Source organism: Melopsittacus undulatus, unplaced genomic scaffold (genome assembly GCF_012275295.1).
Source record: "Melopsittacus undulatus isolate bMelUnd1 unplaced genomic scaffold, bMelUnd1.mat.Z mat_scaffold_49_arrow_ctg1, whole genome shotgun sequence".
In the NCBI taxonomy this organism is placed as follows: domain Eukaryota; kingdom Metazoa; phylum Chordata; class Aves; order Psittaciformes; family Psittaculidae; genus Melopsittacus; species Melopsittacus undulatus.
This window is the reverse complement of record NW_022994370.1, coordinates 399,762-469,436: the sequence shown is the minus strand read 5'-3', so window position 1 is coordinate 469,436 and position 69,675 is coordinate 399,762. Positions and strand designations below refer to the sequence as shown.

Here is a 69,675-nt window from a genome sequence, read left to right as displayed (position 1 = left end):
CGTCCTTCTGGTGAGGACACCAGAACTCTACCCAGTGCTCCAAGTGTGGGTCTCATGAGAGCAGAGTGGAGGAGCAGGATCACCTCCTTGACCTCCTGGTCATTCTGGTGGTGATACAGCCCAGGACACAGAGGGTTTCTGGGCTCAAGCCCATGCTGAAGCCAGCTCATGTCCCGACCCCCAGGCCCTTCTCCTCGGGCTGCTCTGAATCACTTCTCCCTGCAGCCTGTAGCTGTGCTTGGGATTGCCCTGACCCAGGGGCAAGGAGCTGCACTCGGCTTTGATGAACTTCAGGAGGTTGGTCACCTCTCCAGCATGTCCAGGTCCCTCTGGATGCCATCCCTTCCCTCCAGCACGCTGACTGCACCACACAGCTTGGTGTCGTCAGCAAACCTTGATGAGGGTGCTCGATCCCACTGTCTGTCACCGACAAAGATGTTGAACAGGGTCTGCCCAACACCGACCCCTGAGAGACACCATTCCTCACTGGTCTCCAGTTGGACATAGAGCCACTGACCGCAGCTCCCTGTGTGCAGTCATCCAGCCAATTCCTTGTCCACCGGGTTGTCCATCCAGCAAATTCACGTCTCTCCCATTTAGAGACAAGGACGTCATGTGGGAGGATGTTAAATGACATTTATTTGCTCCAGAGAGCACGAACGTGGCAGGAAGGGCTGGGGGCAGCTGCTCACTTGCGGGGGGAGGGCAGGCCCCGGAGGTGGTAGATCCAGGAGCCCCCCAGGGCAGGAGACCACCAGCCTGCTGGTGACAGGAGCCGGGCCGCCCGCGAAGGAGACGGTGATGGTGGTGCTGCTCTTGGCGCGCAGCACCTCCGGGGGCCCCTGACGGTGAAGCCCGGGTGCTTCACTGCTATTGGAACGCCGTGGCCTTCCGGAAGACGTTCCTGAAGGAGATGGAGGTGGTGCCGCCGGCTGGGATGAGGAAGGGGCCCTGGGCTTCAGGGGCAGCGCAAGGCCGATGAGTGGGATGCAGTACTGCCCACCCAATGCAGAGCTGAGCTGCAGCGTGGCCTTGGCTTCGCCCAGGTGGCAGGGCTCAAAGGTCACTTCCACACTCAGGTCCGAGCCCCCAGCACTGGCGGGTGCCGCACTGATGGATTTTGCCGTCTGGAAGTCGGCACAGTCGGTCTGTGCAGGGGAGACAAGAGACCATGGGGGGTGGGTCACAACAGCAGAGCCAGCACCCTCGGGAAGAACACGATGGTCCCCTGGCCCTGGCCTGGCCCACCCACACCACACTCCTGGTGAGTGCCTGCGGGGAATGGGCACGAGAACTGTGCAAACGTGCCCAGCAGGGACAACCCTGCACCCAAGCCCCAAGACGCCCGACAACCAGACCTGGGCTGCAAGGGGGAAGCAAGCCCAGGCACCGTGGCGCCTGCAGAAGCAGCTCCAACCAGGGCAGCAGACACAGGCCCGCAAGGGAGGACAGTGCAGCTGGTGACAAGCCCACACCAGTGGGAAGACCCCTGGGCTCACATGGCCACCCTGGCTCTGCCACGCCAAGCCAGAGGCACTTGGAGCCCTTGGTGGAGAGGGCTGGTGCTGGCCAGAGGAGCTGCCCCCCAGCCAGAGCCCCGGCAGCCGCGCTCACCTGTACGAGGTACTCGGTCTTCTGATGGGCAAAATGCCGTATTTTGGTGGTGATGGTCTGACGGGGAGCCCAGCCTGGTGCGGAAATACACGGGCTTCTCTGGCCTGCTCCAGGTGGCTTTCAGCTGCAGGGTGTAAAAAACAGAGAGCCCAAGTCGGCTGCTTCTGGAGCACCCAGCTGCCCGCTGCTCTCACCCGTTTGCAGGGGCTGATACTCCAAGACAAGATCCGCCTGGGAGGAAGGAAGGAAAAAGCCACTTTGTCAGGCAGAGGCAGGGAACACTGACAAGGGGCAGCTTGGTCCCTGCTGTGCTCAGGCAGTGCCAGAAGGCTGGGCTGCCTTCCCCGCTCTGACTCCCCTCTCTCGGGCACAGCCTTGCTCCTTCTGGGGGACGGTTCACGTAGGGACAGATCCCAACAGCTCACAGCCCCTCCAGCACGATGCCAGAAGCTTCCCACCATAAAAAAGCCCCTGTGCTCCCCCAGGGCACACACCACTTCCTGTCAATCCAGGCTGCAGACAACCTGGCCATGGGCTGAGGCTTGTCCTGCAGCCACTCACAGCTGGAAGCACCACACTAAATGAGGGGCACAAGGACCTGCCACGTGAGGCCCACTTGCAGCGTGTTCCAGGGGGCAGCAGGGCAGGCTCCACCAGCGCAGGATGATGCCCACTGGGGATATTCTCACACACTGCTCCCTCTCTAGATCATCGGCAGGGAGCTGCCACCACGGAAGGAAGCCCCACATGGCTCCTTTCAGGCATCACCCTTCAAGAGCATCCCCTCCAGCCAGGAGCAGGGAGAGCAGAGGGAGCCGGAGGAGCTTTGCCCCTACCTTCGACTGTGCAGGGACAGTGAAGTGCTGGGGAACGCTGACGTCAGGCACTTTGCAGTTGATGTCAAACGTCACCGGGACAGGCCAGAGGGTTGTCCCACCTTGACGCTGGAGGACACTCTCTGCCGAACAGCGGTGCTCATTTGAACAGTGCCCATGGGTCCTGAAGCCACCGCCTTGAAAGTCACCATGTGGAACAAGTACTCTCCGGTTGTCTCATTGAGGAAGGTCACCTAATCAGACAGAAAGGGAAGGGCTGCTCATTCCACACATGAAAACAGACCCAAAAGAGCCCACTGAGCTCAGCGCCCTGCTTCCAGGAATGGCTGTGAGCACCCACCAGAGGAAGAGCACAGGACTACAGAAAGCACGTGCGGTATTTCATAGGACCTGTGCACGTGGAGGTATGAAAGAGGCATGTAGCTTCTTGGTGAGCCAACAGCTCCTTGAAGGGCCCTGCAGACCAGTGTCCTCACTTACCTTTGCCCTGAAGACTCCTTCTTTGTAGGAGAGGAAGGTGAGCTGGTAGTCCTTCTTCGCAGAGCTTGGCACGTCCATGTAGGAACACCCCTGCAGCACAGAACTGGCTTTCCAGGTTCTCTGGTTTGAGCATGTCAATAACCACCAGGAACCTGTGGGTGAGAAGGACACAGTGAAGGTCAACACGAAGGACTCCCATAGGATACCCATCATGTGGGGGTACAATACAGCCCCTCTCACCCTCAGTGCCTCAGGCACAGGGCACCAGCTCTCAGCCCCCCTTGAGGAAAGCCCTCCAGGGTGCCTCTGCACAGGCAGAACGTGGGTATGGCCAGACACGGCCAAGGAGAGGGACAAGCTTTCAGGAAGGAGCTTCCAGGCACTTCCAGACTTCCTGGGCTGGACTCACCTCTGTGGTCTGTGCAGCCAGTTGGACACAGGGATGAGCTCCGTGTGGCACTTCCTGCATGGAACCTGCCGGAAATGGCCCCTGAACACCTGGGGGCTTCAGCAGTTCCTTCCAGGTGGTAGCGTAAGCCTGTCCCGTCCGGCAGGGGGAAGAAGATGGAGCCCTACAGACAACGAATAGGACAAGTCGGCTCTGGAGCACCCCTGGCCCAGCCCCATGCCTCAGGCTCTCACTGCAGCAACTTCCAGCACGCCCAGCTGGCAGAGCTCTGCCTGCAGCCCTGTCCCGTGCAGGAGGAGGCACCAGCATCGCACCTGCTCAGAGCTGGTTGTGAGTGGGTGCATGGCCCACAGGACATGGCACAGCTACAGGACACAGAGGCAGCATCTCTGGGCAAAGCAAGGAGACATGGCCCTGCAGCAGAGCTGCTCTGCACATCCCAACACTCCCTTACTGGCCACACTCACCTGGGCACATCCCTGCCAGCCTGTGCTCATGCAGGGACAGCCCTGGGCAGGGGATGCCCATCCCTGATGAGCTCCATTGCCTCAGTCCTGCTGGCCTTAGCCCCAACAGCACTGCCCAGACAGCAGCCTCTAAGCTGGTACAACAGGGGCCCACCAGCCGTGGGCCATGGAAAGTTCATATCCATGCTCATTCTGGGTGCCCGTGGATCCCAGACACCTGCCTCTGCCATCTCCTCTGCCTCCACAGCAGCTGAAAGCTGCAAGACTCCTCACGCAGGCTCTACGTTAAAGACATGCTGAGCACGTGCAACCCTAAGGGCACAGATCTGCTGAGCACCCTGGAGACGGAGACCAGAAATCTCTGACCTCATTTCTGGCCTACTGTAAGGTCAGCTGGAGCGGGACAAGGACCCGGCAGCTCCAGCACCCCAGAGCCCTTCTGAACTGACCCCTTGATTATGAGCTTGTGGCACAGAAACCATTGCAGAGGGGCCAGTCACCCCATGTGCCCAGCCTGAGACCTGCAGGAAGGGCTCCTCCCACAGCTCCTGCATGACTGTCAAGAGATCTCTCTCGTTTCCCACTTGCCTGTTCACGGCCAGGAGGGCACTGAGAAACTGCAGGGCAGCTTTGCCCTTCTTGCTCCCTGCAAGCTGCACAAGGACAGGCACAAGTGGTTGTGCCCAGGGCTCGGAGAGCCTGTGCAGCCGTGCGCTGAGCGTGGGGGTCTCTGAGCCCCCTGGGCTGCCACAAGCAGCCACCAGGAGCTGCGCAGAACAAACTTCATTTCTTGGCCTTCAGAAAGCCTGGCTCTTTAGGTCAGCTGCTCCAACACGTTTGGTGTCAGCCCCGAGTTCCCATCTGCCCTTTGGCCGTGCCTGGCCCCCAGCCACCACAAAACCCAGCTTTCCAACAGAGGGCACAGGACACCTTCAGCTTGGACAGGACCTCTGAAGGTCATCTCGGCCAACCTCCTGCCCAAAGCAGGGTGAGCTACAAGGGTCATGCCCACGAGGGTCAGCACACGCTGGCACAGCTCACGTACCTGGTGCTTCTTGTTCTCAGAGCTCATGGTTAGGGGTCTGTAGGTGACCTGGTAGACCTTTTCTTTTTGCCTGGCCTCCAGATGGATAAATTCAGGCCCTTTCCAGTATTTCCCCTCAATGATGGGCTGCAGGGTCCAGGCCTCGCTGCTCGGGTTGGACAGGAGGATGGTCTGGCTCTGCCTCTCACGCACATTGCAGCTGAAAGTCAGCGTCTGTAACAGAGGAGCACAGAGGCTGCTGGGTCGTACCCACAACCCTTCCCACTCTTCTCACGCTGGCTCTGCACCAGGACCTGGAGCACAGGGAGCAGCTTTTCCTTGTCACATGCAAAAATTACGCTTTGGCCATAGCTTTTGGAGTAAATCAAGCTGGTTGCTCTTGAAGAAGGGAGCAGAACAAGCCTTTCACATGCTGGGTGAAAGGGAAACGGGGAGTCTGAAAGGAAACTCCTGTGCAAGGACAAGATCTGCAGCCACACAGCCCCTTCCTTCGTGGGCAGGAGGAAGAGGAGCTCCACGCTCTCTTTGGGAGCAAGAGCCAACAGCTCCCAGGCTGGCCCCATCCCAGGGACTGGATGTAGATGCCTTGCCCCTTCCTACTGCTGAATGCCCTCCCCTGGCCCAGCAGGGGGGAGAAGTGTGGCTGCAGGTGCAGTGCTGGGATACAGTGAGGTGGCTCTGTGAGGAGGGTCTCAGAAGAGCCTGGCAGGGTGTTCCCATGGCATGGGTGCTGCAGTGCAGAGCCAGGACAGCTGAGCTGCTCACTGGAGGAGCAGCACCTTGAACAGGGGAGAAAGGCAATGACAGGGCTCAGGAATTCTGGCAATCCTGCCCAGCAGTTTCTCTCTGGGATACCCCAGCACCAGCGAGTCTGTGCTCACAAGTGTCCTTCAGTTCCTGCCCTGGGAGAGATGTGGTGCAGATGCTGGGGTCCAGGGGCCCATCCTGTCCCTGCTGCATTACCTCTTTGGGGCCAGGGGCCTCCACGCAGGATCCTGCCAGCGTAAGCCGCAGCGCCTCACTGCCCTGGATGAAGCACCGCAGCCCCTCGTACTGGACAGCCTGGCTCAGCTTCGAGGGGCGGAAGGTCACAACCAAGGGGACATCCATCCCTGGGCTGATGTAACCCTTTGTGGGGCTGATGGAAAAGTCTGGCTTGAAGCTCTCCGTGTCCCACATAAACCTTGCCGAGGAAAGCACAAGGACAGGAAAGAAGGATTAGCCACGGGGAGCTGTGAAGGCAGTGTAAGCCTCAGTGTGAGGCTCCAAGTCTCTTGTGGGCTTTCCCACCACATCTCAAGCCTGACTGAGCCACCTGGCAATAAGGCTTCAGGCTGGGCAGGACCTACTGCTTTACCTGACTCTCGTGTCGCCCGCGTTCCGCATGACGACGCGCCGGCACGTGTAGCTCTGCTGCACCACGGCTCCAAAGCTGAGCTGGTCCTGGTCCAGGCTCACGAGGCTGCCCTGGCAGGAGCCACGCACCACACAGAGGGAGCGCACCAGCCCGCGGCACTCCAGCAGCACTTCCCCGCTGAACGGCTGCATGCGGCGCTTCGGGGAGAAGGTCACCTCCACTTTGCAGGTGTCTCCTCTGCCCTTCAGCTTTAGATCCTTGCTGGGCTTCAAGCACAGAACCTACCCGAAGAAACGAGTGGAGACTATTTCATCTGGCAAGTGAGCTGTGGAGCCTCCCTCACCACACTCAGGGAAGAGGCTTCCAATTCCTCTTCTGTCCCCACCAGCACTGCCCCAGTCCCACTCATTCCCTCCTAGGCATTCCTAGGGAATACCAAAGGTGTTTTCTACCATGTGTCCACCTGGTCACGGCGAGGTCAACTCTGTCTTCTAAAGCTTTCACATACGTTCCAATAGAGCTGCAACTCTCCCTCTTTCAAGATTCACCTCCCTCACCTTTCCAGATCTAAAACACATGGCTGCATCCTGATGGATGTGTCTAAAACAGGCTAGAGGAATTGTGCTGCCTTCTCACTTCTGGCTCTCGGGGAGTCCTGGCACCCAGCTCAGCTGAAGCATTCGCACTGCAGGCATCTGCTGCCAGAGCAGTGCCAGCAGGGAGGACAGGGCAGGCACAGGCAGCCAGGGCAGCCCACACCTGAGTCATTACCTACTAGCTCCCACCCACAGCAGCTCAGCGCTCCCTGCAGGCACACCAAAGTGCTCTGCAGAGAAGGAACGGGCCTTACCCCAGCTTCCTGCAACTCTGGCACGGTGGACGTGACCCTCAGCTTAAAGGTGAGAGGGGCTGCACTCTTGTTGGCTACGGTGACCATCTTCTTCACCGTCTGTCCAATGCAGACGTTTCCCAGCTTCACCACCTTTCCTGGTGGATCCACAACGTCAACCTGAGGCGGTAGGGATTGATATCAAGCCAAAGGAAAGAAGGAGAAAAGGCTTTCTGCCACTCTAGTGGCAGAAACCCAAACCATGGGAGGCTGGGGAAGAGAGGAGGAAATGAGAAAACAATGCCGGTTGCCACCTGGAGTTTTAGCCTTTAGATTTCATCTCACCTTCATTTTTATGCCCCTTCCTTGGGCTTCAGCATTCAGCTTCTCTCCCGGGGCACACGGAGGCAGCAACAAGCTGTTGGGGCTGTTGTCATTTTTCGGTGTCTGTAGGGGCTGTGCACAGAAGGAAGAGAAACCATAGACAGGATGAGTTTCTTGACCTTCACCATGTGAGCAGGCTCCCCAGCTGAGCCATCCCCTCCCACATTCCTTCCCCCCAGGGGCAGGGATTATCCAAGTCCCTCTGCAGCCTGCCAGCAGAGCTGGCTAACCCTGGAAGGCCACCAGGATCTGCCCTGCGCACTGCCCCCGTCTCCCTGCACAAGCCTGGCCATGCTGGAGTGCTGGGAATCTACAGAGTGTGCACAGACCTTCCCCCTCACCTGCTCCTCAGCAAGGTGCTGCTGCTCAAACTGCACTGAGTAAACCTCACAGGGCTTCTTCACCACCACTGTCCCCTCTTCCCCATGGCTCTGGGGCAGCAGCGGTCCCAGCTCCAGCTCTGCGGGGATGGACTCCAGCTGTGGCTCCAGACCACGTCCCAAGACCGGCACCTGCAGGCGTTGGCTGCTCTGGCAAATCTGGATCTGCAGCTCGCCCCGGTAGCACTTCTGCAAAGAAGCAGCACAGAAAGCTCCTCTGTGAAGCCCCAGCTGACAGCACCTCCAAGTCAACAATCGCCCAGGGTCAGGGGTCTTGTCAGCACCTCCAAGCTGAACCCAAAACAGGTATTTACTTAGAGCAGGGGCTACAGCATCTGCATGGCTCTCAGGAACTGCAGCGAGTCCTGCTCTGGAGCATAACTGGACAGTTGGCTCCCAGGTGGATCTAAAATGGGCTATCAGAGGTTTTCACCTGGGCATGGGGGAGCGCAACGCTCATGAGAAAGGTCTGCTTCCTCAGACACAGTCCTGGCACTGCAGCACCAGCAAACATCAGCTGTGTGCAAGAGGCACCTGAGCTCTCACTGGACACAAATAAGGATCATCTTCTCTGCTCAGTGCTTGCCTCTGGTCAAAGCCAGACACGAGACGCTGAAATCTCCACGAGCAATTGAGATCCCTGGGACTGTCCCCAGGCATGGAAGCACTTGTGTCCATCCTGTTACACGCTACCAGTTTCCAAGTCACGGTGGCCACATGCAAACTGCCTTTGGGAATGCTCCATCATTTAAGCTGACTCCCGAACTGCTTGGGAACGTGCAGGGGAAACTGAGGCGCAGGAAGCTCCATGTGGAGGCAGAGCTCATCCCCCGCTCCCTGGGCTGGCCTCCCCTTACCACACTGCCCTGCCAGACCTCCTGGCGTGACACCCACCAATCTCACCTCTTCCATGGGTGAAAAACGGACTTGGACGTGGCACTGCTGTCCTGGAGCGAGGCTTCCAGCTGAGGGCAGCACCTCAAAGCCACAGGGCACAGACTTCATCTCCTCCAGCAGCTTCTGGTGCTCGCTCCCTGGCAGATGTTTGTCCACCTGCGCACACGAACCAGTGGTGTGAGGTCTCCTTGGTCTGTGAGGACAGACCCTCGGTTCCTGCAGTGCTCCGAGATGCTGGCACGGTGCAGGAAGCACCTTCATCCCACCCAGACGTGGCCACCACTGCCTAGAGCTGGAGGGCAAACATGCTGGCAGGGCAGGCAGATGGGGAGGCAGTGTCCTCAGAGAAGGAGGAATGGGTGAAGATGGCAGAGAAGTGAAGCATCAGCTAGTGAACAGGCCCAGGTGAACCAGCCTTGCTCTGTACCCTCAAAAGCTTCCTCAAGCGAGCTGCAGCCCAAGTGCTCAGGCAGCCAGAGGGGCACAAAAGGCAGGAAAGGCAAAGAGAACCCAACCGAGAAGTTGTATGTTACACGTTGTCTGTGCTTTACCTCCTGAACAGGATCAGTCATGCTGATGGACCATTTACAGGGGACCTGGAATGTGTTGTGGAGCTGGATGGTTTCTTCCTGGCACTGCCCACACTGGACAGCGGAGAACTCCAGCCTGTCCCTGGACACGCAGAGGGACGGCTCAGCCACCATGGCACGGAGGCGGACCTGGAATGTGGGGCCTCCTCTGACCTAGAGAAGGACAGAGCATCCGGTTGAGAGCCCACCCGATACTCGCTGCTGTGCCCAACCTGCTGCCTGCCCCAGAAGCTGGAGTACCTTGATGGGCAGGAGCACATCCACTTTACCCAGGGGCACGTTGGCACTTTGTGGGTCGAAGCACACTTCAAATGTCTTGCTCTCACAGGAGGGCAGGCGCTTCACACGCTCCAGGCACACGCTGAAGCCTGAACACAGCAAAATAAAGCAGCTGAGATACGCAAGCAACAGGAAATGGCTCAGAAGCACGGTAAGGCCACAGGGGTGTCCTGGCTGGCAGCTCTCTGAAAGACCCCTTTGCATCTCCAGAGAAGCTGCTCTTCTCCCTTTGGCACTGCCCAAAGCAAAAGGACTTTCACAGCCAGAATCCAGGGGTTACATAGTAAAAAGGAATCACATTGCTTGAGGAACTCCAGCAATTCCTTCATCAGGCGTCTCAGGGAAGGATGCATAGACCTCTCCAAAGGAGAATTGCCACCTAAGATGCCAAATGCTGGGGTGTTCCCTGACAGCGGCTTAGAAGAGATGACTGGCCACCCCGCAGAGACAGCAGTCACCATGTGCTGGAGCTGCAGCCTTACCTCAAGGCCTCTTTGGGAAGCCTGTTTCCATAGAGCAGAGGATCCCACAGGCCGGTCAATAAAGGCTGAGCAGAAGTGCTCTGGCACTATGAACTCTAAACAAAGCACTTCTGAACCACAGAGGGTCCATCTGTTTGCAACATAAACCCTCAGAGTGCACAAAGAAACTGGGATGATGCTCACGGGAGCCAAGAGCAGAAGATGCTGAGAGGCGATCAAGGTGATCAGCCCTTCTGGCCCCTGCAATCAGATTTTAGGGCAGCCACAGGCAGAGCAGGTCTCTGGGCACTGCTCGCCAGAAGTCAGGCTCTTGAACAGGGCACCCAGCATGGGGGCACTAAGGAGGAAAAAGCTGTCCAAGGAAGTACTCAAATCTCCCCGTGACCAATGGCTTCAGCTGATGTGTCAGAGATAGCTCCTTCAAGCCCCTGTGAAGCCTCTCCACCACAGGTTACCTGTGTTATACAGGACATATCCATCGACACGGAAAGATGCAGGGAAGTGCCCAGCGTTGGTGATCTTCACCATGTGTGTGTGGATGTCACCAGGAACGACATAGCCAAGGTCCAGGATGTATTCGGGCAGCTCAGCTCTGAAAGGAGGAGTAAGGACACTCTGTCAACCCCAGCATGGCGTGGGCTGGAGAAGCAAATGGAGTGGATAATTCTGTATTCAGTGCTCTGAAAGCTCAAGCCAAGCCCAGGAAACCCAAGGCCTGAGCACCCAGTAATAACACTTGGCTAAGTCATGGGGAGTGCAGGGCCTAGGATTTATCAGCCACCAATGGGATCTTCGAGTGACTTTAAAGTGGGTACTGGACACAGTTCCTATGCTGCAAAAAGCCATTGCAGAGAAGTCCACTGCATCTCCGCTGATCTCAATCGAACTGCTAAGCTGGTGTCCAGCCCAAGCCTGAAACTGCTTCAGGACCTTGTCATAGCATTTCCTTGCAGAGGCCTTTGGCAGGCAATCCCACTTGGAAAAGTGCATAAGGGATCTGGACCATTCCCTGCTCTTCCTGCATAGTGGGGTCTGTTTCTTGGCACAAAGACGCCAGCTTTGAGATGCCCCTTTCAGAGCTGGTCAGCAGGGGTGGTGCCTGTGCTGTCTGCAAGGGCTTGCTCGTCTGCACCCCTCAGCTCTGAGAACAGAACCCAGCAACTGTGGGGAGGGGAGCACCTCCAGAGCTCAGGGGAGCACTGTGCAAGCGAGGACACCGAGCTGCCCACAGGGAGCACATCATAGCTCTCAGCATCAGGCCCCTTCTGAAGTCCGCAGCTGTTCCCAGCTCTGAGACACAAGGAGCTCTCAGGAGCAGGCCTGCACTGCTGGCTGTTACCCTCGGGGCCCCTGCACACAGGCTACAGGACTCCCTACTAACTTGAGAAGCCTCCGATGGACACGCTGGTGAAAGGCAGTGTCCTCCGGGGGACGGGAGCTGAGAGCTTTCTGCTGTTCCACGGCATGTTCCTCCATCAGCATCTCCTCCATCTGCATCTGCAGCTGAGCATCCCACTGAGGAAAGTAAAGACAGGGGCTGCTTAGCAAAGGTCCTTCCCAAGGCACAGGCTTGTCTCAGGTGGAGGATCCCACCCTGCTCTTGTTGAGAGAGGCGATGGAGTCATTCTGTCTCACTGCTCAGTGTCTGGGACACTTCCTGCACTCTCAGGCAGGATCATAGCTCCAAAGAAATGAACTCCAGTGTCTCTCCCTGCCCAGTTATCAAAGCTGATCTGGACACATGGACAGACAAGCCAGAAACCTTCCAAAGCTCCAAGTATGTCCCTGTCCCCAGTTAGTGCCAAAGCAGCTTGGACAAAAGCTCTCCTGGAAAGGGAACCATGAGAGAGCTGGGGCCTCTCGGAGATCCAGAACACAGCACAGCCTCAGGGTGCATTCAGCCTGCTGCTTTACACGCTGTAAAGCTGGCAGGGCTTGGCCAGTGAGCAACAGAACCCCCAGCACCGACGTGAATGTCCTTCAGAGCACCATAAACCCAACTGCTTGAGCACAGCCCTTAGCATCTCCCTGGGGTAGTCAGGAGCTGGTGCATCTCCAGGAGGGACAACTCCCAGAGGTGGGCAGCCCATGGGGCACGCTGAGCTGACACAGTCCGTGGCCAGGGCTGTGCAGGGAGGCACCCAGTGCCAGCAGAGCCCTGGGCACAGGGCCGTGGGGCGCAGAGGCTCCAGTGACACGCAGGAGGGTGGCATGTGTGGGACAGGGCAGCAGCTCTACTCACCATGGTGCCCAAGTCGTCCATGCGGGGCTCGGGTGCCACAGCCTCCCCCAGAGCAATGGCCTCGTCTCTCTGGCTGCCTTTGTCCAGCTTTTCTTGGGCCTTTTGGAGGATCTTCTCATATTTGGCGTTGCCTGAAAGCACAGAAAACCACCAATAGCAGTGGGGCAGCACAAATCCCATGGAAGACGGGAAGCCCCATTCCCCCAACACGCAGACACAAACTGCTCCAGCAATGAAGAGAAAGGCGATCCTGCTGCTTCTCACCCCCAGACGTCTTTCTCACCACACAGGAGCATCTCAGCCCCACAACGTGATGCAAACCCAACCCTGTCAAAATCCCTGCCAGCCTCTCTTGCAGCTTCCCTGTGCTTTTCTGCCCAGCCCTCATCTTCCCAGACCTCTGGCATACGCTGGCAAGCTGTGCAGGATGGTTCCTGCGGCAAAGCCACACGGGCTCATCTGCCAGAGACCAAGGAAGCAACCAGAGGGCTGAGTTTGCCTGACAGCCCTGAAACCTCCAGGCCTGGCGCAGGTGCCCATGAGCTGCCCTATGGGCATATGGCATGGGGGAAAGCCAGGTGACCTTCCTGGCGAGCAGACAGGCAGTGCTCACCTTTGATGTTCCTGGGCAGGTCCAAGTGGATCCTGGGAAAGGTCCCTTCTCCTTTCAGGCAGACTTTTTCTGGCTCCAGGTGACCCACTTGGATCTGGAAAGCCCTGCAGAAGACTCCAGGCACTCCTGGCAGGTAATAGACTTTCAGCACTTGCTGCTTGCCAGGTTCAATGTAACCCTGCGGGGCACAGAAGACGGAGGGAGGTTGTGTACCAAAGAGGACTCAGTGGAGGGATGGCTCACACGACAGACACGCTGAGGACACAAGACAGCTTCTCATACATAAGGAAACATCAGACATCACCACCTCCAGCTTTCTTGTACCCAAACGCCCGAGTCTCCTACACCAAGATGCAGTATGTCCTTCAGAGGCCTCGCAAGGCTGCCCTCTGCACAGCATGAGCACAGCTCTTCTGCTGACAGGGTTTACCCTCTGCTAGCCAGAGCCAGGCACAACCAAAGCTCTTTCACCAGCTGCTCTGGAAGAGCACCAAAGGGCCTGCGCTTCCAGCAGGGCCAGCAGCTCCTGGCAGCAGCTTGCAGGAGAGGACATCAGCGTGTCATCCCTCAGGCGGACAAGCACTGAGGAAGGTGGAAGCCACTCGGCCCTTTGCTTCCTCTTCCCATTGCAGAAGGGCACCAAGGCAGGAACACTGCTCCAGCTCTAAGACACCCAGGCAGGATGACAACTGGGATGGAGTGATGCTCCAGTGATGGCACAACCAGAGAGCTCAGCACTCAGCTCCAAAGAGCTCCCGCAACCATCGTGCCTCCCACTGCTGGTTGCTGTAGGACAGCAGAGCCAGCAGTGGCCAAGGCCAGTCAGGGGCTCCATTAGGATTGTGCTCGATGCACCTCCTCTGCCTCTGCAGCAATCGCTCACAGCCCCGTCTCTCCTGCCTGGTTTTGGACAGGGGTTGTGTGCTCATTCCCCCTATTTTCCCCCAAAACTCTCTCCTGGGCAGCCTGACACAGGCCGGGTGAAGCCCTTGTGCTACTCACCATGCTGGGCACGACCAGGGGCACGCCAGGCAGAGGGCTGGCTGCAGTGCCTGTGCCAGGGCTCAGCACCACAAAGGCAAATCCCAGCTTCCCCCTGTTCTGCAGGGTCACTGCTGCTTCTGAGACTTTGTTAAACACCTGAGGAGAGGACAGAAGAGCAGGAAGTTACAGGCACACATCTGCTGCTCACAATTTCATTCCTCTTCCATTGGGTCGAAAGCAAAGGAACACAGCCCAGAAGCAGGGAACGCACAGGAGAGATGGGCACTGGGCTCTCTGGGTTAACCCAGGCAACCCGCGACTGCAGGGTACCTCTGAGCCCTACACAGCAACAGGTATTTGTGGCAGAGGTGCAATTACAACCATGGAAAGATCAGGAAGAAACCAAGTAGGGGACACAAGCCCTCTGCACTTGAAGGTGTCACCCAACAGCGAGCTGAAACACAGGAGGAGACACTGAGGCATTTAAGGAGAAAAGGCTCCTGCACACTAGTATTTGTGGGCAAAATACAAGCCAAAATGGAGATGGACAGGGCAACGCACACACGGCCAACAGCTGGAAACAGCTGTGGGGTTGTAACTGGAAAGAAGTACAGTGAGGGTTATTCTGGGACATTCTATCCAGCTACAGTGACTGGAAGCCCAAGTCAGCTGCCTCCTTGGCCGATGAATCAGGAGCATTAAAAGAGAGCATCTCCTTGCACCTCTGGCTTTAGGAGCGCATCAGCGGATGGACATCTGAGGGACACATCCCTCTGGAGATCACCACTGGGATCCTGCCTGCCCCAGGAGGCAGCGGTAGTACCCTCCAAGAGGAGGGATTCCCAGCTTTGGGCTGGGCTGGAGATGGCCATTAAACACCAGCTTGGAGCTATCACCCAAACGCTGGACTTCCGAGCCACAGAGCCAGCAAAGCAGCTGGGAAGGGGGGAGAGCCCTCGACCCGGGGGGACAGCAGCCCACCGGTCATGGCTGGAGACAAGGAGCTCTGACAAGAGCAGCGTGCGGTACCTGCAGCCCACAGTCGATCTCGGTGGTGTCCAGGAGGTAGCTGATGCCTGAGGCCTCCCCACGCAGAGCCACCTCGTAGCAGGAGTCCAGAGCTCTCTCCGGATACACCACACTGAAGGGAGCCTCAGGAACTCCTCTGTTGAGCAGGAGCACCTGCAGCAGCAGCAAGAAAGCAACATGGAAATACATGAAGAATCCTCTTTACTTACTGAAGGCTCACTTCTTTTCTACTTTAGCAATTAACATCTGTAAAAGGCAGAAGATGCTGAGCGCTGCTGCCAAATACAACAGGACAAGTTCTGCCTCAGGGCTTTTTCATGCAAAGCAGGGATAACTTCACACAAACAGAGCCACTCTGGCCTTATTCCCCTGACACAGAGCACTCCACTTGACCTGCAGTGGCAAGGACCTGCTCAGCACCACCAACTTGATTCAGACCCATCCCACACCTCCACCAGGCTCACTGCTGCCCACGAGCCATCCAGATCCACCCCATGCCCTGCCACCCGTCCTGCTCACCCCGTAGCTGTGGCTTGAGCCAACAAACACCTTCCCGACGCTCACCTGGTCGCAGCTGAGTTCCACCTGGGGCTCGACGCCTTCCCCGCTGATGCACAGGGGCAGCCTGGTCTCACAGCCTGTGGAGGGAAATCTCTGTGAGCGCAATTCCTTCTGCTACCCGGCACTTTCCAGGTTGTCTCAGTGCTGCTGCCGGTCCCTGGCCTGCATGGAACCACCTCCAGATGCTCCAGGAGAAGATACGGGACCCATCTCGTCCCTCAGGAGATCAGCCTTGGGGCTGGTTTCTCATTTCTAACCAACCCCCTGGGATGGTGTCTCAGAGAACCACAGAATGGTTTGTGTTGGAAAGGACCTCAAGATCATCCACTTCCAGCCCCTTGCCATGGACAGTGACACCTTCCACTAGACCAGGCTGCTCCAAGTCCCATCCAGCCTGAACCTGAACATTGCCAGGGACGGAGCAACTTCCTTGGGCAGCCTGTTCCAGTGCCTCACCACTCTCACAGCAAACAATTCCTTCTGGATATCTAAACTAAATCTCCCCTGTTTAAGCTCAAACCCATCACCCCTTGTCTCATCCCTCCAGCCCTGGAAAACCAGCCCTCTCACTGAGCAGATCACATAAGCCAGACATGTACTGCTAACGTGCACATCCCCTGGTGCAAAGGCAACCGAGACCTCAAGGCTTACAGCCAAACTCCAGGGTGGCTTCTTTCCCTCAGATTTGCTAGTGATGACAGAGCACAAGATCTTCAGTCTGAAAGCTGCTCTCAGCCACTGAAGCCTGAATCCTGGCTCAAATTTTGGACGAGATCTCACTGCCATCCCATTCTACTCTGCACACAAGGCGAGCAGCACCAGGAGGAGGAGAGAGCCACGCAACCAAGACTCATCTTGGAGGTAAATGGTCTACAGGCTCCTGGTGCTCCTTCATTAAAGCTGTGTGTGTTGCAAATGCTGGCAAACCCGTGCCAGGAAAGCTTATTCCTTCACTGCTTTGTCTCTTCTGGGGTCAGGAAGCCAGAGCCAGGCATCCTGAGCCCTGGCCTCGGACAGGAGACCACCGGGAACCGCAGGGACAGCAGCATGTGCCAGCACTGTCCTCTTGAGCCCTCCAGAGCTACACGAGATCCCAGTGGGCTGGAAGAGTGTTTGTACCTCCTCTGTGGGAACAGGAGCAGGAGGAAGGAGCTGTACCTGAGATGTTACAGTAGGCTGCCTCTTGGTAGACTCTGGCTTCTTTGGGCTTAAAGATCACATTGATTTCAAGTGAAGAATTTGGCAAGATATCTCCCTCCTGAAACAGAAGTGACAGCAAAGCATTTATCTTCAAACAGCACATTCTTGTTGCCACTACAGCCCTGTAAGCCTTTATTTAGAGCATCAGCAAAGAGCAAGGAGCAAGCAACACTTGTCAACAGAATTTAGAGGAGAGCTTGGAAGCAGCTGCAGAAACACCTTCCAAAGTCCCTCGCCTTTACTGGCACCTGGAAGGGGCTTTTGTTACCCTCAGAAGAGACTGAGCTCTGGCTCAGGGATTTAAGTCTGGGCCACACTACCAGTTTCTGCAACTGTCTGCTGCTTCCTCAGGGTCTTCTCTCTCTGCTGCTCTCCCACAGGATCCTGGCACTGGTGCTCAGGCCCAGGAAGCCTTGTCACACATTTCAGCAGGCACCCCTGGTTTCTATAGGCTCTCACTTCCTCCAACTGCCTTAAGCAAAGGCACCTCGTACAGCCCTTCAGCCCCCAGCATTACAAATACACTTGACGTAAGTAGCTACACCTCTGGCAACCGTAATAACGCTCTACAGGAATTCAATATTGAGTTGACGGAAGCAGATAAAAAGAACAGAGTCATTTTTCTATCAGCACAGCCAGGCTCCGATTCCCCTCTGCTCTTGGCTATTCTCAGGAATTTGTCCAGAAGAGCCTTGAACTGACTGGAGCCTCCAGCACTCCTGCAGCATCAATATTTACTAGCTACGGTTCTGCCACTGACACAGCACTGACAGCTTAGAGGACAGCCCCACAAAAATTAAAGAGCTACAACATGGGAAGTTATTGGCCTGCAGCTGCAAGTAGTTCCCTGATGCACAACCTGCTCTGAGTCAGGAGAACACGGGCAAGGACAGGCAGAGAAGAACCCTTTCAAACACCAACCGCCAGTAACTGCAAAAGTCTGAAAGAGTAAAGTCACTTGGATTCTTCTCAAAACCTGCACAAAGTCCCCATGTGGGACAGGAGACACTGCCCATGACACAAAGCCCTTGCTGCCCCGGCCTCCTCCCATTCCTGCATCCCCATTCCTTAGCCAGGGCAGCTGGAGCTGGCTCAGGGCCTCAAGGCATCTGTCTGACTCTGCAGTTGATCCCGGCCCCAGATAACCCAAACTCAACATCACAACCCTGAGCTGCCACTGCACCAAAAAGTACAGCTTCAGCAAGAACCTGGAGAACACTGCAAAGGTGCATCTCAAACACTGAGGAGTGCAAAGGAGAGCCCAGCAGGGTTACTGCGAGTGCCCAAGGCCCTGGGGGCATGATTTGCTCCATACCGAGACCACACTGACTGCTGGCATCATTCTGTACACACTCTTTAACTAGTGCAGGAGGGAGCTTAGAGCTTTGGGCACGTGCCATTGCTTCCTTTTCAAGCTAATCAGAGGAGGGTGCAGCACACACCCCCTTGCCAGGGATGATGCCTTGCTGGCCACCAAGCACCACAAAGCCATCCAGTGAGGCACCACGATCCTCACAAGGGACACATCTCCATACATCCAAGGTGCTGCTGGGTCCCAAGGCACAGCCAGATTACACTTCTCTAAGGCACCTGAGGAACAAGCTTATGGGCTAGCACTAAAGCCTCTCCTTTTCTAGGGATCAGCACAGCTCTCAGGAACAATCCTGATACAGCACCCCCACTGGAGCCTTGCATTCATAGCCTCCATCCCAAGAGAACTGACCCAGCACTTAACAGGCTCAGGTCTCCTGAGCTCCTGACAGGAAATCACCATCCAGCAGGATTCAGTGTATTGGCATGGAAACTTTTGGCAGTCTCTCCACAGAGACATTCCCTGGATCGGCAGGGAAGCTGTAAGCCAGAGCGTTTACCTCCGATGACGGAAGGCCAGGAGACATCATCAGTTACACTTTATCCTACTATTCCATGGCCAAACCACATTCTTGAAAGACAGACCTATACTGGGAAACCCTTCGGCACTTCTCCCTTCATTACTGCTCTAGGGCAGACCACAAAAGCAGAACACTATTTCTCTCGGGAAATTACAATAGGCTGTTGAAGAGGTTCTTCACATGCCTGCTACTCCCCAGCAAAAAGAACTGCTGGATAAAAGGATGTGCTTCATCCCCCACCCTTGCACACTGGTGACACATGCGGATGAGCCTCGGGACACCTCAGGAGCCAGCGCTCTGCCCACGAGAGCAGGTTCTCTAGAGGATGGCAGCTGAGGCAGAGTATAGAGAACTACCACGGATGCTACCCAGGACAGCAATAAAGCTCTGCAGTGCTCTCAACAGGACACTGCAACACTCCTGGCTTCACGGCAGGCTCAGGCTGTGACGGCAGGTGCCCTAAAACACAGACAGTGGCTGCCGGTGATACAGCACAAACCCCTCAGCTCTCGGACCCTGGCTTTGCTGCACCAGAAAGCAATGGCACCCAGGAGGGGATGGCACACCACGACTCACAGCTACACAAGTGATCCCTGGGCGAGAGCCAACGCTAATTACACACAGATCCTATTGCTCCTTCCTCAGCCCCTAAATGGTGACAATCTGTGAGACCCCCCCCAGGCTGCCGAAGAAGAAGCTGGCGTTCAACAGCTGCCCACCACCAGCTGGGGCTGCCCAAGCCACTTGCTTTGCTTTGCAGAGGTGGAAGGTGAGCCACAGAAACCAAGCCAGTGCTCACAGCAAACAATACCCAAAGACAGAGCTGGCAGAGGCAGCACCATCATGACATCCAGAGAGCATCCTCTTAGTTCAGGGCACTCAGGAGACAGGCAGTGCCAAAGCCAACATCTGCCTCTATCCACAAATGACTCAACTCTCAGCCCCCACTGGAAATGGGGCCTCTGCCAAAACCTGAAGGGCTCTGCAGGATCCTCTCGTTTGGATGGGGACCAGCTTGGCTCCCAGCTGAGGTGGACATTTGCAGGAACAAACAACACCGCTACCTGCTGGCCCAGCCTCTGGATCAACAACAGCAGCACTTCCATATCCTGCACAACAGCTCCTTCCCCACGGGCCTGGAAGCTGCTCCAAATGTTCCCCCTCACATGGCAAGTTCTAAAGCACTGCCTCCTCTGTCCTGGTCTGATCTGCAGCCAGGACTTAACCCTAGACATGCTGAAGTGACCTGATGCAGCTTCTGCAGACAGCAACACCTGAAATACAGGCAGCTGATGCTCCACTTAGCAAAGCTTCTGCACAAGCCCTGCAAAGCCATCCTGCCCACAAAGCACTTCCAACACCACTGTCCCTCCACCAGCTTCCTAACCTCTGCAAGCAATCACTTCCTCCCGTCACTTGTCACCAGGGGTTGATGATATCTAGAGGGTGCTCCCACAAACCACAGGCAATTGGTGCCAACAAGAGAGCAGCTGCTTCTGGCCAGGACGTCCGAGGCAGCAAGGTCCTACCTCTGGGGGGGCCTCCCCAGCACATTCAAGAGCAGTGCAAGAAGGGGGTTGGTCCAAGCTCAAACTTACAGGGCCATCGACAGACAACACGGTCTGGAAGTCAGTGGCAGGGGATCTGCACATTCTACATGTGTAAAAGAGGGGAAAATACTGTCAGTTGGAGGAAAGACACGCACATGTCAGGGGGAACGCAGACACCAGCAAGACTCTCCATGGGAAAAGGATTGTTCCATAAAGAATGGAATTAATGGAAATCAAGAGACTGATAACGCTGCACAAGACAGCAGGGGAGAGACTCCTGTAGGAGCCTGCTTTGATTCAGCCCTACAGCAAACCGTGTAACAGGAACACGGCCATTTAGGAAAGGTTTCCACTCACAGCTTGGGGCCAAGCTACACTTCATGTCTCTGCATCATCGCATCTTGATGTGGACAGGACTCAGCCACAATTCCAGACCTCCCCTTAATGCACCTCAGGAGCTCAAGAGCAGCTTAAGCTCATTGTGGAGACACAGCAACTGGAATGAAGCAGGAGCCCTGGGGCACACTCCAGAACCAGCTCTCACACACCACAGGATGCTCTGAAGGCTCAACTCAGCAGCTCCCACTCTCCCCAGTATCCCTGCTGCTCTGACACAGGCTCTTGCTCACATCGTGCTGCTGCCAGCTACAGTGCTGTGAGACTGCACTTGTGCTGGCACTGGTGGCTCTCAGCCTTACATGTGCTGCAGGAGCAAGCAAGAAGAGAACAGCAGCCCCTTCCTCAAAAACAAAATCAAAACATAAACTAGTGTCACCCACTGGAAAAGAAAGAAGAGGTTGGGATTATTCCAGGCTTCACTCCAAGATGAGAAGGGATGTTGCACTGCTCAGATAGCAGCCATTCTTCAGCTCAGACCATCTGAATACCCACAACAACAGCTCTGGCTGATTGAAGGACATGGGGGTTTTGCTTGCATCACCAGGAAAGTGAGCAGTTTTCTCTACCTATCTGCAGTAGAACTCAAAAAGCTTGTTTAAACCTGCCAGCCTCGTGTCCAGGCTCACGGACGGCACTGGAAGGGACACTCAGATGTGGTATACATCCAGGTTTTAGGAATGGATTGCTGTCCCCCCGATTAAACTTGGGCTCAATTTGGCCTCCTTTCCACAGGAGACCATTTCATTCTGCAGGTCAGGATGTGAACTAACAGTGCACCAGTGGCCTTTCTTCACCCCCATGCGCTACATGGAAATGTGTCCTTACAGAGAGTAACTGATACCTCTGAACACTGTGAGGACACTCATGAAGTGCCCTTGAGTCACAGCCCTTGCAGCAGAGCCCAGCCTGGGGTCAGCTCTTGCTGCTGCTCAGAAATGCTTTCTGCAACAAGCGCCCCCAGCCTCACCAGAAACCTGATGTCTCCTCTCTTGGCACATGGAGCAGCTGACGTGGGATCTGCCAAGGGACCTCATTCAGAGAGGAGAAGGACGAGGAGCAGGAAGGAAGGTTCTCAGCCATCACTTACCATGGGCACAATGGTGAAAATATCACTGCAGAAAGGCGTGAAGTCTCCCTGCACCTCTGTCCCCTGGTTCTGGGAGGTGCAGATGGGAAGGGAAGGGTGTTCTCCGAGAGGGGGGACCACACCGTGCTCCTTAGGAACATCAACCAGCTTGTCCTCTTCCTGCCTCTGCAGCCTGTGCCATGGGAGAGACAAACAAAGGAGATCATTGAAGAAGCAGCAGATTTGCAGAGCCTGTCGTATCCGTGCACGAGCAGCAAAGCACTTGGTGAGGAAGAGCAGCAGCTCAGCACGGGGCTGACCCTGAGACACAGGCTCCCCCATGGATCCCATTATTCCCAGCACAGCAGCGAGTTTAACTCCTCACTGACAAGCTCATCAGAGGTTTCTTAAAGCTGGCAGCCCTCAAGAAAAAGCCTCCTGCACTGGGAGGGGAGAAGCAACCAGGTTTCAGCTGCACGTTACCAGCAGCACACTTTTCCCCTTCCCTTTTGCACCCACAGGGATGAGGAGACAGTATCTGCACTGCCTTGCGCCAGAGGATCCCGGTGCACTTCCAAAGCAAACCAATGGGTTTGGCATCCCACCACTTCAGTGACACAAATGGGTTTCTGTGCATGAAAACAGAGGTGCCAAGAGAGGAAGGGACTTTGCCCAGCATCACCCAGGAAAGAAGTCAGGACCAGCATCTCTGAATGTAAACCCTACGCTGAGACTTGAACCACCTCATCTTTTCCCTCATTTTGGCCTCCTCTGCAGAGCTGCAATGCAGTTAACCTCTGCCTTTATTGCTGGTTGCAGCAGAAATCATTCTAGTGGTTAGAGATCACAAGCGGGAGATGAGAGGGGAGCAGTGCTGCAGTGGTTGCTCCTTACTGGGAGCCTGAAAAGTTGCACAAGGATTCCCCAGGTCACAGAAGCTTTTAAGCCTCATTTCCAGTTCATCCCCCAGGCTGTCAGTGTTTCTCTGCTGCCTGAATTGGGAATTTCAAAGCTTCACCAGAGGCACCCTTGGAAGAACCTGCCCCATCTCTCACCACCAGGACGCAGGTTGCTGAAGCCCAAAAGCACTTCCAAGTCCTGGCTGCCCTCCCTTCCCTGCACAGCCCTCCCCCTCCACATCTGCCCAGCCGAGGAGCAAGGCCAGAAACACCTCCTTGGGCCAGAAACCAGGACACTGGAAGGCAATTCCCCAGCCTACAGCAGGACGGCCTCCACCTTCTGGGCCAACCGAGCACTGTATCCTGCGTGTGGCTGGAAAAGGAGCCTGACACCTTAGCAAAGAAGAAACTGCTTGAGTATCATAAGAGTTGTGCCACCTGCAGCTCTTCAGTGCTACTGCTCAGTGCAGTCCCAGGTACCGAGTGCTGACACCTGCCTCAGCCTCATGGACCCTCCACAGTGCACGCAGCTCTGAACTCAATAGTTTGTGGCTCCCAAACGTGAATTTGCCCTCTGAGGCAAGCCAGTGATTGCAATCAACCTTCTCTCCCCAAAACATCATCCTCAGCTGTAGCACGGGTGGGACTGGAATGGCAAGGGTTAAGCTCCACTCTGTGCATGGCTCTGTCTGCCCTAATCCCTTCAAAAGCCCCAAGAGCCCTCTGAGGCTGTGTGTTAGTTTTCCCCTGGTGCATCTATCTTGCTGGGAGGAATCTCTCAAACAAACCTCAGCTTCTGCCGCTCCTCCTCTTCCTCATCAACAAAACGCTTCCACTGGAAGTGGGCCGTGATGCCACTCTGGTTGTGGATGACCAGGGAACTTTGCTTTGACAGCGTGAGGGAAGTCTTCTCAACTGTCAAGGAGCTCTTGTCCAGCCTGATGTCGGCATTTACAGCTGTTCCACAGAGGCTTTTGTGAACATCTTCACCTGGAACAAAGCAAAGGCAAAGTCTTGGCTCATCTCACTTGCTGATGGAAGTACAGGGAACGGGGCAATCTGCAGGCAACAGGAGAAAGAGCTGCAGTTCTGAGCTGCATCAGCAGTTCCCCACATCAGGACATTTATCGTATCCTGACAGCTGCACATGATATGGCATGAGGATGTCCTGGCACCACCTTAGGCACCTTATTTTGGGGGGTGTTCGTGGAGAATTATCCCCAAGGTGACAGCATTTACAGTGAGACTTTGCAGATGTGCCCGGGTGCCCTTTGGGCTGCCATCCCACTCAGGTCATAGGGAATTCTACACCCAAGTCACTCAGTGACGCTGAGGAGCCCACCTCAGTCATGGCTTGCCCAGGCTCTCCTGCAGGCAGGAGATGCCCCCACTCTCGTGTCATCCTCATCTCCTGCTCCTCAAATATTGGCCATAGCTCTCATGTCAGAAACCAAGCGGAAGCATTTGAAATGAAATGGACAAGGGCAGAAAGAACAATGGCAAGTACAGAGCAGCTTCTGTGCTGAGCTCTGCACTCAGCAGGGTGCTATGGGGCCCTCGGATCCATCTGCCAACTCCTTCTTTTGCTCCTTGCTGCTGTCACACCCAAGTGCCTCACCACTGCCAGCACATTCTCCCTTGTCAAACGTGCTGCTGTTACCACTTCACCACTGGAGAAGTGAGTCCCTTCACTAGGGTAAGTGTCCGCTGGAAACCTGGAGACTTCCAGCATCAGAGCAACACGCACAGCAGCACAGCCATTCCCAAGGGTTTCTCCAAGGTCCTGTTCACCACCCACCTTCAGACATCATTACACCCTCACATTACTGACTCCAGCCCTAGCAGCAGCTTCTTCCTAAACCTCACCATTAAATAACTGCTGCTCACAAGGGGGTTTCTACAGAATCACTCCCAGGCTACAGCAAAGCTCAGAGCACCCTAATGGCTACCGCTGCCACACTTACTGCTCCTCACAGTCACAAGACCTCAGCATGGCCCAGCTCTCAGCAGAGCACTCACTGTACCCATGCATCACATCACAAGAAGAGGGTCTCTACCTCAAAGGCCTTGCCAGGAACTGTAACACAACACATCGGGATGAAAAGCAATGACCAGTCAGGAGAGCTCTATGGGACAAGTTGCAGGCTCTTCAGACAGCTCTCTCGCACGTTAAAAGCCATCTCCTTTTCAATCAGGCTCCTTGCTATGCCTTCTTCCCCAACGGAGCACCCAGAATATTCCCCATCGCCCCCTGTGCACTGTGCTTAGGAAGATCTGCTGCCTTGTTACAGGCTGAAATATTCCAGCACAGCAATATCTGGCAGCCAGCATGGAAGCTTTGCTCTACCCAGCGTGAAGGAGTCTTGCAGAAGGGATTCAACAGGACAATGAAGCCATCAGACGATGATGGCAGACACTGCTCTCTTTGGAAGGACACACCGAGGGTGCACCAAGCACTTACCAGTGTCATAGTGAACAATCATGGGACTTGTATAAACACCGGTCTTTGGTGGGTGAAATTCCACCGTGACTTGCATCGCTTCTCCAACGCCAAGAGTCCCAATGGAGGGATCCACAGAGAAAGGGCTGCAACACAAAGAGATAGATCTGGGTCCTCCGTTAACTTTGCAGTCTAGTTCACTTCAGCTCTCTTGTGCAAGCAAGGAGCAAGCAAACCACAGGCGGTACAAGAAAACCAGAGCATCCAGGATCAGAAACAGAGCGGGTGACTCTCCCTGCTGAAGAATCCCATGCAGAAGAACCCTGCAGAGGATCCCGTGGTATAACATGACCTCAGCCCCCCATCCTCTGCACACAGTTCTCAGCTCTTCACCTCTGCCATCCAGTTACTCACAATTCTACGGTTTTTGTGTAGCTCACTTAAACTTTTGTAATGCTTCCCATTTCTTTATTGCAAATCAGGACCAAAATAGTTCATTGCTGAAATTCGGGAACTCTTAAAACCCTTGTCAAGGAGCTCTCAACACATGCTCTGTCATCCAATAGAGTAGTTGGCAAGTGCATTGCAAATAGATGCTAGACTTCACTGGGTACTTATTGTGGTGGTGACAACTAGGCCTGGAAATCCTGGAAGGAAACTGTACAGTGATTTACAAGTTCCTGCCCATGGAGCTCCACAGGGAAAAGCAGCAGCCTGCTTAAAGAGCACCCTAGCAGCCTGCTTAAACAGCCTTGCCAGCCTTTGGCAGAAGCTCCTCTCAGACCCTCGTGTTTCACAGGAGACAAGTTGAAAGTCTTCTGAATCTGGAGAAGAAACTGAAGCAGCTCAGGTGCACCAACTGAGATGCAGCAGGTCTTTGGTGCGTTCTTAACCTCAGCTCCTGCGCTGAGACCTCTGGGACCAAGCAACTCTCAACTCCCAGCCAACTGAACCGCCTGCCTTGCGGATGCAGTGTCACAAACACATTCCCCTCTCCAGTGCAGCAAACTGGAAAACCAGTGACTGGCTTCTGAGACCAACAGGAACAGGACAGGCTGTCTGCAACACAGTTCACCTCAGGCATTTGATGACGGGACCACCAGACTACCGTGAACTTGTGGCCTCCAGAGACCGGGTGTACTTGGTTCCTAGTGGTATGGAACCATTTCAGAAGGTTATTTGTGACCACAAGGGTGCAAACCAGCTACTCAGCTACTTGAGCCCTCTCCAGGAAATGTGGGAGAGAGACAGCTCCAGGAGAAAAGGCCCCCAACCCTTTGCAAATGCACCAGGCACTTGGAGCATCTTTCACCTGCTCCCTCCTTAGCTTTCTGGTAGTCCACTTCTGAAGCCACCACCTGCTCCTCTCCACTTCAGAGCTCATTCTGCTTAGGCATATTTGGTCCCAGGCACCAGACCAAGCCCATGGGAAAACAAAGGCCCTGGCCCACACACTCTTATTGCCAGGGCCTCCATAGCAATTGCTTTCATCTATGATCTCTGCTTGCTAATATAGACACAGCTGCTGATCAACTCCTCAGTGCCTCTCTCCAGCTCATTGCTTGCCCATTTCTTGATGCTGCCTTTGGGCTCCGTGACCTGAGCCCCTCGAGCTGTCCTCTGCCACAAACCACCTTCTGCAGCACTCCAGCTGCCTTCCTACCTTGGCTCTTCCAATCCAACAGCATCAGATCTGCAAGATGCTGCCTTGGAGACATCACTGCACTGTAAAACTTGCTTGCAGAGCTTTCTCAAAACACCGTAAGCAATGGCAAACCCCACGTGTCCTGCCCATGTCCAGCACCTCAGATGCTCTGCCTCCTTTTTCTCACTGTTTACAACTCCATGAGCACACAACAGCGTTTTGCACAAGAGATGAGCTCCTTTACCTCAGAGTGGTGATGCTGTAGCAAGCTTCCCGCTTCCCCACGTTGCGCACCAGCAGAGTCTTCTGGGTGCTGAACCTGACTGGACACTCAGAGAAGTTCAGCTGCTCAGGGAAGTCCAGGCTGGCTCGGGCACCTATGGCTCGGATAGGCACAAAGAACTTCTCCCTCTCTGTGATGATGATAAGCTCCTCAAAATAATCCTGCAGGGAAAGAAACAAGCTCAGCACAGTGCCTTTAGCACCATGCCCGTGCCAGAAGAACTGCTGCTGGTTTCTGTGACTCTCACAGTAGCATTCGATAATGTACTCGCACTTTTTACCTTCATGGCCTTTCATTACAGATTATTTCACAAGCAGGGGCAGCCAGGGACCATGGGGCAGATCCTCTGTAGTTTTCTAGAGGCATGCTGCTTGAGGATAGGACAGACTATTCAACTACATTTAAGCAGCAAACACAAGATGAGTAAAAGGCCATGCACAGGCAGCAGACTCTCAGCCCTCAAGCCAACAGACATTCCATTAAATATTCCACCACTGAAGGACAAAAGAGCCTGAAAGAGGCAAGAGCCTCCAGCCTATGGGAGCACAACCTTCAGCACCAGCAAAGAGTCTCCCCCAGGTCTAGATCCAGTGCAACCCCACTGAACCCAGGACACTTCTTCAAAACCCACACCAGATGCCTGCTTTGGAATCCAGCCCTGCGGGTTCACCTTCCCCTCAAGGCATCATCTCTCGGGACTTCCACTCTCACCTTGTTCTCATCAGGTCGGAAAAGGATGCGGTAGGTTGAAGACGTGCCCGGGGCTACCTTATAGTCCTCATCACTCGGGCTGATCAACTCAAAGTAAGGAGAGTTCCCCAGGATGACGTTCAGCAGACGAGGAACCTGCACGAAAGACACACAACTATGATTTTGTCACTTGGGGAAACTTGAGAAGGGACCAGGACAGGCCACGTGACAGCCTCCTTACCACCTTCCCAAAACACTTTTAACTCTGAAGGTACACGCACGGAACACACAAGGCTGGACTTGAATCCCCTTTAACTGCTCCTGCTAAGCTAGCCTCTTTCCACTGCTCTTCCCTGTGCTTTGACAGGCACTTGCACACAGGTGGCTGAACAGGCTGAGAGAGGAAAACATGGCCTGCCAGAAACCAAGACTGACCAAAGAGCCACCAGGACACGGTGCACACTCGAGGTAAAGCATGACAGCAGGCAAGAACTGCACAGCCCTCGACAATCCCATCAGTCCAGGGCTTTCAAGGGGAAGCATGCTGGCTCAAAGAGCTCCTTTGGGTAGATACCACCAGTGCACGGCCAAAACCAGAATCCCCAGCATGGGAACATTTCCCCCATCTTGCAGAATAACGCTGGTGAGACATTTTATTCTGCATGCGCTGCACTGCAGCAGGGAACTTGCTCTGCTGCACACCATGTGAATTCCACTGCTCTCCTCTTCCAGCCCAGTGTTCAACCTCCACAGCCCAGCACTTACCCTGTCTTTGTTCCTCAGAGCTAGCGACGCTATGTAGAACTGGTGGGGAATGTAGTTCTCAAACACCACCTCGGATGGGAAAGGCTGGAACGACCTCTGGTCCCGCTCAACGGCTGAGAACTGCAGATGCAAGACAGAGCAGAGAGAGCTTCAGCTGCTGGGAGAAAGATTAACGAAGGAAGATCCCACACTCATCTCCAGTAAATACAGTCTCTTGGTGACTACATCTGCCCAGCTCACGCTAGGAGATGGCAGCTCACCCACCTCTGCTCTCAGCTCAGCAAAGGGTTCTGGACCATGCTGAGCAGCCTCAAGCTAAGAAGCTCTTTTGGAGGCTCTTTCTGCAGGTTGCCTTCTCCAAAAGGCAAAGCAGCATTCACCTCCAGCAGAGCCCTCTGCTAAGCTGCTCGCTCAACTCCAGACACTTGCTGGAACAGCCACCAGCACTCGGGGAGCAAGCAAAACCCAGCAGTTTCCATGAGCCTCCACAGGAAACAAGTTGTGGGTGAACTTCCCTCTGGGACAGCGACACTGAGTCCCACACATCCCACATATCTTTTTTTGATGGAGAGCCGAGAAACCAGGCGGAAGACACCAGTACCAGGGAGGAAAGGCCAACAAGAAAGTAACAGGGCAGTTGGGAAACAGATAACTGAGGTGAATGCTGGATGGGGATGAAGTTCAGCTCTTTCCCCAGCATTACTGGGCAACTTGAGCTAGGCTGCAATTCGTATCCCCTCTCCCCAGGAGCTTTAAAGTTGCTGCTTCCAACCCATTCATGCATTGACGCAATTGGGTTTCTTACAGCTTAAGTACTTGTCACAGGTCCTCCGCCTTCAAAGGCCACTACTGCCACCATTGAGGGAGTCCTGTGACCCCAAGCACGTGGCAGTTGACTACAACAAAGCCAGAGGTGGCTCTTTGAACAGCAGGATGAGAAATAGCAGCTCCTGCCCTTGTGTCCTGCCCCAGCCCTACCCCCAGTAGCTTTAGCGACGGTAGCTCAACTCCAGCAAAACCCACCAACTGCAGCACAGGTTCCATTGCTTCCTGCAGATCAGGACTTCAATGGCTCACTGCAAACACGTTTTGCCTTTCCCCCAGCAGAAAGAACTCCACCGCCACCAGTCGGAAATGACAACAGGACCTAATCACCAAGCTGCTTGGGTGAGCTGGAGGCAAGTCAGCCACAAGCACGTGCCCTCTTCAAATAGCACGTCAAACAGCAAGGAAAATGCCAGGGAAAGGCTACCTTTTGATGGGAGACTTCACCCATGTCCCGAAGCTGGGCAGTCCGGGGCCGCCTCATCTCCCGAGGCCTCGCCAGCCTTTGCTTGCTGCTGAGAGACTCTTCTGCCTCTCTGACCAGCTTGGGATTACGAGATGCTACCACTCTGCTCTGGAATCCATCCGCCCTTCTGGAGGACCTCATGGGCCGGGGGGTCTTGCCACTGGCCATGTCGCAGAGCTCACCTGGAAGAAGCAACAATTGGACAATCCACAACCCCAGAACCTTAAAACCCCACACCCATGGAAGCCTGGAACCCACAACCTTAGGGAAGGGCCCTTAAAACTCACCCACTCCCAACCCCTGCCAGGGCCACAGACACCTTCCACTAGAGCAGCTGCTCCAAGGCCCATCCGACCTGGCCTTGAACACTGCCAGGGATGGGGCAGCCACAGCTTCTCTGGGCAATCTGTGCCAGGGCCTCGCCATTCCTGGCACACCCAAAGGACACAGCCGTGTCTCCAGCCTCTGGCATCCTTCCTAAGCGCAGAACGCAGGGAGGGCCTCCCCACCCTCACTCATCATTAGACCACATTTAGGCTCCATTCACAGACGTAAAACCCCACAACAGACAGCCCCTGAGCCAAAACAGCCTTTTGCTCTGGGTGCAGTCCCACCAGCCACGGAGACACACCAGGGGCTGCTGGCACTTCTCACCCTTTCTGCAAGGAGCCTGCTGATGTTTCTAACTAACTCAGCACAGAGCTCAAGACTCTGGTTAAGAACCAGAGTTTCTCAAGGCTACTTTGCCTGCTTGAAGTTACAAAGATTAGCTGGCAAAAACGGCTCCTTCCAGGCAGGAAACCACCCCACTGCCCAAGAGCACTTCTCCATGCAGAAGGATGCCCTCATTGTCACTTGGTAACACCCAAACTCGAGGCTCCCTACAGCCATTCCAGGCTGCCACAGCAGGAAAGAAGCAGGAAACCATCAAAGGCACAGGAGCAATTACCACAAATCTAAAGAAAATCCAGGAGGATATTCCCTCCTGCTTCCCTGTGTTCCACAGCACCTCTGTTGTGTGCACTTGCTCTACACAGCAAGACAGCATCTAGGCAAAGATGGCCATTCCCTGCCCCTCGACTCTCCCCCACACCCTGCACGCAAGGCAATCACTTCATGCCTTTACGCCCAAGACAGCTACAGCACGGCACAAACGGTGTTTGTGGTGCTGGGCCCTTGGCAGCTTCAGGAAACAAGGCTACCGGTTCCTTTTGTTCTTGCACCAAACACCAGAGCTCTGCACTGCCTCTGCTCAGGAGGACCTGCTGCAGCAAGAGCTGGCCTTTAAAGCTGGAAAGAACTGCTTGTCAGGGGAGAAACCTCATGGGGATGATCCAACATTCATCTGATTTCAGGGTTTATTACCGGCTCTTAACTGCCTCATTCGTCCCAATTCTCCAAACTGTGATTTCACTTCACTTGAAACGAATCCTGTCGTCACCCCCACAACGCTTATTTCCAGAGGGCTTCCAACCTGCACAGCCCGGCCAGCCCAGCAGCTTCCCCTGAGCCCTGGAGCAAGGCTCTTCCACAGCCCCAGAGCCCGCAGGGACCAGCCTCCCAGAGCAGCAGGAAAGGAGCACAACGGAGCAATCGGGCACATCTCCCTGCAGGGGCAGGACAAACCAGCACCCAGGACACAGCACCCCTCCAGCCCACCACCCCGGGGCTCCCTGCTCCCCACCTCACACAGACAAGGCTCCCTTTGCTGCAGGACCTACAGCCTAGCTCCAAGTCTCTACCATCGCTGCAAGCCGCACGGCAGTTCCACAGCCCCTTCAAGCCCTTCTACCTGCCCAGCCCTGCTCTTAGCCCAGGGGTGTTTAAATCCTGTGGCTATCACACAACTGCCCCATCCCTGCTGCCAACGGAGCTGCCTCCTCCCTGCCCAGGGCCAGACGCTACCTCAGCACGGGTGATTCACGCTTCTCCTGGAGGATTCCTCCCTGCAGGGCCTTGGCTCCCCAATGCCCTCGCACTGCTGGCACCTGTGGGCAGCTGGAGGGACAGGAGCCGCCTCGGTGGGGATGCTGCCCACCAGCACAGCAGGGAACTGCTGCTGGGCTGCCAACAGCCAGGGGAACCTGGGCACCAAAGAACAGGGCTGGCACCTGGGCTGCCCAGCCCCTCTCCTCAACGCTCTGGCTTTGCCAGCTAGGGCAGGGTTTCACCAGCGCCTCCACGAAGCAGAGCTCAGAGCCTGACAGTAGCTCAAGCCTGCTCCTGCCTCAGTGCATTGAGCAGCAGCAGCTCCCTCTATGTCACAATAGGAGAGGTCCACACCCCCCGGAAAGAACGTGCTCACCCTCCCACACCACTTCCACACCAAGGCCACCACCACTTGTGGCTCTGGGATTTCTCCAGCTGCAGGCTGGAGTGGAGACCCTGCTGCTTCCTGCCTTCAGCTCTCTCGCTATCACTGTCGGCCGCCTTGTCTCTCCTCTGCTGGCTTCCACGGCCACTGCAGGGCCTTGCTAAAGTTACAGCCTTGCAGATCCCTGCAGCCCCCCTACGCCTTCAATGTCTGCCCCGCACTGAAGGGCTGCAGCACCATTAAAGTGCACCTTACAGCACCAGTTGTTCACGCTCCGTGAGCGGCAGATCAATTGGTTTATACACTGCACATGACCCAATCATTTCCCTGCTGCAGGAGTAAAGAAAAAAGCTTCCACACTGACTACAAAGCAACCATTTAATTCCTATTTTGCTGGCCCAGGAGGACCCCACTCACACCAGGCCCATGGCCAGGCTGCCTTTGGGGTGACCCCTCTTGCTGTCCCTGCTGAGCACCCATCCATCACTTTGTACCCATTCAGCCTGCACACACGGGCACACGCACCAGCCAAGGCCACCCAGCTTCCTGGGGCATCTCAGCTGCCAGGAGCCTCACACGTTTTCAGCACAGCCTTTGCCAGAAACAAAAGCTTCCCATGAGACTCTCGGCCACAGGCAAAGCAAATCCTCACGTCTGCTTGGTGGGGAACGTGGAGCCCTCACTTTGAAACCAACACTCAGCATCTGGGGGTTTACAAACCAGCCAGGGACGAGATGAGCCCCGAGTGCTAACTGGCTCTCCAGGCAGCCAGCCTGTGGAAACACTCCAAAACATGTCCCGCATCATGTCCAGCCATGAATCCAGGTGAAAACTGGAGAGCTCAAGCAAAGGCTTCTCTCCTCCTTTCCTAAATCCAGACAGCATTTCAAATACCCCAGTTTGGAGACCCTGACGTCAGCTGTGCAGTCAAACCTGAACTGAGGAATTGTTTTCCCTCCATCACTTTTTAAAACAAAACAGAAGTAACTTGGGCCCAACAAGTGTAATGCCTCCTTGCTCTTCTGCTCCCTTCACACTGTGAAACCATTTAACCCAGCAGCTGCCTTGCTGCAAATTTCAGAACATTCAAGAAGTTACTCACAGCTCAGGGGCAATCTCTGACACGAGCAGGGCAGCAACCGAGGCTGTGACTGCCAGGAGACAGGGCACAGAAAGATGGGCGCATTCAGGATGGAGGTTCGGGCCCAATTCAGCAAGGTACTGGCACCACGTCTCAGGTTAAACAGGAAAGGGGACAGATGTCAGGGGCACTGATAACTGTGCAGCAGCTACAGAATGGTTCAACAGTCATTCCTGGGGTTGACACTGCCTTAATCCTAACTGCCTTGGCCTCATGTCTCCACTGGCAGCTAAAAACCATCAAAGTCACCACGATACTGAGGACAGAAACATCCTACAGTACCCCCACACTGCAGGACCAGGGCTTAGTCAAAGTCACGCAGCCAGAGCAGGGCTCAGTCTCACTTCCCTCACACCCAGCTCTTCTCTCCCTCCTGCCAGGGCCTTCTCCAGGCCACCCAGCACCAAGACACACCACAGCCTAGGGAGTACAGGCTCCTCCTCTCCTCCCCCAAGATACAGAGCTTCCTTCAGAGCCTGAGCACATGGCAGCTCTTTACTTCCTGGCATCACACACATTTGAAACCACACTTACACCCGAGCACCCACAGCCCAGCAAGATCCTCCCATGGTCAGCTCCAAGGACCAGACCAGCTGCCACAAGCGCTCCTTCCCTCCACCTTCTCCTGAGCAAGACAAACAACAGCCCTCACGTGCTTTACCTGCTCCACCACAGCTTGGTTGGCATCTGCAGCTTCAGACATCCCCTGGCAGCTCCACTTGCAGCAGGACTGGGCTCCTGGGCTCCTGCCTTTGCAGCAAGCTGGTCATCCACAGCAGGGCTAATACTTCTCCTGTGGGGCACCTTCAAACACCGGCACGTGGGTCTGTGGTTTGAAGCAAGGGAGAGAAAGATCAGACCAGGAGACACAGGGAGGGGACAAGCCCAGCCCGTGACCTGCCTTTCAACCTGAGCCCACAGGAGCACCGGCCACAACCCCAGCACCTACGAAGCCCCACAGGCTCTTCAGAAGCTGTGAAAGGAGCAGCTTGGGTTATTTATCACTTGGGAAGCACTGGAGGGACAGGCCCATCTCTTGCTGCTGACAGGCAGCTGGGGCAGCTCCCTGCAGCACGCACGCTGTGCTCAGAGGTGCTGGGCAGGCTGCAGGCACAAGCCCTGCTGTGCAACGAGCTTCCAAACTGAAGCAGGCACCAAGAAATAAAAGCAAAGATGAAAGTGGCTTTACCTGCCCTGGGCAGGTGCCTTCACAGGCCCATTACAACCATGCCACAGCCACAACTGTCTGAACTCAAGCAAAACCCCAAAGCAATTGCTGCTCTGCTCAAGAATGGACCACTGGTTTGCCTTTTGCTTAGTCAACTATTTGACTGCATTTGTACCTGAAAGTCTTTGGCCAAAAACACTGGGAGTTTTGTCAAACAACAGCTGTGCAGAGGCTCTCCTGGGCTGGAACCCAAGCCAGGGCTTTGATTTTTAAACAGGGCAGCCAGTGCATCCCTTACGAGAGCCTCTGCTCTCTGCCATGCAGGTTCTGTCAGACTCTACAGCTCTGATGGGATCGAGACCTCCGTGCTGACTGCCAGCACATCCCCTCTGGGCACTGGGAGCAGAGGGGCAGATCTTCATTTTCCACAGAATCCCAAGGGTTGGAAGGGACCTCAAAAGATCATCTAGTCCAACCCCCTGCAAGAGCAGGGTAACCTGGAGTACATCACACAGGAACTTGTCCAGGCAGGCCTTGAATATCTCCAGTGGAGGAGACTCCACAACCCCCCTGGGCAACCTCTTCCAGTGCTCTGTCACTCTCACAGTAAAGGAGTTCTTCCTGACGTTCACATGGAACCTTCTATGCTCCAGTTTACACCCATTGCCCCTTGTCCTATCCCTGCATATCACTGAAAAAAACCATCATTCTGACACCCACCCTTTACATATCTGTAAACACTGATCCTCACGAGCAGCTGTATTCTCTTCCCTTGTTATTTCCCTTATCATTATTATTATTGGTGGTAGCAGCAGTGGTTTGTGTTATACCTTAGTTACTCGACTTACCTCAGCCCCTGGGAGTTACACTCTTTCCATTCTCCTTCCCATCCCTCCGGGATCAGGGGGAAGTTGATTGGCAAGTACATGTTCCATACAGGCCTCGGGCCAGTGAGCACGTAGAAAAGATGAACCATCTGATCAAACAACAAATTAGGAAAATATGTCAGGAAATGAAATCCTATTGGTACCAAGGTGACCACTGGCTCTATTAAGAATTCAAACTAAACCTCGGTCAAAAGAAGAGGTTAGCCCATTTGAAATTTTATATGGAAGACCATAACAGTCCCAGTTTAAAGCAGGAAGTCTTCAGGAAGTGGCAGAAGGCTATCTCTGACAATTTTTGGTCAATCTGGGAAAAGAATTGGAGGAGATAAATAAGAGAGTAGCAGGGACAAGAGCAAGAGGTTTGGATTATCCCATTCACCCTTTCAGATCTGGAGACTGGGTTTATGTTAAGAATTTTTCAGGAGATGCTCTACAGGAGAAGTGGAGCGGACGGTACCAGATATTACTGACCACCTTTACAGCAGGGAAGATAAAGGAACAACCTGCTCTGATACAGTATTCAAGAATAAAGAAAGCACCAGAACCAGAGAAGACGTGGCAGATGGAACCTTCAGGACCGTTGCGTATGAACTTGCGTCGGTCGTAATTTGGACTCGTATGATAACTGGTGCACAAGCTCCGGACCAGAATTTATACCTGAAATTAATGCAAAATGGTACTGAAGTTTTTAATCGTAGTGGCTGTTGGGTGTGTGCACAGGTGCCTAAATCAGGAGAACGCCTGGAACTCCCATGAACTGGAGTTCCAATTCCTAACACTGTTTCATGGACAAACCTGTGGGTGAACACTAGCAATTTGTATTCAAACGAAAGGTTAACATTTGGAACAGTTAATCCTAATCCAGGTAATAAATATCACACCTGTGCACAAAGATGTATTACACCAGGAACCAGGGCAGGAGATCATGCTTGTTCAAATGCCACAGATGTAGGTCACCATTCAAACTGCAACCACACTATTAATATAGATGGTAACCTGGTTCACTGGTGGCCCATTCCTAAAGGGAAAGGATGGTATTGGTTATGTGGAGAAAATGCTTATGAGACTCTACCCCCCCAGCTGGAAGGGGGCAGGCACCTTAGGTGCTGTAATACCCAATTTTACTATTACCGACAGGTATCCTTCCAGGACCTGGATTAGAACTTCTGCCAGAAGTGATGAAGATTGTTGGAAGAAGTAAATACCCTCAGAGACCACCACATTTTTGTACGCATGCAGGGAACGCTCTGGAAAACAACATAATCCACACGTAGCCTCATGACTATGTATGTATGCCCAGGGACTACATAAGGATGGCCTGTGGAGCAACAGGGGGACACAACGGCAGGAGGAGCTCTCCCCCGTGTCTCTCGGCGCCGCAATGAAGAATACCTGCTTGTCAGCTTGAAAACTGTGTTGGCAAGTTTGTGCCTGGAGTTTTCTCCCAATCACTGCACTGGGTTCAGCTCTAACAGTTCTTTTCCTCCTTCTTAACAGACAACCTCAAATGAGTTCAGATTGTTTTATAAAGAATGCACAAAAGCTTTGATTATTTCTTCATTGACTTAGGTTTTGTGGTTTGGTTTTGTTGGGGTTTCTTTATTTTGGTTTCTTTTTTCCCAATTCTTGTCCAGTATTATCTTAGGGTTGTATGAAACCTTCATGGAGATTCTACTGCCCTGATAGCAGAGTATCCCAGACACACTGGGGAAGCCCAAATGTGGTTTTACACAGGGTTCTCACACCATACAAACAGTCACGTACCACACACTTGCACCAAGCACTAGCACCCTCACTACCAATTATTAGTCCTAGTCAAACCCTGCCAGGCGCTCATGCTACTTCTGCTGCAGTCCTGCTCCTGCCTATTGATTCAGATGTCCCTGGACCAGTCCTGCAAGAGACACTGACTAATGGTGTGTGGGACAGTGGGAGGGTTTCAAAGACATGCTGGAGGGGCTGGGATTCTGCCATTATTTCTGCTGGGCTGCAATACCCCTTCTCCTTCACAGACAGCTCTAAGATACCCTAAAGAAAAGCCCTAGATCCAGGGCTGGGCTGAAGCTTCCAGCAAAAATCCACTACCTCATCACATTACAGGGCACACAGAAATATACAGACACACATATACAAATAAAAGATATGTGGCACTGCAGCCACTCCAACCCCTACAACAGGCACCGCAACTGCTACCTCAGCAACAGGTGGCACAGCTATTTCAATGTCAGCAACAGGCACTGAGGCTGCTCCAAGCCCTGTGACAGGCACTGCCCAAAGGTGACTGAGGAGCTGTTGGTAGAGCTGTCTTGGAGACAGAGGAAATGCAGCAGCTCTGCCTTGCCTGGTCTCTCACAGGATCCTTCTGTGCTGGGGCTGCTGAAGGGAGAAGAACAACAAGTGCCAATCACTACCACAGCAGTGCACCGGTGGCAAGATGGCACTGAGCGAGACTCCCCGATTGCCATCCATGAGCTGATGCATTGTTTGGAGAGCCCAGGAGTGCTCAGCAGGACCCACTCACCCTTCAGGAGCCCCACAGGGCCCGTGCACAACCCACATTACAGTCTGATTATAAACTGCAGCAAGTGAGCCAAGGAAGAACAATTGCAGATGGGGCCCTGAGCAACAACAGCCTCTGAACAAATGAACCAGGAGATAGTTCATGCCCTTGGGCAGTGCGCACTGGGCAAGATGTGAAATGTGCTCTGCACCGCACTGGGGAGAATGGGCTTACCTGGAGCCTCTGGCAGAAAGCTCCAGCGCAGACTCCAGGTCGACCCCTCGGCTTTTGGAGTCGGGGATACACAGGATCCAAGGCTGCTCTACCGCACCTGAAACAGAAATCCTGGCAGCCTCTGAAGGGCTTCGAGCTGCTTCAGAAGTGATGGGCACTGAAGCACAGCTCCTCCTGGCACCCCACTTGCCCGTGCTGCCTTCATGTGCAAAGGGAAGGAGACACATCAGGAAGTATCCCCTCCTGGCTCTTCGGCTCTGGGCACAGAGGCCAATTGTTCGTGCCCCTCTCTGCTGCTGGGCAGCCGAGGGCAGGCACTGCATTAGCTGCTCAATGGCCAGGCCTGCCACATTTCTGTCAGCTGCATCAGGGCCTGAACCTCACTGGGAAAACACAATCCAATAGTACCTTCAGCTACTTCAAGCCTTATCACATCCAGCTGCTGCTTTCCAGGAAGGAAAAGGAAGGAAGGAAGGGAAAGGAGGGAAGGAAGGGAAAGGAGGGAAGGAAGGGAAAGGAGGGAAGGAGGGAGAGAAAGGGAGAAAGAAAGGGAGAAAGAAAGGGAGAAAGAAAGGGAGAAAGAAAGGGAGAAAGAAAGGGAGAAAGAAAGAGAGAAAGAAAGAGAGAAAGAAAGAGAGAAAGAAAGAAAGAAAGAAAGAAAGAAAGAAAGAAAGAAAGAAAGAAAGAAAGAAAGAAAGAAAGAAAGAAAGAAAGAAAGAAAGAAAGAAAGAAAGAAAGAAAGAAAGAAAGAAAGAAAGAAAGAAAGAAAAGAAAGAAAGAAAGAAAGAAAGAAAGAAAAGAAAGAAAGAAAGAAAGAAAGAAAGAAAGAAAGAAAGAAAGAAAGAAAGAAAGAAAGAAAGAAAGAAAGAAAGAAAGAAAGAAAGAAAGAAAGAAAGAAAGAAAGAAAGAAAGAAAGAAAGAAAGAAAGAAAGAAAGAAAGACATGAGAATAATAAAAGGGTAGGGATCTGCACAGAGATGGAGAAAGAAGCAGCAGGGAAAGAGGAAGAGAGGCAAACAGTGGGAGAGGGAGCAGGGCAGAGAGAAGTAAGGACTACAGGATTGACAGAGATCATCAAAAGACGTGGTGGGTAGAGGAAAGGTGAGTGGGTAAAAAACAAATAGGGGCAGGGAGAGCTTGCTAGCAACACCAAACTGTGTGGTTCGGTCGATACACTGGAGGGAAGGAATGCCATCCAGAGGGACCCTGACACGCCTGAGAGGTGGCCAATGCCAACCTCATGAAGTTCAACCAAGCCAAATGCAAGCTCCTACACCTGCGTCAGAGCAATCCCAGCAATCCCAGCTACAGGTTGGGAGCAGAAGAGACTCAGAGCAGCCCTGTCCAGAAGGACTTGAGGCTGTCAATGAGAAAATGAACATGAGTGTGTGCTCACAGCCCAGAAAGCAACCGTGTCCTGGGCTGCATCCAAAGGAGTGTGACCAGCAGAGCGAAGGAGGTGATCCTGCCCCTCTGCTCTGCTCTTCTGAGACCCCACTTGCAGCACTGGGTGCAGTTCTGGTGCTAACATAAAAAGGACACGGAGCTGTTGGAACAAGTCCAGAGCAGGACACGAGAACGATCAGGGGCTGGAGCAGCTCCTGTATGGAGACAGGCTGAGAACACTGGGGTCTTCAGCCTGGAGAAGAGAAGGCTGCATGGAGACCTCAGAGCAGCTTCCAGTGTCTGAAGGGGGGGCTACAAGGATGTGGGAGAGCAACTCTTCATCAGGGACCAGAGTGACAGGATAAGGGGTGATGGGTTCAAGCTGAAATAGGGGAAGTTTAGGTTAGATATAAGGAAGACGTTCTTCCCTGTGAGGGAGGTGAGGCGCTGGCACAGGCTGCCAAAGGAACTTGGGAATGCTCCATCCCTGGCAGTGTTCAAGGCCAGCCTGGACAGAGCCCTGGGTGACATGGTTTAATGTGAGGTGTTCCTGCCCATGGCACAGGCTTGGAACTGGATGATCTGAACGTCCTTTCCAACCCTAACTATTCTAGGATTCTAAAACCAGAGCAACAAACAAGACTAACAACTAAGAGAAAGAGAAGTGCAGGAGCAAGGAGCAGCTCAGAGGGATGGAGAAAGAAAGAGAAGCATCAGAAGCCCTGCAGAGTGATGGAGGAAGGGTCTGGGAGCAGCAGACACAGCCAGAGAGAGGAGAAGTAGGCAGGGAGAAAGACAGAGACGGTGGGATACAGAATGAGCTGCAAGCAGGAGAAGGGGCTGGTAGAGAGACAGAGAAAGAAGGACTTGGAGAAGAGAGGGACGTGGAGGACAGCACAGGAATAGAAGAGAGGTCTGGGGAAGGGAGACAATGACAGCAAGGGGAAAGGGAGCGGGAGCTTGGAGAGATGAGAGGCAGACACGGCCCCAAGGGCCGGGCACTCACCACAGCTCCCGCTCTCCGTCCTGCCAGGGAACCTCTTCAGCCCAGGCCCTTCTTTCTCTGCCTCTCTGTGCTCTCCCCTTTCCTCCTGTGCAGGCCCAGGGCCAGCTGCAGGCCGCAGGCCGGGCTGGGGCAGCTCTCGGCGCTCTGGCAGTCGGGGTGCCCGGTGCCTGTGCCCACAGCGGGGCTGTCTCCATCTCCACAGGGGCTCGCTCACCTCAGCGCTGGCCCCGGCCCTCCCCTCAGCACAACCTGCAAGCCCCAGCACCAACATGGCCGCCGGCAGCCCCAGCACTACAGCTCCCAGCATGCCCCGGGGCGCTCCTCCTGCTGCCAGGCCCTGCTGGGCCACCGTCCCCTGGCCATAGGCCAGAGGGAGCAGGAGAAGGGCAGGAGCCGGAGAGGTGAGGAGCTCACCTGTGGGCTGGGGCTGTGCTGGGGTTGGTCCATGTCCCGTCTGCTTCTGCCCCACTTGTCAGCACAACCAAACATCTGCTTGTGTCCCTGACCAGTAGAGCTGAGCATCTGCTTTTGTGTCTTACCAGTAGAGCTGAGCATCTGCTTTTGTCCCTTACCAGTAGAGCTGAGCATCTGCTTGTGTGTCTTACCAGTAGAGCTGAGCATCTGCTTTTGTGTCTTACCGGTAGATCTGAGCATCTGCTTTTGTCCCTTACCAGTAGATCTGAGCATCTGCTTTTGTGTCTTACCAGTAGAGCTGAGCATCTGCTTGTGTCCCTTACCAGTAGAGCTGAGCATCTGCTTTTGTCCCTTACCAGTAGAACTAAGCATCTGCTTTTGTCCCTCATCAGTAGAGCTGAGCATCTGCTTCTCCCCCTCATCAGTAGTCAATGCCTTGGCATGTTAAGTACTCAAGAAAGACAATACTTTTATTTAAGCAAAGGAATTCCTTTAACCCCCTGTCATGGTTTAAACCAAGTCCCCCAACTCCCGGATAGTTAGGAAGGAGAATCCAAGGAATGTAGCCCCCACGGATTGAGATAAGAACAGTTTAATAGCTAAGGCCTAACACAATAATGATACAGCCAATAACAAGTGAAAAGAATACAACACCCACCAGCCACCGACCCATAACTCACTCCACCCTGCCCGGCCGAGCACCACGTGCTCCCTCCTCCATTTTCCTCTCAAGCTCCATCCCTCCTGCTCTCTCTCCCAGTTGCATCCTGGGCATCACGTGCTATGGTATGGAATACCTCATTGGCTAGCCTGGGTCAGGTGTCCTGTCTCTCCTTCCTCCCGGCCTCCCCTCCTCCACCTGGAGCATGTGCTCAGATAAAGCCTCGAACACAAACACCCCCAAAACATACTTGTTATCAGCAACTGTTCCCAGCCCAGAACTCAAACCACAGACTGCACCAGGTACAAGAAGGACACAAATGACTGCAACGGATGAACCCAGGACACCTAGGTAGGAAACTCGGGTTTGGATTAGTTGGGCCTTTTGTCTGGATACCCAATAACCATTCAGTCCAGAAAAGTTAATGATTCCACTGTCCACTGGATACATTCTTCCTTTGTTTCTGTAGCAATTAATAGCTCATCCACATATTGTAACAGAGTCCCCATCTGAGCAGTGGCTTCCATGATCCTAGTTCTTGTGCTGATGTCCAGAAATTGCTGGACTGTTTTAAACCCTTTAGGTAATACCATCCAAGTTAATTGAGTTTCCCTTCCTGTGTCAGGATTTTCCCATTCAAAATCAAATAAATTTTGGCTTTCTTTGGCCAATGGTAAGCAAAAGAAAGCATCCTTTAAATCCAAGATGGCAAAACATTTCTGATTATTATTCAATTTAGTCAATAAATCATACAAATTAGCTACTACTGGACAAATATCCTCTGCAGTTTTGTTGACTGCTCTGAGATCTTGAATCAATCTACAACTTTTATCCTCCTATTTCTTTACTGTCCAGAATATTCCAATTCACATTCGATTAATAATATATATTTTAAAATTTATCAATGACTTTTTTTTTCCCCTTTGATCTTCTAATTCTCAGGGATATTGTTTTATTCTCCTTGGGCAGACCTCCCTTTTTATTTCCACTTTAACAGGCAAAGCATTTTTCACCTTACCTGGAACTTCAGATGCCCATACTCCCAGATACACCTGATTAAGAATTTCTTCTATTTCAGGGAGGTCCTGTTTGCTTTTCTGTTGAATTAAAGATAAACTCAAAACTGCAATTAACTGTTTGTTTTTAACTCTAAATTCCATTCTGCCTTCTTTAAATGTTGCTTCTCACCCTAAGAAATATTTTAGAGAAATTGGCATGCATAAAAATTATGCATTCCTATTTGTTTTCCCAGTTTGTACTTTAAGGGTTTCAGAAAGACGCCTCGGGTCCTTTGTGGTTGGTTGGAAGTTTTTCTCTTTTTCTTGGTGCCCAGCAGCTCCCACATCTGTAACAAATTATTTTCTCTCAGATTTAACACTGAATAAGTTGCTCCTCTATCCACTAAAATTCCACTTTATGTCCTCTGGTTCCTGCTTTTAATTTAATCTGCCAGGGTAGATTCCCCAGGTCCCTGTCAGTCTGGTTCCAATTCAGTCACTGCAGCCACCCCATGGCACTACCCCCCCCAAGGGCAGTCTCACTTCCAGCATCCAAACTCTCCCCCCCAGTTTCAAAGCAACCACTGCAGCTGTGGCTATAGCACGACCCAGCTTTGCCTTTCCTACCTGTTCCCGATTCCTATACGCTCTCCATGCTTCCTCCTGTCCACATTTATCCAACAGCCCCTCAGTCCCGTCAGTGAATGTCTGTTCCCACTTGTCTGCCTGCCCCAGCACCCATCCCATGCTCACACACAGGAGCTGTGTGAGCTCCCCTCCTTTCCCCCTTGGTTTCCCTTTTTTCCCCTCACAGTTGCTCACCCTGCTCTGCAGGGGCTGCAGATGCCTCTGCAACAGCACTGCTGCTTTAACCCTTTCTGAACTCAGAATGTGCATCTGCCGCTTGGTGCCCGTGCCAGGGATCTCTTGCTCCTTATGAATATCAGACAGGACAGATGCAGAGGGTGCTCCTCGGAGGTACCTGTGATAGAGAATTTTCCAGCCTATCTTCGTGATTATTGTTTTTAACTCTAAACATCTTTCCCCAGTGTCACAGCTGAACAACAGCTCTCCATCCATCTTCACTTTCAGGTTTTCCCTGTCCTTTTCCAAAGCCAAAATTAAGGGATCTGGCGGAGCTGTATTAATTTTGCATTGCGTCTGTCACTCCACGTGGTCTCTTAAAGTGAGGAACATATCGGCATACATTACTTCATGCCATTTTCCTTGCAGCCTCAAAACAACATTCATTGTAACAATGTATTATAGTTCAGGTTCCATTTTTAGGCCATTTTTCCTGATCTTCCAAAGTATACAAAGGCCACCACTGGTTACAGTATTTTACTAACATTTTCTTATTTCCCGAGCCCCCAGGAGACCCTCCCAGTTCTTTCCAGTGTGCCAACATGCACCCTAAAGGACTCTTGTTCATGATCTCTTCACTCTGCTGATTTTCCATTATCAATCTCTCACTCACACACACTAAGGATCCCACAGACACACTGCACACAATTACAACACTTGAAACAGAGACTAAAATTCTATCAAACAAACCACAGTTAATAACACAGTTATAATATCCTGTCACCAATACCAAAATCACAAGACCAAAATCCTTAATGTAACAAACCACAAGATCCAAAACCATTTCCATGAGACACCCCCTGCATCTTGCAGGACCCAAACCACAAGAACACCTGCTTCCTGTGGGTGTATCCCAAACGGACGCTAGCAGCTGGGTATACGCCTTTGCCTACAAGATTTCCTATCTGGATTTACGGAAGGCTTCCAAACCTTGCGTATGTTTACCAACCCAACCCAATTACCAATGCAGTCTTTATGCAAGATGCCCCCTGCACCTTACAGACTATAGAAAAGAAAAGAATACCTTTGATGAAGATGGTCCTTGTCTGCTCCCGCAGTGATCCCAATGAGTGGAGGGGAGCCCTGTCCTCAGCAGGTCCTGCAGCCGAGCAGAGAGGCTCCCATCTGGGGTGACAAATGGATACGGAGGCAACTGCAGGAACAAACTTGCCAACACAGTTTTCAAGCTGACAAGCAGGTATTCTTTATTGCTGCACCGGCAGACACAGGGGATAACTCCTCCTAACGTGTGTCTCCCTATTGCTACACAAGCCATCCTTATATAGTCCCTGGGCATACATACATATTCATGAGGCTACGTATGGATTACATCATTTTCCAGAAAGCTCCCCACATGCGTACAGAACTGTGGAGGTGTCTCTGAGGGTCGTTTACTTCTTCCAACAATCTTCATCACTTCTGGCAGCCTTTGAAGCACGCGCAGTAGATGCTCATACCAGTTTAATTGGTTCACTAGCACCAGAGACATAATAATCCCCCTATCCTCCTACTTATCAGTTAGTTTACCCACAGCCTATCCTGGACACCTGCTATTCCCAGATACTCCTTATTCCTGCGTCCTGTTTTTCTAGACTGTTTTTCTTAAGACCACATCAACTATAACAATTTATCTTGTGCCAGTATGTTCTCTAGCTGTACTCTATTTTTTCTATGTATTATGCACCTCAGTAATTTTCCACTGCTACTGTTACAAAGACATTGAACTTAACATTGCTTAAAACTAATTCTAAAGGTTTATAAATTCCATTTTGTGATTTTGTGTTCCCCTTGTTTCACCTTGGACAACTCTTCAATCATGTTCAAAGCCAACACTTTCTACCCACCTGTGTCTCTAAACCCTACCTCATGAGATTACCCCTGTGCAGGAACAGGACCCCGTGAGCTGCTGCTTGCACCAGGCACGTGGTGCCCGAGTGTATTTTACTGTGTAGGACACTTTTCCTTGCTTCCCTCCATGCTGGAGCTGTGCACAGGAGCTGCAGCATCAGACACCAGATCCAATGGAGAATTCCGGTGTGAGGAGAAGTGGTGCAAGTCCCGGGTGGACGCTGAGAGCAATGTTGGGTGGGGAGGTGAGGAGCGAGGTGCTCAGTTCAGCGCTGGACCTTAAGGGCTGCTTGTCCTGCCTGTGCAGCCTCTGGAAGAGACACTCGGGATCAGTGGCAATGGAACAGGAATTTCTGAACGGAAAAGTGATAAAATAAACCCTTTCAAATCACTTTTATCAGATGCTCTTTGTAATCTCCCTGCACTCAGAAACCTCCCAATTCCCTGGAAGACAATCTGGAAGACTTGACAAAATGCACAGGGTGAGACATGGCTCGTCAGGGTTTAATGAGCCCCATGGTGTATTTGGGCTGAGTCCATGAACCTCAGGTGCTGAGAGGAGACTGAAGAAACCTCTCAAGAAGTCCAAGTCAGAAACAAAGCCCCAAGTCCCTTCAGCATTAATGGGCCCCACTGAGGCTGTTCCTGACAAAGCCTCCCCAGGGCCTCATTAAAGCAAGTACCTGTAGGCTGTGATTACAGCAGACAAAGGCAAAGTGCAGGTGTCTGATGGTGAGAACACCCTTGGTGTGTTTGATGAAGCAGAAAGGCCAAGCCCTGAGCACAGCCCTTGGAGAAGTAGAGCCTGAAATGCTGAGAATGAAAGTTCTCCTCCCAGGCCTTGATGAAAGAGGCAAGTGCCATAGGGCAGGGGACAGAGACCTTTTGTTCTCTGGGGCCTTTCAGCCTTGCCAGAATCCTCCCTCATCTCTGCTGCAGGCTGTCCTGCACTGGCCCATGCCTGCACCTCTGTCCCTTCAGGCTGCTGACACCCATCTTGCTTTCCCAGCCAGCTCTCCCCTGGCATTTCTGTCCCTTCAGTCCCATCTCTGCACCCATGGCTGTCTGTGCCTTGAAACACAAAGCCATGGGCTGAGCCAGACTCCCTCTGGGTCACCTCTTGCACCACAAGTCCACCTTTTGACACACATTTCTCTTTCCTGACTTGGAGTCTGAACCTTCCAGGCTGCACTCTGTAGAGGTTTCCTTCTCTTCCTGCTAGCAAGAAAACCTCCATCATCTCTGAAGCCACATCCCAAGTAGTGTTATACTGCTACACTAGTGTCAATCCATAAGGTGGAGTGAATATCCCTCATCAAGCTGATCTAAAGGAGGCTTCTAGAGGAATGGGGGATGCCATCAGGATAGAGAACTGAGCACCATGGGAGAGCAGTGGGAAAAGCCAATGGTCTGGATTGAGAACTTGCTGGCAAGAGCCAACAGGAAAGGTGTTGTCCTTGGGTGCAAGGTATCCCATGCTGTGGGGACAGGGTACCTCATCTGGGACAGCTTCCTGCCTGTAGCCCCCTCTCTGCTGCGCACACCCCACTCTCTGCCCGCACTCACCAGTGTCTCACAGGAGCTTTGCACTTCCCCTGCAGCAGACACCTGACTGCAGGAGGTTCCTGCATCCTCCAGGCTCAGGGATGGATCCTGCATTCCAGGCGAGTTTGGGCAGTGCAGGAGAGGGAGACAGGAAGGTCGGCTCATGGGGCAGATGAGCAGTGTTCAGGCACCCCCAGCTCTGGGCATTCCCCATGTGCCACACTGAGGCATGTTCCCATCAGGGAAACTTCTCAGACAGCCTCTGGTGTGTCCAGGGCCTGCAGCCACACTGCAGGAACACCTACTCCTCCTGCACCTACAGACATCAACTGCTCTCCATTGCTGGGCTCTGTCCTGCTTGTAAGGGTTTGTTAAAGCCCTGAACCATCACCTTGCTTCTTGCTGACTTCCCTCCAGCCTCCCTCAGCTCCCTGCACTCTGCTCATTGCCACCAGGAACCAACTGAAGAGTCCAGAAGCTCTCAAGGCTTCCTCAGGGGTGACCATGTTTCTCCATTCCCCATTGATGGGTCCATGGAGTGCCAGGTGTGAGGTTCCTGCAGAGGCAGAGATGCCCCTGGGCAGAGCCCTGCTGCCGGGAGGGGTGTGCAGGGCAGAGCTGAGCACACAGCCCATGGGATGGGCTCTGGCAGCACTGAGAGGGAGCAGAGCTGGGCACAGAGCAGCAGCTCCTGGCAGGGACAGCTCCAGGCAGCAGAGCCATGGGCAGGGAGTGGGGGGAAAGTGCAGCCCAGGCCTGGGGAGGCTGCGTTCAGGCAGCTCTCTTGGTGTCTGCCTTCCACTGCAGGTGGCTGCTGGACATGCTCTGCTGGGCACAGTCCTTTGCTTCTCCCCATGAGAGCTCCTTGATCTGCCCTCTGAACCCTGCTGCCCTGCTCTCAGCACAGGACACGTGTTTGTGGGGGTTCTTCAGATCCATTTGTGTGTGAAGGCATCTTACAGGCAGTGCAAATGTAAGCACAGGGCAAATGGGAAAGGACTGATGGACACTGCAGCTCTCCTGGCTCTGCACTAAGGTAGAAAGAGCTGAATACTTCTGGCTATTTCAGTACTCTTCCAATTTTCAGTCATACATAGAATGTTTTATAGGACTATAAAAAACTTCAGGAGTGTTATACTATTAAATAAGTAAAACAGGCAAAATGATTCTAAGGCCATGCTGAGCCTCTCTTGTTCAGCACTTGTGCAGCCCAGACTCATCTGAGTCATGAGTATTAGTGAACTTTAAAATAAAGTTGGATTTCATTTGACATCCCTTGTGAACATCAGCTTAAAACCATTCCCCCTTGCCCTGTCACTGCACATGATGTAAAATGCCCCTCTCCAGATTTCCTGTAGGCTCTGTCTATGTATGTGCAGATTGCCAAGATGTCTCCCTGGAGCCTCCTCTTCTCCAGGCTGAACACCTCAAGCTCTCTCAGCCTGTATTCATTCAGTTATGAAGATGTGTGGAGGAGTACCCCAGCACTCAAAGAATCTTTGTGGGCCTTCATAAGCCCGTCACTGTAGGATCATAACAGAACAAAGGTTGGAAGAGACCCCAGGAGGTCTCAACTCTAACCTGTCAGGGACAGGATCAGAGCAAGTAGTTCAATGCTTGATTCCAAGCTAGAAAACCACAAGTCCAGAGATCTCAGGTCCCCATTGGCCTTCTGTTTTCTGGCCTGGACAAGCCCAGCTCCCCCAGCCTCTCCCCACAGGCACCATGCTCCAGTCCCTGCATGTCCTGAGGTCCCATTGCTAAACCCATTGGTGCTTTCCAGCAGCATTCCTGAACTGATCTGAAACCTGGATGGAGTATCCCAGAGCATCCCTTCCCTTGTTCTCCTGCCGTGCTCCTGCTCATACAGCCCACGATGCTGCTGTCCTCCCTTGCTGCCAGGGCACAGCTGCCTCCTGTCCAGCTCCTGCCCACCCAGACCTTTCCCATGGGCTGCTCCCAGCCAGGCAGCCCCAGCCTGGGCCATTGCAGGGCAGTCCCCTGCAGGGACCCCTGTGTCCCCTGCTCTCCTGCCCAGGACACCCTGAGAGCTCTGCAGCCCCCCCCATGCCATCCCATCTCCTCAAACCAGCACAACAGCTCCGACCCTTGGGCTCCTCAAGAGCTCTTCCTGCTGCAGGCACAGAGCAGCCATCCCATAGCTGGAGCAGCCACAAAGCTGCTTTCATTCCCCTTCATTCCTGCCATGGGATGACACATCACAGAAGAAGTTGCTGCAGGATGGTTTATTGTGCTTAAATGGAATGAGAGACCCCATTGACACCAAGGCTGTGGGTCACACAAGATGCATGGATACGTAAGTAGCAGGGAATGAAAAATGACATGTCTTTGAAAACAGCATCATCACAAGTGGAAAAAGAAAACAGCTGGAAAGCAACAAAGACAGATGTGCCCTGTCACGACCTACACTTGGAGCCCTTTGCAGAGGACAGCAGGCAGTGTATGGCTGATCAAACACATCGAGTCAGCAGCTTTCTCACAGCATCCTTGAGATCCTGGTTCCTCAGGCTGTAGATGAGGGGGTTCACTGCTGGAGGCACCACTGAGTACAGCACTGACAGCACCAGATCCTGGGATGGGGAGGAGATGGAGGGGGGCTTCAGGTAGGCAAATGTAGCAGTGCTGACAAAGAGGGAGACTACAGCCAGGTGAGGGAGGCATGTGGAAAAGGCTTTGTGGCGTCCCTGCTCAGAGGGGATCCTCAGCACAGCCCTGAAGATCTGCACATAGGAACCCACAATGAATACAAAACAGCCAAATACTACACAGATATCAATCACAACAAGCCCAACTTCCCTGTGGTAGGATTGTGAGCAGGAGAGCTTGAGGATCGGGGGGATTTCACAGAAGAACTGCTCCACAGCATTGCCTCTGCAGAGGGGTAGTGAAAATGTATTGGCTGTGTTCACCAGAGCATTGAGAAAGCCACTGCCCCAGGCAGCTGCTGCCATGTGGACACAAGCTCTGCTGCCCAGCAGGGTCCCATAGTGCAGGGGCTTGCAGATGGCCACGTAGCGGTCATAGGACATGACAGTGAGGAGATAAAACTCTGCTGAAAAGAAGAAGAGAAAGAAAAAGAGCTGTGCAGCACAACCTGTGTAGGAGATGGCCCTGGTGTCCCAGAGGGAATTGGCCATGGATTTGGGCACAGTGGTGAGGATGCAGCCCAGGTCCAGCAGGGAGAGGTTGAGCAGGAAGAAGTACATGGGGGTGTGGAGGTGCTGGTCGCAGGCTGTGCTGGTGATGATGAGGCCGTTGCCCAGGAGCGCAGCCAGGGAGATGCCCAGGAAGAGCCAGAAGTGGCAGAGCTGCAGCTCCCGCGTGTGTGCGAATGGCAGGAGGAGGAAGTGGGTGATGGAGCTGCCGTTGGACATCTGCTGCCTCTGGGCATGGACACTGTCATGGGAGAAACAGGCAGTGACGGGTTAGGACAGGAGGGATGTCAGATACAGAAGGGCAATTTACACACTCATGACTCTGGAAACTTTCATGTTGCAGAGGAAAGGTTGAGAGTGACTTGGTCATGATTGTCTCTGAGGTTGGTTGGTTTGTTTGTTTTCCCAGTGTCACAGCTGACAAGTGACTTTTTCATGGATACAATTCCTAAGTATGTTTTTAAAGGCAACTCTGAAAAGTCTCAGCTTGACAAAAAAGGCTCAACTGTCTGTGGGTTAGTGCCTATTCGGGTCCATCAAATAACAGTCCATCTGGTTCTCAGCTGCCCTGCTCTTTGTACAGAGAGTCAGCTCCTTGCCCAGCAGAGCATGTCCAGCAGCCACCTGCAGTGGAAGGCAGACACCAAGAGAGCTGCCTGAACGCAGCCTCCCCAGGCCTGGGCTGCACTTTCCCCCCACTCCCTGCCCATGGCTCTGCTGCCTGGAGCTGTCCCTGCCAGGAGCTGCTGCTCTGTGCCCAGCTCTGCTCCCTCTCAGTGCTGCCAGAGCCCATCCCATGGGCTGTGTGCTCAGCTCTGCCCTGCACACCCCTCCCGGCAGCAGGGCTCTGCCCAGGGGCATCTCTGCCTCTGCAGGGGCTCAGGAGCAGCTCACACAAGTCCTGACAAGACTCTTGGTGCCTTCTCCAAAGCACAGAAGTGAATTCCCAGCTCCCACTGCCCAACCTGCCCACCAAGAGTGAAAACATCAGAGATCAGGATCTTGCCTTCAAAGGTGAACGCTGCCTCAGTGACTTTCAGAAGGACCCTCTGCAAACGTGCTCAGAGTGATGTGGAGCTCTGAGCAGCCCTGACACACACAGCACCCTCTCCATGCACAAGAGCTGCACACCCACATTCACAGCCTGCAGCCAGCACAACCCGGCACAAGGGACCTGCCTTGTCCTGTCCCTGCCATGGTGCAGAGGGAAGCCCTGCTCTGCACCACATCCTCCTCCTTATCTACACACAGAAACCAAGAGAGTCCTCCTGACACATCCCATGGACTGTCCCAGGCAGCAGCTTGAGGAGATCCCTGCAGCAGCTGCAGCTGCATTGCCCTGCACCCACAGCCTTACCATGCACAGGGTTGGGAAGGTTTCTCCTGCAGGGAGCTCTCAGCATCCTCCACTGCCAAGTGCCTTTAAGCTCTGTGAGGCTCACAGGTCTGCCCTGGGTCCCAGCTCAGCAGCAGAGGCCCAGCCCAAGGTGGCTCTGCCTCTGCTGCTTTGGGCTCCCTGCAGGGCTCCCTGGGGCTCCAGGGGAACCCCATGGCAAACAGCCTGAAGCAAGCACTGATGCTGCCTCCCTCAGCTAGCAGACACACTGCCTTCCTGCACTGTCATTGCTCTGAGGAGACAGAGTTTGGTCTAAACAACAAGAGTCTGTAGAATCATGGAACCATTAAAGTTGGGAAAGACCCTTAAGAACATTGAGTCCATCATTAACAGAACACTGCAAGTCAACACGTTAACCATGTCCTTTAGAACATGTCTTTTATGTACCTCCAGGGATGGTGACACAACCACTTCTGTGGGCAGCCTGTTTCTTGTGCCATCATCAGACAGGACAGGCAGGACAGGACAGGCTGGGATCTCCTTTACCCCTGCTGAAGGAAGGGATTCAGCCTGGTCAGTTGAGCCATCTCATCCTAGGCCTGTAGGCCTGGGGCTGGAAGGGGACTCAGCTCCCTCCCATGAACACCACAAACCCACAGGAGGTCTCACTTCCTCAGAAGGGGAAAACGAACCATTATATAGATGATGTCTTAATCAGAGGAGATTGCCCCAAGAACTGCAGCAATCACAGTGTGGCAAGCACTCCATGGTGCAGAAGTTGAAGTTCCACCTAAGCAATGTCAGAAACCAAGCAGAAACCAGTCAAATCAGGGGGTACTTGGATAGCAGCAGTGCAGTGATTGCTACAGACACCTTCAGAGAAACAGAACAAGGGCAGATGCCCCACTCTGGCAAGGAATTACAACAGCCTGTGGGTCCTCCAGGATGCTGGAGGAAATATGGCCTTGGATTCTCTATCATTGCTCTCCCACTGTACTCACTGTTATGAAAGAGAAAAACATGGGAATGGAATCCAGAGCATGAGGAAGCAGGAAATACCTCATACAGGAATTAAAACCATACCAGTCACTGGGGCCTGTACATCCCCAACACCCGCTCAGAGCAGAATGGGGGTTTGCAGCACATGGCTCTTCCCGTGACCTGTTGAAATTGGCCCTGATGGAACAAAAACAACTTTAATGTTCAAGTCACCTCTGAACCAAGGAATTCGGACTCTTGCCTTTAGTCCCAGCGTTACAACAACCTTTCAAACCCTCACCAGGTTTAGCAGCACCTCCCTTCACCCAGAAAACACCAACAGAAAACCCCTGGTTCACCAGTGCCTCAGCAGAAAGGGTCACAGAATCATGGAATCAACCAGGTTGGAACAGACCTTTAAGCTCATCCAGTCCAGCCCTTACCCCAGCACTGCTGAGGACACCACTAACCCATGGCACTGAGGGTGTGTGAACACTTCTGGGGTGGTGACTCCATCACTGCCCTGGGCAGCCTGTTCCAATGCCTGAGCACCCTGTGGGGCAGGAATTGTTCCTCAGCTCCATCTAAACCTGCCCTGGTGCAGCTTGAGGCCGTTTCCTCCTGTCCCATCCCTTGTTCCTTGGGAGCAGAGCCCAGCCCCTCCTGGCTTCATCCTCCTGCAGGCACTTGGAGGGAGCCATCAGGTCCCCCCTGAGCCTTCTCTTCTCCATCTGAACCCCCCAGCTGCCTCAGCTGTTCCCCATCTCTCTTGTGCTCCAGGCCCTGCACCAGCTCCATTGCCCTTCTCTGGCCCCGCTCCAGCACCTCAAGGTCTCTCTTGCAGTGAGGGCCCCAGAACTGAACACAGGATTCGAGGTGCAGCCTCACCAGTGCCCAGTGCAGGGGCACAATCCCTGCCCTGGCCCTGCTGCCACACTGGTGCTGATCCAGCCCACAATGCTGGAGCCTTAATCCCAGTGCTCATCCCATTGGCCCCAGCCCATGGATCCAGCCTGTCCGGATCCCTCTGCAGAGCTTCCTACCCTCCACCAGATCAATGCTCCCACCCAAGCTGGTGTCATCTGCACACTTACACATCCCAGTATGGAGCAGTACAGACCAGTCTGCACCAGTACAGACCAATATAGGCCACTATGGCCACAGATACTGCTGGGGTTTCTATATCCCAGTGCTCCCAGTCCCTACTGCAGGTGCTCCTACTCATCCCCCACCTGACCTCCTTCTTGGTGGTCTTTTGGGGGGAACACTCCAAATTAGATCCCCCCAACTCTGGAGATTCCCCCCAGTTCCCTGATATGGGGGGGGGGTGTTGCAGTCCCTCAAGGGGTCTGGTTTGGGGGCAACCAGCAGGAATTTGGGTCTGGTGCCCTTGGGAGGGAGCAGCTGTTTGGGGGCATCCCCATTTGGGGTGGGGGTGTTTGGTGGGTCCCCTCCAGGATTTTGGGTCCCTGGGTTCATTTGGGAGTGCCCGGGGTGGTGAGGCAGAGAGGGTCACTTTTAGGCTGCCCCAGACCCCCATTTGGGGGTCCTCCCTGCTCTTGAGGTGCTTCAGGTTACCCCAGGATTTTGGGGGGCACCACTATTGCTTTGGGTGCCTTCAAGGCCTTTTGCTGTGGCAGGGTGGGTCTGGGGTGGCCATTTATTGGGGTGCCTCTTCTGAGGGCTCCACGCCCTCTGGCAACCTGAATTCACTACTGAACCCAAAGCAATGTTGGGGTCCCCCAGTGAATTTGGACCTACACAGCAGCTTGGGGGACCCCGAGGGCGGGTGCTGGGGAGACCCCACTTTTCAGGATACCCCTTTTCTACTGGGTCTGTGCCACTGTGCTGAGCTGGGGCAGCTTTGGAGCTGTGGGGTTTGGGTTTGTGGAAATTTTGGGGGGTCCTGGGGGGATTTGGGGGATTCAGGCTGGTCCCCAAAACTCCTCCAGGTTGCTCAGTTATTTGGGGACTTGCCATCTCCCGAAAATGGGGGGTTCCAACTATTGCAGAGCAGCCGAATCTCATTGGATGCCCTAGTGACCCACATTGCCATAAATGGGAGGAATTTGGGGGTTCAGGGGGATTTGGAGTTCAAGGAACATTTGGAAGCTTGGGGGGGTTCCCCAAATCTCGCTGTAGGAGGCACATTATATTGGGGGAGCTCCTGTGTGCTGAAAATGGGGGTACCTGGTTCCCAGGGCACCCTGAGTCACTCTTGAGTGAGCAACGTTCCCCCAGGGTGGATATGGGCTGAGGGGAAGAGTTTGGGGGCTCAGAGGGGGTTCAGGCATTGGGGGGATCCCCAAAGCTCCCTGGGGTGGTGCAAGGATTTGGGGAACACACAATGTCCCAAAACTAGGGGTTACATTTGTGCCAGGGTGCCCTGACTCTTCAGTGCCCCTGTTGGCCCATGGCAGTAAATGGGGGGACTTGGGGTTCAGAAGGGAACTGGAGGTTTTGAGGGATTGCAGGTTCATGGGAATGTGCCCAAGCTCTGCAGGGGGCAGAGGAATTTGGGAGATCAATTATGAAATATACAGGAATGATTGGTGTCAGGAACTTAGGAGCCCTTGTCCCCATTGCACTTTGTGTGAAACCAGCCCTCCTTTGTGACCGTGATTACCATAAGTGCTCCTGTCAATACAATGATGAAAGGGAGGGAGAAACAAAGGGGATAATCTCTCCTTATCAATCACTTTGTTTTTCAAAGTGTGCTTCTGTTTAACTGTTTGACGGCTTAAGGAGGTTAGAGAACCAAGAGATACATCTTGTTACAGGATGCTGCAAACCTGGCTACCAGGCAAATAACCATACAAGGTAAAGAACAAGAAGTTAAGACTATGGTTAAGCTTGTAAGTGTTTTTCTGTTAATACATTACCAAAAAAGTTCAGCAACATCTTCACCGGAGAAAGACCCCAGCAAACAAGCACAGAACAAAGGAAAGGGCCACGTCGACATTCAGGTAAAGAAGACAACAGGATTGGCTAAAACCCAAGACTGAGAAGTATAAGAGACTGTACCCCAAAGATCCCGGTGTGCGTGCTTGGTGGAGCAGAGACTCCCCGGCGCACCCAGCGCTGCTTGCTGATTGCCTCTGATATTAATCAATTGTAAATAACATTAACTGGACCAGAACGTGGCTAAGACAAAATTTTTATAACAAAATGGAGCCCTCAAACAGGGGCTACAGCCACCAGAGACCAACCCACAGATCAATGGGGATGGGGGGACCTCAGATACGGGAATACCCTACCAGGTTTTGGGGCTGAAGCTGGGGGGTTCCCCCTAAATCTGACCTGTGAGGATGCTGATGATGAGCTCATCCCTCTGCCCAGGGGGGGATGAAACTAAGGGGGTGTTCCTGGGATCTGGGGTGACGTTTGCACTTCTCAGGCTCTGAGAGGGAGGGAGAAGTTCTCCTGCCCTGACACCTTCTGAGCACCTCTGACCCCAGCAGCTCCTGCACACACAAGGCTCCTACTTTGCCCCCAGCACCTCTGCAGGCAGAGCTGAGCTCCAAGCACATCAACAAGCCCAGGGCTGAGCTCCTCCTCAGCCATGCCCTGCTCCTACAGCTGCCATGGCACCAGCACATCTCCTGACAGCTTCTCCTCCCTTCACAGCAGCACCCACAATGTCTTTGCAGCCACACTCAAACAGGATGGCAAAGTCAAAGCCCACGGCCCTGGATGTGCAGGGCAGCCATGGCAGATGCAGCTCCTGACCCTCAGAGGAGGGGTCTCCTGTGCACTGGTTCCTGCAGGGCTCTGGCTCCTTCCATAGCCCCCGCTCAGCTCAGCGTGGGGGGCCCCATTTGTCACAATGGGCAAATCCACAGCGACCACCACGGCTTTGTGATGGCGGCAGCATCGTGCCCATGGCCACTGGGCACCCAGGGGTGCTGCGGGAGTCACTGCAAGGGGAGGGCACCAGGCAGCACTGGAGGACAAAACCAACTGCTGGGCATCAGGTCAAGAGAGGGAGAAAGAAAAATTCCAGAGCCATAGTGAAAGAAGGCACAGCCAGCTGGACAGAGAGGCTGAGCAGGAAAGGATGGGACAGGGAATGGGACAGAGAAAGAAAGAAAGAAAGACAGGAAAAAGGGAAAGAAGGACATGAGAAGAATAAAAGGGTAGAGATCTGCACAGAGATGGAGAAAGAAGCAGCAGGGAAAGAGGAAGAGAGGCAAACAGTGGGAGAGGGAGCAGGGCAGAGAGAAGTAAGGACTACGGGATTGACAGAGATCATCAAAAGACATGGTGGGTAGAGGAAAGGTGAGTGGGCAAAAAACAAATAGGGTCAGGGAGAGCTTGCTAGCAACACCAAACTGTGTGGTTCGGTCGATACGCTGGAGGGAAGGAATGCCATCCAGAGGGACCCTGACACGCCTGAGAGGTGGCCAATGCCAACCTCATGAAGTTCAACCAAGCCAAATGCAAGCTCCTACACCTGCGTCAGAGCAATCCCAGCAATCCCAGCTACAGGTTGGGTGGAGAGGAGACTCAGAGCAGCCCTGTCCAGAAGGACTTGAGGGTGTCAGTCAATGAGAAAATGAACATGAGTGTGTGCTCACAGCCCAGAAAGCAACTGTGTCCTGGGCTGCATCCAAAGGAGTGTGACCAGCAGGGCGAAGGAGATGATCCTGCCCCTCTGCTCTGCTCTTCTGAGACCCCACTTGCAGCACTGGGTGCAGTTCTGGTGTTCCCAACATAAAAAGGACACGGAGCTGTTGGAACAAGTCCAGAGCAGGACACGAGAACGATCAGGGGCTGGAGCAGCTCCTGTATGGAGACAGGCTGAGAACACTGGGGTCTTCAGCCTGGAGAAGAGAAGGCTGCATGGAGACCTCAGAGCAGCTTCCAGTGTCTGAAGGGGAGCTACAAGGATGTGGGAGAGCAACTCTTCATCAGGGACCAGAGTGACAGGATAAGGGGTGATGGGTTCAAACCGAAACAAGGGAAGTTTAGGTTAGATATAGGGAAGAAGTTCTTCCCTGTGAGGGCGGTGAGGGGCTGGCACAGGCTGCCAAAGGAACTTGGGAATGCTCCATCCCTGGCAGTGTTCAAGGCCAGCCTGGACAGAGCCTTGGGTGACATGGTTTAATGTGAGGTGTTCCTGCCCATGGCACAGGCTTGGAACTGGATGATCTGAACGTCCTTTCCAACCCTAACTATTCTAGGATTCTAAAACCAGAGCAACAAACAAGACTAACAACTAAGAGAAAGAGAAGTGCAGGAGCAAGGAGCAGCTCAGAGGGATGGAGAAAGAAAGAGAAGCATCAGAAGCCCTGCAGAGTGATGGAGGAAGGGTCTGGGAGCAGCAGACACAGCCAGAGAGAGGAGAAGTAGGCAGGGAGAAAGACAGAGACGGTGGGATACAGAATGAGCTGCAAGCAGGAGAAGGGGCTGGTAGAGAGACAGAGAAAGAAGGACTTGGAGAAGAGAGGGACGTGGAGGACAGCACAGGAATAGAAGAGAGGTCTGGGGAAGGGAGACAATGACAGCAAGGGGAAAGGGAGCGGGAGCTTGGAGAGATGAGAGGCAGACACGGCCCCAAGGGCCGGGCACTCACCACAGCTCCCGCTCTCTGTCCTGCCAGGGAACCTCTTCAGCCCAGGCCCTTCTTTCTCTGCCTCTCTGTGCTCTCCCCTTTCCTCCTGTGCAGGCCCAGGGCCAGCTGCAGGCCGCAGGCCGGGCTGGGGCAGCTCTCGGCGCTCTGGCAGTCGGGGTGCCCGGTGCCTGTGCCCACAGCGGGGCTGTCTCCATCTCCACAGGGGCTCGCTCACCTCAGCGCTGGCCCCGGCCCTCCCCTCAGCACAACCTGCAAGCCCCAGCACCAACATGGCCGCCGGCAGCCCCAGCACTACAGCTCCCAGCATGCCCCGGGGCGCTCCTCCTGCTGCCAGGCCCTGCTGGGCCACCGTCCCCTGGCCATAGGCCAGAGGGAGCAGGAGAAGGGCAGGAGCCGGAGAGGTGAGGAGCTCACCTGTGGGCTGGGGCTGTGCTGGGGTTGGTCCATGTCCCGTCTGCTTCTGCCCCACTTGTCAGCACAACCAAACAGCTGCTTTTGTCCCTTACCAGTAGAGCTGAGCATCTGCTTTTGTGTCTTACCAGTAGAGCTGAGCATCTGCTTTTGTCCCTTACCAGTAGAGCTGAGCATCTGCTTTTGTGTCCCTTACAGTAGAGCTGAGCATCTGCTTTTGTCCCTTACCAGTAGAGCTGAGCATCTGCTTTTGTGTCTTACCAGTAGAGCTGAGCATCTGCTTGTGTCCCTGACCAGTAGAGCTGAGCATCTGCTTTTGTCCCTTACCAGTAGAGCTGAGCATCTGCTTTTGTGTCTTACCAGTAGAGCTGAGCATCTGCTTTTGTGTCTTACCAGCAGAGCTGAGCATCTGCTTTTGTGTCTTACCAGCAGAGCTGAGCATCTGCTTTTGTCCCTTACCAGCAGAGCTGAGCATCTGCTTTTGTCCCTTACCAGCAGAGCTGAGCATCTGCTTTTGTCCCTCATCACTAGAGCTGAGCATCTGCTTTTGTCCCTCATCAGTAGAACTGAGCATCTGCTTCTCCCCCTCATCAGTAGTCGATGCCTTGGCATGTTAAGTACTTAAGAAAGACAATACTTTTATTTAAGCAAAGGAATTCCTTTAACCCCCTGTCGTGGTTTAAACCAAGTCCCCCAACTCCCGGAGAGTTAGGAAGGAAAATCCAAGGAATGTAGCCCCCACGGGTTGAGGTAAGAACGGTTTAATAGCTAAGGCCTAACACAATAATAATGATACAGCCAATAACAAGCTAAAAGAATACAACACCTCACCAGCCACCGACCCATAACTCACTCCACCCTGCCCGGCCGAGCACCGCGTGCTCCCTCCTCCATTTTCCTCTAGAGCTCCATCCCTCCTGCTCTCTCTCTCCCAGCTGCATCCTGGGCATCATGTGCTATGGTATGGAATACCTCATTGGCTAGCCTGGGTCAGGTGTCCTGTCTCTCCTTCCTCCCGGCCTCCCCTCCTCCACCTGGCTGGAGCATGTGCCCAGAAAAAGCCTTGAACAAAACCACCCTCAAAACATGCTCAAACCATGACATTATCCACCCCTTATTCCATACCATTCACGCCATGCCCAGATCCCACATTTCCAATACACCATCACTCTTAAGTCCACCCCTCGATCATGAGACATCTCTATGTTGCATCTCTGGAATGATGGCCTGAAGTATCTGGGCCCACCAGGCTCAAAATCATTCACTGTCCCCTTCAGCAGTTCTACAGCTTGCTGCTGGGGACTCCATACAGCTGCCTTCCACTTCCAATGCTTCCAAAGCACTGGAGGGGCCCAGTGGATCAGACACTTGGCCATACTGTCCCACATGACCTGCCACTCATGACTGTCCAGCCTTGTGGACAGTCTCCTGGTGCTCCGATATCCTTGTCTAACCCTAGACAAGACCCAAACCTGACTCTGCTTAACTTTTGGGATCAGACAAAATGGTTGTGTGTAGAACACACTCTGTTTCTGTGCCAACCATGCTGATCCCTAACACAATCAGCAGGCAGGTCCCAAGGGCACCCAAAAACCATTCATAACCATCAGCACTCTCAGCTGCTGCTGCTGCACTTGTCACGGGGGCTGATGTAGCTGCCCTGCTTGCCAGCTCTCCCACCACCAGCTTCTCTTCTCCCGAGTCCAGATCTTCCTCCACTGCCTTGCTGGGAAGTGCTGCCTGGTCTCCTGTATCCTGCTGGGGCTCGGCGGGTGACTTCCGGGGGACACTCTCGGCCATCGGGGGGCTCGGAAGGGCCGCGGGACTTGGCTCTTCCAGCGCCTGCTCCCGCTGCTTGGCTACTGCCCCTCTCTGCTCCTCTGCCGCCTCCCCCGGATGCTCTGCTACAGCCGTTTGGTTCCCAGGGCCGCTCTCTCTGGCAGCCTCAGCTGGTGCTGCCGGCTCCTGGGGCTGCTACTTCCTGGCTTCAAGCAGCCTCAAGCAGACGGAGGCGAGGACAAGGGCAAGGATGATGAAGAGCAGCGGGACGGCCTGGTACAAGTCCAAGTCCACTGCCATGTCCATCCCCCCCTGCTGCCGGAGCCCCACAATATTACAAGTCATTGCTGTAAAGTACAGTGAAACAAAAACTTTAGCCCAAGCCCCATGATTGTTAAACACAAATACATCTAATCCATACACAAAGTACTCGGCAAAATCCTGAAACTGTGAGATCCAGAGAAAAAACTCTGAGAGCCAATAAATCAGCATTGTGATGAGTGACTATAAATCTGCTCAGATCTGTTGTTATCTCAACCCCTCGTGCCCCACGTTGGGTGCCAAAAAGAACTGTCATGGTTTAAACCAAGTCCACACACAGCTCGTTCACTCACTCCCCTTATCGCTCCCCCATCTCCTGGAGATTAGGAAGGAGAATCCAAAGAATGTGGCCCCCACGGGTTGAGATAAGCACAGTTTAATAGCTAAGGCACAACACAAATCACTACTGCCATTACTACTACAAATAATAGTGATAAAGCCAATAACAAGTGAAGAGAATACAACACCTCACCAGCCACTGACCCATAACTCACCCCACCCTGCCTGACTGAGCACCGACCAATACCTCCTCCATCCCCCCAGAGCTCCAGCCCTTCCGGGTCTCTCCCGGTTACATCCTGGGTATGACGTGCTATGGTATGGAATACCTCTTTGGCCAGCCTGGGTCAGGTGTCCTGTCTCTGCTTCCTCCCTGGCAGAGCATGAGCTCAGAAAAGGCCTTGGACAAACCAAACATAGGAGCAGTAACTCAAAACATACTTGCTATCAGCAACCGTTCTTGGCCCGAAAGTCAAACCACAGCACTGCACCAGCTACCAAGAAGGAGGAAAATGACTGCTACTGCTGAACCCAGGACACGCACCTACTCAAAAACATTCTACAATTACATTTAGGAAATGGAGGTGATACTAATGACCAGAGAATAACACTTGAGCATAAAGTTCAAGTGATTACTCTAATTCTCTCACTGAATAGACTATCTCCTATTTTGCCCATGCATGGATATGGTCTGGATGGAGAGGGACTGGCAGAACAGTGAGCACTGGCTGGGCTGTTGGGTGCAGAGGTTGATAGATTCTATCCTGCAGGAGGCTGGAGAGTACCACAGGGGTTTATCTCCCTAATCTATCTAAACTGAACAGAAGGAGAGCACCACGGTGTGCAGGGACCATAACACAGTACCTGAGCAAGAGAAGTAGGGCAGGAATAGAGACCTGGGCCAAGTGCAGCCAAGACAAGCAAGCTGGGGATTACAAGACAGGTCCACAACCAAGCCAAAACAGATCAAATCAATCCCCTGGTCATGTTTAAGTCCAGCATTTGCTAGGAAAGTCCATGAGCAAACCTAGGTCTAAGGATCATCAAAGGATTTCATAGGTGTGCACACCTCCTGCTAAACCAGAAATCCTCAAGTATAGTCCAACCACCTTGGCCTGAGCTTAAATAGAGATGTTGGGAAAATGGGCAGAGGGTGAGGATGGAGAACCAGCTGAGGCTGCTCAGGGGGATAACGGCCTGGGACAATTCATCAATGCCTCAAACTGCCCATTTCTCACCCTTCAGTAAAGTGGAAGCCCAGAGTCACCAGCTCAGCTGTTGGACATCCAGGCACTGCATGTGGATAATCCCACTGGGGATGGAAAACTGGGCTGTCAAGTGTGCACAGAGGGAAAAGAGCAGCTCCAGAGGAGTCATTTGTGCTTCATGTCCCTTTTGAGGACTGTGTGCAAGATCTGGAATGTCTCTCAACCCATTCTCATTGTGTCAGTCTGTCCAGACCAAAACCTTTGCATGGCCCACAAGTATGTCAGAAGCATCCTATGAGCCCTCATCACTGCTGCTGTGCAGCTGTGCTCAGGCATGGCTCATCCATGCCATGTCTCTCAGATGCCCAAGCACCACAATGCCTTTCAGAGGTGATTTCACACCCTTTGCTTTTGCTTCTCTTTGTTTTCCTCTGCTAAAGCATGAGCAGCCCTGGAGGCTTCCTCCCAGGAGAGCACATGCAACTGTATTTACAGCCCCAGCACCACAAGCTGGGCTCTTGCAGTCTGGCAGGAGCTCACCTCTCTTCACATCAGGTGCTCGATAAAGGTGATGCTGGTGAGTAGAAGTTCTCTGCTGGGCTGGGGATAAAGTCTTGGCTCCCACCACTCGGTGGCAAACGGAAGGCATAGGAGGTAACACCAGCACAAAGCACAGTCTCACCTGCATTGATGCAGTGGGCTTGCTTCTGCATGTCCTCTTTTCCTCTTTAGTACAGCTGCATCAGAAATCAGCCTTACCTGTGTGGGTTTTCTTTAGAAGAAGAGGAAGCAATGGTTTGTGCAGGTTGTTTTCTTTCCCATAGGCAGCTAAAGCAAGATGCACTGAATTACTCAAGAGTTCAATGAGGATGAATCTTATTTTGTTCTAAAGAAATACAACATTCCAGATTGTCAGCAGAATGTAGTCACTAACAAATCAGCACATTGTAACATCAACTCCTTTTTAATGCAAGCAGCTGAATGCTCATAGATTTAGGATGCTTCAATGTGCTGGAGCTCAGAAAACTATGTGGATGTTATCTGTTAGGAATGATCTCAAACAGTTTGATAAATGTGGTTTGTTGATTGGAATGATAACTAAAAGCCAAGTGAAAATGGGTGCAGTTCATTCATGTGTAAGCTGGATTTCACTGGGACTGGGACTTTCTATCCCCCTGGTTTACATGTGTTACTATGAGGTTTTCAGGTGTCTTCTGAACAAATTAGCTCTGAAAACTGAAAAGTGAAAATGAAGAAAGATCTGATTCTTTTCTTTAATCTGAAAACACATGTGCTTGAATGAACTGAGTTTTAAGGGACCTAGCACTGAAAATGTCATTTGTTCCTTGAATGTGCTCCTTGTTCTTTTCAGGTTACCTCAAATGTATAACATAAAATATATGTAATTTGGGTTAAAAATACAGTAGAATATACAGAGATTTGACAGTTAAACTGGCCAGTGTTTGGATTAAACTATGGTCCAAAAGTGTCTAAATAAATCCATCGTTTTAAAGTCTTCCAGCATAGAAAACCAAAGACACCATTTGTTGCTTCAGTTGCTTCCTGTTCTTTTCAAATACCTTCACTGAAAACCAAAAAACATATAGTTTGGGGTTAAATCTATAGCAGAATATGTGAATTTATGCAAAATGTGGCAGTTAAAATAGTGACTGATAGTTGTTATATATGGTCCAAAAGTGAATCTCCACTTTAAAAGTGTTCTGTTTCTCTTCCTTTTGCCTCAGCAGGTAACGCCAGGTGATGGGAGGAAATCAAACCCAGATTAAATTCATCCTGTTAGGAATTACAGACAGCCCTCGTGCGCAGACCCCTCTGTTCGTGTTGTTTCTATTGATTTACATTGTCTCTTTGGTGGGGAACGTTGGCATTATCACATTGGTGAGGGTGTCTCCCAGCCTCCACACCCCCATGTACTTCTTCCTCACCCATTTTGCCTTCATTGACATCTGCTATTCCACAGTCATCTCCCCCAGGATGCTGGCAGACCTCTTATCAGAGGACAAAACCATTTCTTTCACTGCCTGCATGATGCAGTTCTTCACCTTTGCTTTCTTTGCTACTATTGAGTGTCACCTGCTGGCCATGATGGCCTACGACCGGCACGTTGCCATCTGCCAGCCCCTGCTCTATGTGACCATCATCTCCAGCCGTGTCTGCTGGCAGCTGGTAGCATCATCCTACCTATTTGCCTTCCTCAGTGCCATCATCTACACATGGTGTGTGTTTGGAGGTTCCTTCTGTGGTCCCAACCGCATTGACCACTTCTTCTGTGATGCAGTTCCAGTTCTAAAGCTCGTGTGCTCTGACACCCACAGCAGTGAGATGATCTTCTTTTCCTTTGTCACCATCAATGCGGTGGGTGCAAGCGTGGTCATTTTGCTCTCCTACATCTCTATCATTCGCACCGTGCTGAGGATGTGCTCAGCACAGAGCAGGGCCAGAGCTTTCCACACCTGCACCTCACATTTAATGGCCGTTTCCATGTACTTTGGGCCAGCATTCTTCATGTACCTGCAACCCTCTTCTAGGCACGGGAGCCTGGATAAGGTGGCCTCCATCTTCTATGCCATGGTCACTCCCATGCTCAACCCATTCATCTACAGCCTGAGGAACAAGGAGGTGAAGGGGGCTCTGCTGAAGTCTGGGAGAAGGCTTTTCAGGCACTGGCAACATGCAAGACTTGTACCATCCAGGACATGAGGATTACATGTCAAGTGGAAAGCCTATGAGGCACTAAAGCTCTGGGATTTCCCACTACCCCTCATGATTTTATGTAGGTTCTAAAACAATTCCTGAACAAAAAGTCACTGACAGTATTGCATGAGAAATGGACCCGACCATCACTTCTTCCATGGAAGAGATCAAGAGGAGAAGGAGACTCAATCTTCAATTTATATCACAGTCACCTGTCTGTAGGAAGCAATTGCCCTGAATTATCCCAGGCCTCTTTTCCTCACAGGAAACACCAATCAGCTTTATCCGGTTATAGCCTTTGTCACTGATAAATACTTATTTTTCTTGCAAGATTCTTGACCTTGTCCCTCAGCTCCAATAAAATTCCTCACTCTTACCTGTGAGCTCTTTATTAAAGCTGCTGGGCTGGGAGGGAACAGGAAGTGCAGTTTTACATTTGCTGGCTGAGAAAGAGTCAGAGAAAAGGCTTCAAAAGATTCATTGCATTTGTTTGTGCCTTTCAAAGAGCAGAAGTTGGTGGGAATCAAGGTCTCAGGCTGCACTTTAGTATATCAAGAGGTATCCCTCCCCAGGGTGCAACTTCAAAGTAGATTTCACTTTAAGGAAGAAACTGTAGACAGTATCATTCATAATACAGGATGATGAATGGTGCTGAGGCTACCCAGTGTTAAGGACAATTTGGGCATATTAAGGCTTCATCCTGCTCATTTTAAGGGATGTTTTACATTCATCTGAAGTGCCATTCACTTAAATGGTGCAATCCATAGAATTCCAGCACAAGACAAGAACCCACATTCCATGCCCATGCTGAACTCCTGCTAACGCACACCAGGAAACACCAAATGGTTTGTTTCATATAGGAGTTAAGACAGTGGCTCATTTCCATAGATGAAAGACAATCCTGAACACAGAATCGATCCTAACTGAGAGCTGTCTGGGTCTCAGAGAAACCAAAACACACTGATGGGGGAAAATATCTTTACCTGCTGTGAGTGGGAATTAACTGATGCTTTGAACAGAATATGGATGGTGAACAGTCTCTTTTGTGTGCTCTGGCAAACAGCAGCAAGAGATGAGATGTTCTCTTTTGTCTGCGGGAAAGTGGCTTCAAACTGTACTCAATGAAGGAGGCAGAACTGATGTAATCAGATGCTAAAGAGCTTGGCAGGACAGAGACCTTTGATATCATAGAATCATAGAATGGTTAGAAAGGACCTTAAAATCATCCATTTCCAGCCCCCCTGCCATGGGCAGGGACACTTCACACTAAGCCATGACACCCATGGTCCAACCTGGCCATAAACACCGCCAGGGATGGAGCATTCACAACCTCCCTGGGCAACCCATTCCAGTGCCTCAGCACCCTCACAGGAAAGAATTTCTTCCTTAGATCCAATCTAAACTTCCCCTGTTTCAATTTTAACCCATTACCCCTTGTCCTGTCCCTACAGTCCCTCAGGAAGAGTCCATCCCCAGCATCCTTATAGCCCCCCTTCACATACTGGAAGGCTGCTAAGAGATCATAACACAATACTTCCTATAGAAACTTCACCAGACCTTGTTTTCTTCCTCTGTTTTGTTGGATATTGCTGCTCAGACCATACATATAAAATCTTAGAGCCACAAGAAGCCCAAGTTTGGCCTCAAAATTCATCTGACCCAAGCTTTTGTGGAAAAGGGACCTAGAAGAGAAGTGTCATCTGTAGGGTTCATTACCCCACTCTGGTGTCTTTATTTCCTCTTGGCTTTAATAATGTTCTCAAAGCAGAGATACAGAAATACTCAAACATTTATCCAGACTTGGTGCTATGCTCCCAAGAGAGCTCTGGATTTCCATAGTCTTGTACAGAGTGGATTCAACTCTCTGAATGTCCAAGAGGAAGCTCAGTCTAATGTGCAGGGAGGCACAATTGTCAATTCCAGCAATATAAGAAAGAGGTTTGAGGTTTTGGAATACATTTTATACTGAGAGCATCATTGCATGATTCTGCTTCAGGCATTGCAGAGGAAAGGGTCTACACAATGCAGAAACTCCTGCTGGAGACACAAAATGCACACTCCAAATATATACCAGATTTCATCTCAATCAAAGTCTAATATTACACTTGGGAAAGGAGAAGTCACTATGGACCAGAGAATGATACATGTATATAATGTTCAGTTCTTTACCCTATTGCCCTCACTGAGAACACTGGCTCCTATTTTGCCCATGCAGGGACATGTTCCAAATAGAGAGGGACAGTCAGAGCAGTGAGCACTGTTGGGTGCAGAGGATGATAGCTCTGCTCTGCAGGAGCCTGGGGGCCACCACAGGGGTTTGCATCATTCATCTCTTTAAACAGAGCCAAAGGGGACACCACAGTGAGCAGGGACCATCCCACAGTACCTGAACTACAGAAATATGGCAGGAACAGAGACCTGGGCCAAGTTCAGCCAAGACTCCAGAGCATCAGGAAATCTGGTGATGATGAGGCAGGTCCAAGAGTAAAAAAGAGACCCAAATGAAGTAAATCCCCTGGTCAGGATCAGGTCCAGCAGCAGTTAGGGAAATCCAGTAGCAAACCAAGGTCACCATCAAACTATTTCATAAGTGGACACAACTCGTTCTAAACTGGAAACCACAATGCCTCTAATAAAACCCAACCTCCCTGGAGTGAGCTTAAATAGAGATGGGGGCAATTGGGCAGAGGGTGGGGATGGAGCCCCAGCTGAGGCTGCTCAGGGGGATAAAGGCCTATTAGTTCAGCCTGGGACAACTCATCATTGCCTGGAAATGCCCTTTTCTCACCCTTCAATACAGTGGAAGCCCAGAGTCACCAGCTCAGCTGTTGGACATCCAGGCACTGCATGTGGATAATCCCACTGGGGATGGAAAACTGGGCTGTCAAGTGTGCACAGAGGGAAAACAGCAGCTCCAGAGATGGAGTCACTTGTGCTTCATGTCTCATTTGGGGATCCTCTGCATGATCTGAAATGTCCCTAAAACCCATTCTCATTCTGTTGCCAAGGTCAGACTAAATTCCTTGCATAGTCCACAAGTATGTCAGAAGCATCCTATGAGGTGCTCATCATTGCGGCTGTGCAGCTGTGCTCAGGCATGGCTCATCCACTCCATGTCTCTCAGGTGTCCAGGCACCCCAATGCCTTTCAGAGGTGATTTCACACCCTTTGGCTGACAACAACCAGAATCCACAGGAAGCATCATTCTCTTCATCTCCAGGGGCACTAATAAACCCCAGGAACAATTTGCTGTAAATATGTGGATTTGGGGACATGTCTTTCCCCTTCTTCCACACTGAGTGCAGGCAGTGCTGGCAAGTGACTGTCTACATAATTCACCACTGATTATTCCCATAACTTTTTAAACTGGCTTTTCCAATGCTGCTTAAAGAGGATTTCAGCCATGCAAAGAAGAGTTCCTGCAACCATTTCTATTCTCACCATTGCCCCTTGTTACCATCTTCCTGTAAACTCACTCCTGACTGTGGTGCCTGACATTGCTGATGGACCCTGGTACCAGCTCCCATCAGCAAGGTTCCCGTCAGCTCCCTGCCATGATAATGCCAACCATGGCCCTTGTGCAGCTGTAACTGCCTCAGAAATGCTCCAAACGTGGATGTGAAAGGTGGGGTTGTTGTGTGGTTTGCTCTAAGGGAGCCCAAAGCCCTGTTGCTTGCTCAAGCTGAGGTCATCTCCTCTGGGTACACTTCATCCCCACACTAATCAGCACAGAGAAGAGATAATGACCTGCTGTGGGCTTTGTCACCTCCTGGGGCCCAAAGACATTCACAGTCCCCACATCCCCACATCCCATCAAATAGGAAGGGGCTTTGCTGATGCTGGTTCATTGCTAGGCTCCCTGCACAGCTCCAGCCACCTTCATCTTCACATCCATCTGCGAGAGCATCAGGAGGGCAGCAGAGACAGAGCTGAGATGTAAGTGAGGGGCAGCATCTTTCAGCCCATCATTCTCCTGTGCTTCTCTCTTGGCAACAAGCAGCAGCTCCTGTCTTCATCTCCTGCCCTCCTGCAGGGTCCTGGGCTTCTTGAGGATGCTCTGGGCTTCCCAGGGAGCTGCTTGTGCTGTGTCCTCCCCATGCAGCTGCTGAGAAGGCAGGTTTGGAGATCAGCCTCATGGAGAACACACAGGAGGGAGGGGAAACCAATACAAACCTCTGTGTAAACTTGCATAAGATCATAGCTTGCATTGGAAGGGACCTTAAAGCTCAGTCAGTTCCCACCCCCTCCATCCACTAGAGCAGGCTGTGGCTAACCTGCACTATCTATAGATCAGTAATCCATTCCAGTAATGAAGAAACCAAGCAGAGAGGAAAGGAGCAGGTGGTTGGGAAATGCCCTCAAAAGCATGAAGGATCAACTCTGCACTGTGAAAGCACCACGTTTCTCTGTGTTCCAGGTGGAGCCGTATGGTCTGCAAGCCCCAGGCTCAGCACTAACGCAGGCAATGAAGTGCAGCACTAAGGTAAAGCTGCTCGGGTGTGCAACCTCCCCACTGCTTTCCACAGGGCTCATTGCTCAGCATCTGCAGGTGAGCCAGAGGAGCAGGCACCACCTTGTGCCATGGTGTTGAAGTGCTTGAGCAGCCCTTTGTTCTCCCTGTGCTGGGACAGGACTTTCCCCAACCTGTTCCTCATTGATCTGTGCCTCAACTCTCCCTTTACATCCTGCAGGACTGTCTCTGAGCAGCTCCCAGCACACAGAGGCTTTTGCACCTGGCACATCCCTGCCTGCTGGACAAGAAACCTCCAGCCAGCAGCTCACACACAAAGCACCATCCAGCCCATGGCACAAAGCAACTGCACCCAAGTGACCCAGTTCAGCCTGGTGGGGTTCACAGAGGAGCCACTGACTCAGGGCAACTTGTTCCTGCTCTTCCTGCTCACCTACCTTGTCACCATCGTGGGCAACCTGGGCATCATCATCTTGATCAGGGCCAGCCCCCACCTCCACTCCCCCATGTATTATTTCCTGGGCAACCTGGCCTTTGTAGACCTCTGTTCTTCCACCATCGTCACCCCCAAGGTGTTGGTTGACTTGATGTTGGAGAAGAAGAGCATTGCTTATGCTGGGTGCGTGGCTCAGGTCTTCCTCTTTCAACTTTCTGGGATTACTGAATGCTTCCTGCTGGCTTCGATGGCCTATGACCGTTATGTGGCCATTTGCCTTCCCCTGCTCTACCCCCTTGTCATGTCCCCAAAGTGCTGTTTCCAGCTGGTGACTGGCTCCTACCTCATGGGGCTGACCAATGGTGTGGGACAGACCATCAGCATGTCCACCCTGTCCTTCTGCAGCTCCAGCACCATCGACCTCTT

General features: G+C 52.9%; 5 protein-coding genes across 5 annotated transcripts in view; 2 read left to right on the top strand and 3 right to left on the bottom strand.

The window, feature by feature from the left end:
* Positions 1–11,303: 11,303 nt before the first annotated feature.
* On the bottom strand, positions 11,304–13,957 carry LOC117438566 (hydrocephalus-inducing protein-like). The gene is made up of 4 exons (XM_034074037.1): positions 13,907–13,957; positions 12,905–13,082; positions 12,292–12,422; positions 11,304–11,339 (listed from the first exon to the last, which is right to left on the bottom strand). Exons 1-4 carry the CDS (start codon positions 13,907–13,909, stop codon positions 11,304–11,306), a joined length of 348 nt encoding a protein of 115 aa, XP_033929928.1. The 5' UTR covers positions 13,910–13,957.
* Positions 13,958–14,327: 370 nt separating this feature from the next.
* LOC117438565 (hydrocephalus-inducing protein homolog) lies at positions 14,328–33,730 on the bottom strand. Its single transcript, XM_034074036.1, has 12 exons — positions 33,715–33,730; positions 29,560–29,780; positions 28,308–28,427; positions 27,564–27,698; positions 26,814–27,013; positions 24,946–25,070; positions 23,273–23,474; positions 21,607–21,778; positions 16,637–16,736; positions 15,437–15,555; positions 14,918–15,070; positions 14,328–14,342 (listed from the first exon to the last, which is right to left on the bottom strand). Exons 2-12 carry the CDS (start codon positions 29,764–29,766, stop codon positions 14,328–14,330), a joined length of 1,548 nt encoding a protein of 515 aa, XP_033929927.1. The 5' UTR covers positions 29,767–29,780; positions 33,715–33,730.
* Positions 33,731–49,035: 15,305 nt separating this feature from the next.
* Positions 49,036–49,959, bottom strand: LOC117438584 (olfactory receptor 14C36-like). Its single transcript, XM_034074056.1, has one exon. The coding sequence runs from the start codon at positions 49,957–49,959 to the stop codon at positions 49,036–49,038; it is 924 nt and encodes a 307-aa protein (XP_033929947.1).
* Positions 49,960–63,388: 13,429 nt separating this feature from the next.
* On the top strand, positions 63,389–64,348 carry LOC117438564 (olfactory receptor 1020-like). The gene has a single exon (XM_034074035.1). The coding sequence runs from the start codon at positions 63,389–63,391 to the stop codon at positions 64,346–64,348; it is 960 nt and encodes a 319-aa protein (XP_033929926.1).
* Positions 64,349–69,145: 4,797 nt separating this feature from the next.
* The window catches only part of LOC117438563 (olfactory receptor 5G3-like), a 927-nt gene continuing 397 nt past the window's right edge, over positions 69,146–69,675 (top strand). Inside the window, exon 1 of the mRNA XM_034074034.1 lies at positions 69,146–69,675. This exon is cut by the window's right edge and continues 397 nt beyond it. Coding sequence (XP_033929925.1) covers positions 69,146–69,675 — 530 coding nt within the window.

Bases quoted from the DNA above. Each gene is read 5' to 3' on its own strand.
- LOC117438566 (XM_034074037.1), bottom strand. The intron at 12,423-12,904 runs GTGAGCACTGCC...CTGTGCTTTCAG, and splicing joins CCTGCCCAGGAACATCAAAG to GCAACGCCAAATATGAGAAG. The intron at 11,340-12,291 runs GTGAGTAGAGCT...CTTGTGTCTCAG, and splicing joins TGGACGACTTGGGCACCATG to AGCTGGGAACAGCTGCGGAC.
- LOC117438565 (XM_034074036.1), bottom strand. From the start codon at position 29,766: ATGGCCAGTGGCAAGACCCCCCGGCCCATGAGGTCCTCCAGAAGGGCG. The intron at 27,699-28,307 runs GTAAGTGCTGGG...TCTTTCGTGCAG, and splicing joins CTCTGAGGAACAAAGACAGG to GTTCCTCGTCTGCTGAACGT. The intron at 21,779-23,272 runs GTTTGTTTGAGA...CCCATGGCACAG, and splicing joins GAGGAGCGGCAGAAGCTGAG to GCTGCAGAGGCAGGAAGAGG.
- LOC117438584 (XM_034074056.1), bottom strand. From the start codon at position 49,959: ATGTCCAACGGCAGCTCCATCACCCACTTCCTCCTCCTGCCATTCGCA.
- LOC117438564 (XM_034074035.1), top strand. From the start codon at position 63,389: ATGGGAGGAAATCAAACCCAGATTAAATTCATCCTGTTAGGAATTACA.